Here is a 64541-nt window from a genome sequence, read left to right as displayed (position 1 = left end):
CACTGTATTTTCTGATATCTCTGCCAACATCTCTAAACATCTATAGCCAGAAAAAGCCTCAGCCTTTCTCAAACAACAAAAAAGAAATATCTCTAAATTTGGCTCCTTAAGACAACATGACATACAGGCAGAGATACCGCACGAGAGAGGAGACATGACTTAACCACCTGCAGGGCCAGGTTTAAGTTCCAGCACTTGTAAAATTATCAAACAATGCAAATGCTACAGGCATTTAGTGAAATTAAAAGCAATGAATTTACAGTGGGTTTTCACACATTATCCAATTACTACCTTGCTGCAAGATATGAATGTGACAAACAGCTGTGTAATATTTATGAAAAGTATAAAGCAGTTGACTATCCAGCTTCAAATAGCAGGGCAGTTCTAGGCTGACATCACTGTTGCCTGTATGTAACTGGAGGGAATCTGTCTCCAGCTGTGGCAATGCTGCACAAGTCCTCACTTAGCACATATCAAAGCAATCAGCAAATGGGTCATAAAAACAAGGCTCTCCCAAGGACATAACCTTCTGCACAACTGACATCGGCCTCTAAGACATAACCTACTGCATTAATAAAGTGAGATCACTGTGAGGTTCAATTGTTCTGGCCCAACTTGCACTTAGAGGACTACATTACAAAGCGGTGAAGTAAAAAGAGAAAGAACATGAAATAAGCACATCCTTACAGTATCTGTCACAGTAGATGACCTGATCATCAGAATGTCAGAATTCACTACTAGTATTTCCATTTCTCTTTTGAACTACAAGTGAAACAGCAGATCTGATTTTGCAGCTGGTATCAGACTGGTAACAGACCCAGAAAAAAATACCAAAGCCTGGTTTCTTATGGAGAAAAAAAAGTCTTCTGCCACCACATTTTCCCTGTACTTGCCCTCAACAGTTCGATGCCACCAGATGAAAGGGAGATGATATTTATACTTGTACTGATGAAAGACTGGTGTTTGAACTCAGGGCTCCTAGATAACAAGAGAACTCTTAGAGGTGAGGTGATCAGTGACACAGCCAACAACACTAACCAAAACCCAGTCAGACAAATATCCATACAAACCCAAGTTGCTTGGCCTTGCTGCAACAGCAGGTATCTTGAGAAAATGGCAAAAAAGCTGACTTTGGCTCTGTGAGCAGCGCTGGCAATCCAGACAGGCATATAGCAAGAGCTAGGACAGGCATGGAGCTATTGCTTAATAGCTAAAGCCTCTGACCCTACAAAACAGCAAAAAGACTTATCTGCTAATAGTGCCTAGTTTCTCCCTCTAGAAAGCCATGTCCAACTCTCCCACACACAATGAGAAGGGAAACCCATCACAATGCACCATTCCTTGCCAGCAGGTAGTCAAAAGGGCAGTGTCTGTGCAGCCCAGGCCAGCTGGGGCTGCCAAGCAGCCTCCCTGCACGCAGCCATCTGTAGTAGCTCTCACCTGCTAAGTTGACCTTCCTAGCTGCATCTGTCAGAACATCTCTAGAATGGCAAGCTCTGCAGAAATGTAAAAAACTTTTCAACTTCAAAAGAAAAAAAATTACTACAAGCTAAAATTAACTTTTTAAGCAGGAAAAGCAAAGTGCCTATGCAAAATTAAAAAAAAAAATATCAAAATATGTATAGGCAGATCTGTCCTAAGAGACTGGTCCTCTTTAGCAGGTTTGATTCTGATCACGCTGGTGGGTTTCTGGATTGCAGCAAACACTATGCAATCCCTTCCCCAAGGAAGCTGCTCTTTCTGTCACAAGAGGCATGGTCACCTGCTCCCAACTCCATAGCATCCACCATCAGGTGCAGGCTCCCAGGGCTCTGGCATCCCTTTTGTCACTTACCAATCAAGCAGAGATTACATCGTAGACATTAGGTTCCATGACCTTGTAGTGTTCCTTTCTTTCTTTTGAGAAAGCCAGACTTCATGTTGTTTGGGTTGCCTTGACACTGCCCTAATCCAACTCCATCCATTTAAGAGTTTTTAACTGACTGACCAAATTAAAACACCCAGATGTGATGTGATCTGCTTCGTAACACAGGAACTGAAACTTGTCCCTTTCACAAACAATCCCGTAAGCACTGTAAGGTGGCTGTGCCACAAAATAGGGCCCACACACTTTCCCTCAGCAAAAGGGCAGCTAAGAACCAAGAGGTCTACAAAATCTAGGAGTCTTTTCTGAAGAGGGATAGCTGTCATACAGCCTTCCAAGATGAGGAGACAACAATGATAAGGAACCAAATCTGAAGGCTCCTGGCTTCCTCAGTGTCACAGCTACCTTGTCAGATGTAAGACTAGATGGTTACTGAAGTTGAACAAAAAATCCTCTGGCCATATCTCAAAATTATAGCCATGATGAGCAGAATAAATATAGAAGTTTTTTTTTTTTAAATATAGAAGCTTTAAAACTGTAGGGATCTAGCATTGTCAGAATGACCTTGAAGGGCATAAAAACACCTCAAACCACCAAACATTTTTATTCCCAGAGAAAAGTTATTTTGTTCCCAAAGCAAAGTAAGTTTTTGGCTGTTCTTTGGATTGTCAAGTTCTTATCTAATATATCCACATTTGAGGCAACTATAATATCCAAGTAAGCCATAATTAAGATAATTAACCTATCATACAGACATAATTATGATTTCTACTTCAATACTTGCAAGAATTACTGACATGTTGCTACATGATACAAATTTAAAAAGAACTTCAAAGCAGCAGTTAGTAGGTTATAAATTAAACAGGAGGCAATTAAAACTGTTCAACTGACTGCAGAGAGTACTACCACAGGAGAGTACACTTGGTGTGGTTGGGATGAATTTTCTTCACAGCAGCCAATATGGTACTGTGTTTTGGATTTGTAATCAAAATAGTAACAATAACACACCAATATTTCAGCTATTTCTGAACAGTGCTTGCACAGCAACAAGACCTTCTCTGTTTCCCACTCTACTTTTCCACTCCCTGCCAGCAAGTAGGCTAAAAGGTAGGCACAAGATTGCGAGGGGTCACTGACAGGACAGCTGACCCAAACTGATTAAAGGGATACCTCATCACATATCATCATATCACATATTGTTTGGCAAAAAAGTCTGAGGGTCATATTTTCCAAAGTAATTGTTGCTTGGAGACTGGCTGGGCATCCCACTTCTTGTGGAAGGTGGGGAGTTCCTGCCTTTGTGTCACTCGATGTCCACACACATACACATTGTCCTTCATTTAAATTGCCTTCATCTTGACCCAAGAGTTTCTCTTGCATTTGCTCTTCTGATTCTCTCCCTCATCCTACTGGCTGGACCTAAGCCATCAGCTGATTATTAATTGCTAACCAAGGTCAGCTCCCTTCAGAATCCCAAAAGACAGTTACTGCTTACAAACCAAGGAATGAGGAGTCATGCCGGTCAGATTAAAGAAAATTTAGGATAACTCAGGGCTCTTGAAAAAAAAAACCTATAGGTGAATTGAAAATTTATTGTACTAGCTAGGGATTTCAGGAGCAGAAAACAAAAAAGAAACCATGTAGGTTTTTCAATACATCAGAAGCCAGCTGGTTGAACGGGTTCTAAGCTACCAGGGGAAAGATAAGGCAGATAAAGTCAGCACAGTGACACTACATATTTCTGCATCTGCTTTCACTTCAGGAGATGTGGAATGGAAAATTCTCAGGCTTGTGTTAACCCTTCTCGGAAAAATGCAAAGTACTTCTCAGGGAGAAAAAAAAAATACAGACGTCAAAGTAAAAAACCCTACAAATAGACTCAAAATGAAACATTAAATCCTATGTCAGAAAAAAGCAAATGAGTAAGCCAACAGTGCTGACAAATTCAAAACCACACCACAGATTAAATTAGACCCATGTATTTATGACTCATCTGAATAATTGCCGAGCAAGCTGTGTCTGAAAAAACATCTCAGCATGGAAGAATTTCTACACCTGGGTCACAGAAGGTAAGCTGTACTCAGTTGCCTTGCTTTGCAGCAGAACTTGTTGGTGCCTTGCAGAGAAAGCCAGGTGGCAGAGGAGGAGCAGAACGAAGACAGAGCAAATGAAAGTTCAGAGTACAGCTGTGATGAGCTGCAGAAGCAGATTAGTACTGTAACAGCAGATAGAGAACCAAGGTTGAGAAGAAAAGGATAAACCACATTCCATATGTACCAACACAGAGCTGTACAGAGACGTCTGGTGAGTAGATGCTCCCAGCAAACATCTGAAAGGTCAAGTTAAGTTCGTATGCTTCTCTGGACTGAACAACTGTTGCTGTCATCTCAAATCTATTGCAATTCATTACCTGCTCCCACAGTAACTCCTCTCTGAGGCAAACCTGTGAAGGCACAGGAGTTGCCTAAGGCCCCTCCTGCTACCTCTGGCACATGTGCTGTCTCCCTGACAATCATTGTGTTTCATCAAGACTTATCAAGCCCCACAGGAAGCCGTGCCATGCAACTTGGCACCTCAGCTTCCAGCAGCAGGACTCAGTCATTAAGGATTAGCTCACAAACATCATCCAGCCAAAGCACTGCACCACACACAGTACAAGGAGAGGGGTCACCCAATTTTAAATGGTGAGGGGTTTCTTGGGGGAAGGTGTCAGAGGCATACGCATAACTGGAGGAGACTTAAAGGCTCCAGATGTGCAGAAGCCCTTCAGGACATAATTTAAAATTTTAGAGGAACATATGTACAGGCTGAGAAGTGCCATCTCAAATAAGAAACAGTTCTTGAATCCAATTCATGGACAATTTCCTGAGAAAGATGTATAATTATTTGAGCTTCAACTTTTTCAGTGCTACATTGAAACCTACCACATGAGATCAAGGCATCAAACACATGCAATCTTGTCAATACTGATTCTGATCACAGATTCAGAGTCTAATCATTTCCTTCCAACATTTCACCTCTTACCACTTGTCTACTGCAGGCAAGGCACTTCCTGGTAATTTACTTTCATTTCTTTAACATTTACAGTGACACAAAGCACCAAAGTATGAATCCTACTTCTAAAACTTAAAGGCAATAGAACATCCACTCTTGTGGTATCTGAGCACTTAATAACTGTTCATCCTGTTCTTCTAAGCTTCAGTTACAGATATTCTAAAGCTTCTGTTAAGTAAACAAAGAGCCAAGAGCACTTAAACTATAGTTGATAATTTGTGAGTTGGAAGAGGAATCAGAGGACCCAGCAATATCCTTTGAGCCCTAGCTTCTATTATAGCTCTAGTGTTGATCTATGAAATCCCATAGTTTTGCTATCTCACTTATGATTCTAAGTATCCAGTGAGGGTAACACAGATAAGCAATCAAACTATTTGATAAACAATCAAACTCACATGGAAAAAAAATCCAAAACGTAAGATAATTGAAGCAGGACATAGAATCAGCAAGTCTAAACTCCAATCTTTTGAAGCATGAGTATTCCAGCAGACCCAGAAACAGAAAAGCATTGTGGCTTAAAAATAGGGTGTGATACCAGATAACAGCAGTGATTCAGCTGGAAGACAATGAGAGTACAAAAGCAAGAGACAAGCCAAAACCTGCACTGTAATGACAACACACAGTCACAGCCTTAACATCTCCTTTGGTTGCTGGAATGAGAGGTTAAGAACAGGGCAACCTGCTTCATGAGTACAAATAAAAGGAAAAACTATAGCCATCACAGAAGCAAAACCCATCACAAACACAAATGGCTATTACCAGCTGATGTCCTGACAGTGATGCACGCTGCAGCCATCTGCAATCACAGTAAAGCCACTTTGAAAAGCAGCACAGCTTTTACAATTTGAACCAAGACGTTTATTCACAACCAAGAGTCTGACCAGAAAGACTGCAGCTGCAAAATGGACCAATATTGGGAGCAAATTAATTTCCTTTCACAGTAAAATGTGTAAAATGTATGTCTCAACTTGACCATCTATATGCTTATATGTGGAGAACGAGACATCAACTCCTCATGAAATTGGTAATGTCTATTTACACACTGTCCTTTTTTTAAGTGAACAAACATAACATTTGGTCCCACTGATGTAGTTTCATGATTTTGGGGTCAAGAGATGGATACATACAAAACCTCTACCCAAAACCAGATATGCATGCCAAAGAAGCATTTATGAGCTACAATTATGAGATGGATAGCATTTTTTTTCTTAGCTGCTTCCTGCCCTTTGACTCCCCTCGGATATTGCTTCAATAGACTAAGCCTCTCAGCAACTGCTACTCTGAACCTGATTTCTCAAAGACAGACCATTAATGCAGTGTCTCCCAACAAACTCAATGGGCTTTGACATTTTAAGAGCTGGAGGAAGGGGTGGGAGCAGAGTAGGTAAAGAGGCTACTACCCCTATTGAGAACACCATTTATGGTCACATCTTGATAGACACCAGAAACTCTGCTAAAGACATGCAGGTAACTGGGTTTTAATTTGTTTAGGATTCCCAAAGAACCACGTATTAACAGAAAACTCCCAACAAACTCACCAAATACAAGTTTCCTTCTTTCTCTAAAGACGACTTTCCAGAAATATTATCCCAATAATTACATTCAGTCTTTAATCAGACCTTCAACTCTGAACAGCTCTCTGCAGAGAGAAACCCAGCAGAAGGTGTTCAGAACTGTCAGCACACTGAAGCCTTGCTGTGCTTGGCTATGACAGTGAGAGTTTGAAAAGGTGACCTTTACAGTCAGGCACATGGCACTGCCTCTCTTCAATTCTTTCTTAAAAGTCTGTAGTATCAGAAACTGAAACCCTCCACATTTCTTCCTCAGGATAGAAGAGAAAAATACACTGGCGCACAAAAATACACAAGACAGAGAAACCTGATGTGTTCTCTCCATTATGTTATTGAAAGCTATCTGTCCATTTTGTATAGCTTTAAATTGTGCTGCTGCCCATGGGTGTGAATACTGTGTGCAGAGCCCTGGACACTATTTTTGTTACCCAAAGAATTCCTTGGTTTGCTATTCACCTATTTCAGGATAAGTTAAGGTAGGGCTATCTAGTTAATGATAGGGTCTACTACAGTACCATGTAGACACCTAGTCTTGTCAAGCTTGTTCTTTAAACCCCTGTCTAATTGGGCTAGACAGTTTGTACCACACAGTAATTGTTCCTACACTTCCAGTGAGGTGACAGCTAAGAAGAGAGCTGTACTTTCCGCAAATATAAATCACAGCAGAGGGGAGTGAGTAGAGATTACCAAATACACACCCCACCCCTTCAGTGCAGGAGAGCATGTGAGCTGAGCACCAAGTATAGGCTCACTGCCAGTAAAGAGTAACTGCAAAAGGATTTAGTAAGGACCATAAGGCCACGCTTAACTTCAGGTGTTAGGATCTTGGGGCTACTGTAAGGCTCAGACAGTTCTCATAGTTCTGTAAAGGCCCAGCTGAACTCAGCAAATGCAAATTGACCTGAGAAACACATCTCAGGGATGACCTTAAATACAACTTCACAGCCTCTCATTTCCAAGGGAACCAGACAAGGAGCAAAAATTTACCACTTGAAATATCACCCAAACAAATCCACCCACCACCTCCACACAAGGTCCAACTACGCCAAACAGCACTTTCATGACAGTGATCTCATTTCTTTTCCTCCAGCCATAACCACTGTAGACCCCTCTACTGCAACAAAGAAAATGTAATAGTTCATATTGATCTGGAATCAAAATATGCACCAAACATAAGATGCTGCCACCTCCTGATTCCATAGGGGACTGACCTAGAAAACCCACAAAGCTGAACAGGGTTGCAGCTGGACTGAGACCATCTAAACACTACTCAAGACTGCCAAAAGAGGACAGTTTCCTTTTCTCTGTGTTCACCCTGCCTCTCAAAGAGCTATTTCAACTCATGTTATGGAAAGTCATCCATGAAAAAAAAAATGAAACTTTTATTTCAGAAAAGCAATTTAAATTAGGTCAGTGATGACTGTGAGAACTGGCAGCACAACTGAAAGCAAGGAGCAGACAAGATAGAAGAGAAGGTCACCATATCCTGCAGCAGAAACAGAGACCACCTCAGCTGTATCATTTAACCTTACCTGATGGGGTTTGAAAAGGTAAAGGACAGAGAAACAGTCTGGTTTCTAAAGCAGAAGTGCTCAAAGAAGGGAAAATTGCAGTGATAATTATGAAATGCAGATTCTTCAGGTGTCTCCACAAAACCAAAATCAAAGGGGACCATTCAATAAACTCAGCTTTGTCCTAACTTGCTTGTCACTGAAGCAACTATTCAACTCTTCAGGGTCAGTCTGTCTCACAACATGCACCTTCAAAAGCATTTCTCAGGTTTTATTTAGCTATTCATAAAGTGCTCACCCTCCCTGAAATCCAGTGAAAACAAACAGATATGGCCCTTAACACTACTAGCATAAGAATCACACCACCTGATGGGACAGGGGGAGAAGGAAAAACCCTGACCAGGGAAAAAAACAGGCAACAAACACAAACAGGAAAAACTACGGGAAAAGCAGTCAAACACATATCTTGCGGCAAGTAGGGAAAAATTGTGTTGGCTTCCAAGAACTTAAGTTTCCCTTTCCCCCCTCCCCGCTCCAACTTATTAATTTACTAATTAAAAATAATTTTTTGAGTAATCCTTATTGGGAGTTTCCTGTTTACACAGCAGTTACTCCGTGATCCAATAAACTCCCTGGCCTGAAGTACGTGACCTTGACACACACTCAGTCCAGCATACAGCAGTTACCTTGTAAACAGGAAGCTGCCAGTGCACCAAGGCACAGGAATAAGAAGCACACAGGAGTTATACTTCTCCACCAGCACCTCCTGCAGCTTATTTCAAGCGCAAATCAGGAATTAAATCGAATATGTCATGAATATCTATGCCAACAAGTGTTTGCCAGCATTCTCTGGAGCTTTCTTGCAAAATTACAACTTACTTTTAACTGTAAACATCTTCCATGGGCTGACATAGCAAAAGACTTGCAGGCATCCCAGAGTGGCTTTTGAAAGGCTTTTAGGCATAAATTAATAAAAGCAAAGCAGAGAAACTATTGTAACCTGCACCTTACTGTTTTGGGGTTATAGGCAGCTGACAAGCATTACTGCTCATACATTCTGGAAGGTATCAGGCTTTATGGGAATCACACACATGGTAACACCAGTCAAATATACAGGTGTATCAGTAGAGGCTTAAATACCAGGCTGCAGCTACATGGACAGCTCCCTGCTAACCTGCATCACAAAAGTCTACCTTTTCATAGGAGCAGTAACAAGGCTTATCCTCCGATCCAGAGCACAAATTCCAAACCAGTGGACTCTGCATTTTAATTTTACACACACTGATCTACTTTGCAAAAGTGATAGTCCCACCTCACCTTGGTCCTCCACAGTTCTAAGTTATACTGACTGCAACAGGCCAACAAAATATAATTTCCAAAAATACACGTCAAGCAATCAGCAACCATTTCCACTCAGCTCCTTGATAGATAGCAGAAGGCCTGGACATAAAAGCGAGCCCAAGTTTGTCTTTTATGTGGAACACAGATGTTCTCAGTTACCCTAGTCACTTCTCAGCAGTGGCACATCTTAGTAGACAGTCTTCAGAGAATGTCCATCAGCAGTTACTTGCACAAAAAAGAAGGACAAATGGGCTAATATTAAGATGTTTTAAAGACATTTCAAAGGGAGAGTTTCCAAGCAGCTGTAGTGATCTGGTTTTGAAAGGCATTTGGCAGACACTGAGGTAATTCTTCCACATCCCTTTAAAACAGGCTAGGGCAAAGCAATTAGCTGTCCCTTTAAATAACTGTATCTATCAAATCTCTGACAGAGGAAGATCTAAAAGGGAACTCACTGCCAAGTTTAGCACCATTTTCCCCCTCCCTTCCAGAGCGATTTGCTATATTGTAATCTACGCAGGAAGCCACAGCTACCAGCTGCTTGCTGCACTAAGGAGTGTCTCTTTAAAATTCTTGAACAAGAGCCCATCAATTAAAAAAAAAAACCCCAAAAATGGTGAAGGCTGAAAGGAACCTCTGGAGATGGTTTAGTCTATATAGACTAACATTACATCCTTGAAAAAAGCATCAGCAGCCATGCTCACTTGCAGATACCCACCACCACTAACAACATACTACAGTAAAGGTGCTGGACTCATGCTAACAATGTTTTAACTTTGTCCCATGTGAAAGGCATGAAACCCACCACGATGGGCTTTAAAGTACAGTATTCTCCAAAGGTGCCTTGGTGCACCTGCAGATTCAAAGGGAAGTACAAAACCAGACACCAGCAGCAGCCCCACGGAAGTGCCCTCCGTTTAAGTCGTGCTGACAGCACCATCTAGTGCATTACATGCAAACAGACCTTTTTTCCATAGGTAACAAAACAGGATGTAAAGTTAACACCACGCAGTAATTTCTAGTAAAAACAGAAAATGGAGGTATTGCTTATAAATAACACAGGTTAAATAAACTTGTGTGTATACTCCACAAGCACCTTACCCCAAGTGATGATGGATGTGGTCAGAACAGACACACAAGAACTGCTTCAGTGTTTGGCTACAGAATCAGAAGCTAAGTCCCAGTAAATCTACTAGTGTCAAGTTCTGCCACTTGGACACTCCAGAGAACAGATAAATGTGATAAATTTTGAATGAGCTCAAGCTGTAGCCCTACAGTTGTAATCGCCTTTCATCAAATCAAGAAGCCAATAGAAAGTTGAAGAATAGGTAATTTATTTCATTCTGTAAAACTTCACAATCACCTCCTAATTTTTACCTCATCACATAATTCCATCTTTCATCATCTCTCTCTGCAGAAATACTTCAGTTCTTCAGGGCATGTTTTCATCCTCTGTTCAGACTTTGCTTGCACAGCTTTGAGGTGAGACAGACAACACCAAGCAGAGTTACAAAGTGCCTTTTGCACTCCAGCCCCCACCACTGCAAAGGAAATGTGCTCCCTTAAGCTAGCCAACAGCTGCTGTGCTGATCAGGCATTTCTACCAACCTGTCCACTCTGGGAGCATAGGCAAACACAGTGACTATCAGGAGTGAAGATTGCTGGAACTGAAGTGTTTTGGAGAGGGGAGTTCATGGTATTTAGGTGACTGGCTGCACCTATCAGGCTAGTCTTGCAAATATCTGCAGCCTTACAACAAAAATAGGTAGAGCTTTATAACAGAGCTTTTATAACAGCATGTTAAGTAGTAAGATATAAACATATAAGTTACCATAGTGGACAAAACAAGCCTTACTTTCTAAGTGCAAATTACACACAGCCCTAATCATAGAATCATGAAATCATTAAGGCTGGAAAAGACCTCCAAAATCATTAAGCCCAACCATTGACCAATTACCATCATGTAAAGTGTAGGACTAAGTGCCATGTCCAGTTGTTTTCTGAATGCCTCCAAGGGTGGTGACTGTACCACCCCCCTGGGCAGCCCATTCCAATGCTTAACTAACCTTCCTGTGAAAAAATACTTCCCAATACCCAGCCTGGACCTCCCCTGGCACAGCATGAGGCCATTTCCTCTCATCCTGCTGATACTTGCCTGGAGAAGAGGCCAACCCCCACCACACAACCTTCTTTCATGCAGTTGTGGAGGGCAACAAGGTCTCCCCCGAGCTTCCTGTTCTTTTGGGTAAGCCATGCTTCTCCAGGAGAATGCTGTGGCACCAAAGGCTTTACTGAAGTCCAGGTAGTCACGTCCACAGCCTTTCCCTCATGCAATGGGCAGGTTACCTGGTCATAAAAGGAGATCAGGTTAGTCAAGAAGGGCCTGCCTTTCCTAAACCCATGCTATGGCCTGTTCCCCTGGTTGTATTGTACATACTGATAAACTAGCAAATGCAACTTAGTGCCCAAGCTTCTTCATAAGCTGCCCAAAAGGGCAACTAAGATGAGGTGGTAAAGTTTCCACCTACATTAGGGTAGAAAAGAATTACGCTCTAAACTGAAATTTATTTAAAAGACAATGTGGATAGATGAAGCACACTTGTTTCATATTTCACAGAATAGTTTGGGTTGGAAGTGACCTTCAAGGTCATCCAGTTGCAACCCCTCTACCACTGGCAGGGATAATTTCCACTAGATCAGGTTGCTCCGGGCTCCATCTAATCCATTGAATGCTCCCAGGGATGGGGCACACACAGCTTCTCTGGGCAGCCTATGCCAGTGCCTCACCACTCTCACCATAAAAAAATTCTTCCTGGTATACAATCTAAACGTAGTCTCTTTCATTTTGAAGCCACTCCCCCTTATCCTCACCCCACATACTCTTGTAAGAAGTCTCTCACCATCTTTCTTGTAGACTCTCTTCTGTACTGGAAGACTACAATTAAGTCACCCCAAAGTCTTCTCTAGGCTGAACAATCCCAATTCTTTCAGCCTTTCCTCATAGGAGAGGTGCTCCAGCCCCCTCATCAGCTTGGTAACCCTTCTCTGAACTGGCCTGATTGCCAGGAGAACGGAAAAGACAGTGAGAAGGGGGACAGAAAGGTAAAAAACAAGAGAAAACCAGGGAACAGCAACGCCCAACACCAGGGGTTAAGTAAGTACTGTGAAACTTTGCCCCATTCAGGACTCTCAGCAAGAGCTCCAACACCACACACACAGCTGTCACAGCAGCACGGGCGGAACGCGAGCTTCCCGCACTTCCGAGAGCAGAAAACCTGCTCCTTTCCCTGCGCACCCAGCCAAGCGCAGCCCGCAGCTGCCAGGGCCTGACACGGCGGCTGCGCCCTCACGGCCCCGCGCGGCGCATGCCCCGCCGCCGCCGCCGCCGCCGCCGCCCGCCCGCGGCGCGCTCTGACGCGAGGAGCGTAAACAAAGCGGCGCCCTGTGGGAAGAGGGAAGCGCTACGTGCAGGAAGAGGGAGCCTCCATCTTAGGCGCTCGTCGCGGCGGCGGGATGGCGACGGATGGCCGGGAGGAGAAGGGTATGTGGCGGTAGCGAGGGGGGCAAGCGTTAGGCCCCGGGGAAGGGGGAAGGCTCAGGCGGGGATCGGGCCCCCGCCTGAGCCTTCCCCCTTCCCCGGGGCCACCTTGGAAGCTGGTGCTGGGCCTTCTACGGGGAGACGTCCGTCTCCTCCGGGGAGCGGAGGGACGGCGGGGTCAGGGATAACCTTTCGAGGATGATTTTATTTTTGCGGAAGCGCTCCCTGTGTTTTGCTGGGGAGCAGGAGATAACAGGGCCCCTCCTACTTTGGTGTCCCGGCAGCAGCGGGCTCGGGGCAAGGTGACTCGAGCAGCGGGAAGAGGGAGAAGTTCGTGGGCCGTAAGTTTTACATCATCGACAGCGAGTTACTGCAGGTTGTGTTTTCGCACAAAGTATTTGCTATTTTTATTGCGGCTTTTTGTTTCTGCTTGGATCGCTAGGCCGTTTTGGTTTTGGGGTTTTTTGCACGGTTTTCTGTGGGGAAATGTAGTTACTTTAGTAAGCAGAAATTTCTGTTGGAATCTACTTTGCCGATTGTTGCTCGGCTTTTTGCAGTGAATTCTGGGCACTGTGGGTAAATAAATTTGAGTTAGAGGAATCGGACGATTTCAGAGTCATTACTCTGGAATTATAATAATCTAGGGCAATTAGTGTCGAATAATGGAATCACAGCTCTTGTAAGTGACTACCGCTATCCACGGAAGCCGAAGTGATCCGCATGTTATCTGTGGGATTATGTTAGTCAGTCCTCACGAAATAGCCTCTTTAAGAAGGCAGACCAGAGTTAGGTGTAGCAGATTGCCCTTTGGTGGTTAGTGCAGAGAGTTGCAGAGTTATAAAAAGGGCAAAGTATCACTAGGGTAGTGTGGCTTGGATTGCGTTCATTTGGATTTCTGTGGAGAATAATGCTTCCTGTAAAGCCTTTTGCAGGATATGTGTCCACAAAATGGCTTTGTCAGAGTGGTAAAGGTTTGCTGTCTGATATTTATTTTGAAGCTCTATTACATGGAAAATTCCCAGTACATTTTGTCAGAACTAATAAATAAAGTTAATGGTGGTGCTTGATCCTTAATGGTGTTATTGTAAGATTGGTAGACTGGGATATGATCAGGTTGTGTCAGAACAGATCTGATCGCCCACTGTGGATGAGCCGTGAATTTGAAATGTTTGCTGTTATCATCTATAAATTTCTATTCATATAAGTATTTGTCCAGTTGGGCTTGAATTTTTTTTCAGTGTTTGTTAATCACTGCCAGTGGTCAAGTTATATTTTTACTTTAATTTGTTTTTAATTATTTCTCATGTGAAAGGGGTTATTTTGACTGAATAATAAGTGTTGATGCACATTTGCAGCTGAACCGATTTCTGCTGTAAGTGCTCCCATAGGAAGAGAAATGCTGTTTTACCACTTTATAAAAAGCAAAAATAAGGCTTGCAGGCCTGTTTAGTTTGAAATCACAGGGGCTTATTTCTTTTGTGTGCCAAATCGGATTTTTGCTTGGACCCTTCCAATAGTTCTAATTCTCCTGGGCAGCAGACGAAATGGCCTCCCAAGCTACCTTCCTGCTATTTTGGGTGAGTTAAATTTGTTCATGGAAAGATCCCACAAAAGACAAGCGGCAGGAAAGCCCTGTTGGGAGTATCTGCCACAGAAAGAACTCATTTGGTCCCTCCCTCTTCAGTGGTGATGGACTATAAGAGACACCTGTCCTCTGCCATTTTTCTGTTTCTGATTTTGTGTTTTTCCTGACACCTCGCTGAGATAATTTGGCTCTTCAGGTTGAACACTGACAGTGGTGGTTCACTGAGAGAAATGATCTTGTGCGAGTCAGAAAAGCAAGGTATCCAGTGCGAGACAGAAAAGCAGGGTATCCAGTGCGAGACAGGAAGCAGGCTGCTAAATAAATCTGGAGATGTGCTTCTAAACAAATCAGGTCGATGTGCCTGTGGAAGGGGATGGGGGATCCTGCTCCTGTCTCTTGCACCCTCTTTAACATTCCAGCTGCAAATGAGGCCCATCTAACCTGGAAGGGGTTTAGGAGAGAGTGTGTATCAGACTTGCGTTTTCTGTTAAATTTCCCTTCTCACACTTCTGAATGAGCTGATAAGGAGTCTTTTACCACCTTCCATTGCTGCTGCAGTAGGTAGGTTAAATCTAGTTTACTCAAGTATGCTGTTGTCTCACCAAGAGGGAAACAAATCTAAGGTTCAATACACATGATTTGAGGTGGATGATATGTTTAATTTTCTAATCTCAATGCACCTCTTTTTCATTAGTGTCCAGTAAAAAAACCTTGTGCTCTAGACTTGCCAAGCTTCCTGTGGACAAGCAGAATGCAAGCCAGGAAATTGCATCCCATGTTTGGCAGTTACACAGCCGTGAATCTGACTGTCAAATATTTATCAGTCACAGCAAGAATATTTGCTATGGATGTATGGCTACAAACATAAAGGGCTGTTCCTAAGAGAATTGTGATGCAAGTTGATGTTGCATTTAAATGCCTGCTGACTGTAAGCTGCCTGGGAAAGGTTTGATCCACTTCTCTCTGCACCATTTCCTTTGCATTAGAGACACCTACTGAGCAGTCCAGGGATCACTTCTGCATTCCCCTACCACTGAAAATGTGGAGAAGTGCCAGCAGGAAAGTTAGTGTACATGCTGGCTTCAGATGTGGTAGTATAGAGTAGAGAGAATTTTAATACTTATATATATATATATATATATATATATATATATATATATATATATATATATAGTGTGGATTATGTTTGGGGTTTTTCAATATCAAGCTGTAAATTTTATGTTGTGGCTCAGCTCAATATTTTGAGATAGACGAGCTGCCAGACTCTGGAGGATTTAATTGCTGCATTACCTCAGTTTCACACAGTTCTGGAGTCCTTACCTTGCGTCTGCTACAGATATTGTAAACCAGCTGAATCCTTGGAGGCTGCTCTGGTTTCTTTTTCCTGAGCACAGGAATTGCAATCAATCACAAAGTGGAAAGAACTAAGAATGTTGGAGAGATTCCAAAATTAATACTTTTTTTATTTTTCCCTTTGCATGGTAAGGCTTAGTTCACTCTTTTTAAAGTGCTTGGAATATAGATCTGCTACCCTAAAGCTTGTGACTCCTTCTTCTAATAGGATCACCATATATCCCTTTTGGTTTCAGAAATTGTGACAGATTTTAAAATTTTGTGAGCAGATGTGGTCATTTACTGCCTCTGGCATTAATTTTCTTTAGCATTTGCCCTTTTGACCAAGTTGTGGAGGTTTATTTTTGGAACAACTCAGAGTTAATGATGCAACAAATAAATACTGTTTTCTCCATTATGTTTTTTCTGTTTGTTAGTGAACCACAAAACTCACCATTCCAACACTGCTATGACAACAAAAATAGTGGAGAAAGATTAATTCATCATGCAAGTTTCAGAATTTTGCAGAGATAAGGGTCCCTTCTCTTTACTAATGGCACTCAGACTACCTCCTAGTCTCCCTTTTTCTGTAATTTTATGTTCAGCCTTCATTTGTAGGTCAGCTTTGCTGAAAAGCTTTTGTGACATGAGGAGCCAACTTGGACCTTGTTTAGAGGTCTAAATGCATCTTGTGACATATTTTAATTTTTTTATTTGCTCTACCTGATCCTTCCAAAAGAAAGCGTAGAAATAAATCAAGAAGATGTCAATTTTTTGCTTTGTTGTAGATCTGTAGCCCTGAAAGAAAGGTTTGGGTTTGTAACTACTAGTTCTGTGCTTTACATATCCAGACTTTTTATGGTTGGTGTTGACTTTTTTTGTGTATTTTCAGATGGTGAACTGAATGTTCTGGATGACATTTTGACTGACGCTCCTGACCAGGATGATGAGTTGTATAACCCTGACAGTGAGCAAGACAAAAGTGAGAAAAAGGGTATGTGACTTCGGTAGTGGTTGTTCTGCAGGAACATAAGTGTTAAAAATGTCTGTCTTATTTCAGTTAGTCTTTGAAGTAATGGATTTTATAACTCGATTCAAAGAGTGAATGAGTTCCAAAAGTCTTTATTTCATGGACATGTGCTTTTTCACCCTACCCTCCAAGCAGACAGTCAGATCCATTTCCTTTTGTCTCAAGAGCAGTTGCTGAGTCTGGCTTGTTCTGAATTCATTTGCTGTTAGGAAATGACTGTCCTTTTTGGCTCAGTGAAGTGAGATGGAAGTGTAGCAAAGGGGTTGCAAAGTCTGATTCCAGCTCAGTTCTTTATTTGGCTTTAGGCCAATCCTCTAAGCATTTAAATTAGGATTTCCAAGTGTAAAATCTGAGAAACACACGTGTCTTAGAAGTAAAATACATGTTTTAGGACATGAGCTGTTCCTAAGAAGCAGTTTTGAGTGTTGCTGCAAAGCCTACACCTGGAACATGTTCCCTGTGACTGCAGCAGGGTAATTACCTAAAATAGAGGACGTAGAAGCCTCTGTACAGTTTTTGTTTTGATATTGGAAATAACACTGAACTTGATATTTCTTTCTCTTTAAGGATCAAAAAGAAAAACTGACAGGATGGAAAATGCTGATAGCAAGAGGCAAAAACCTTCTGTGCATTCCTCGAGGCAGATGATGCCAAAGCCTCCCAGCTCATCAGTTAGCAATAACAAGAGAATCGTGAGCACGAAAGGAAAGCTGGTGTCAGAGTACAAGACTGAGGAGTACCAGAGGTCCGACAGAAGCAAGCGCCCAGATGGCGATCGGAAGATGCGAATGTCGAGCAGCTCCAGGGAACCTTATAAAGGACAACCAGAGAAATCTTACATGAGGAAGAGAGATATTGACAGAAGGGCAAAGTCTTCTACACCGGACGCTTCAGAGGTATTAAGTATTCTTGCTGCCTTATAAATAAAGCAATTTTATGAGACTTTTGTAAGGCACATTCTCTTAGGACTGTGTGTGCATCCTGACAATGTTGTATGACCGCTGATTCACTTTTTCTTTAAACATCAGAGAATCAGGCATGACGTGGATAGAAGACCAAGCAGATCTAGCCATTCTTCTAAAGAAGAGGTGAACTCTGAGGAATATTGTTCAGATCACGAGACTGGCAGTAGTGGTTCCTCTGAACAAGGCAACACAGAGAATGAGGAGGAAGGAATGGAAGAAGAGGAAGATGATGAAGGGGAGGAGGATGAAGAGGTGGAAGAAGATGGGGAGGAAGATGAAGAAGAGTATGAACAGGATGAGAGGGATCAGAAGGAAGGAAATGACTATGACACACGGAGTGAAGCCAGCGATTCTGATTCTGAATCTGCCTCTTTCACAGATGGGTCAGTCAGATCTGGGTCTGGTTCAGATGCATCAGGTAGGCAGCATCTTGCATGCTAATGTGAAATACCTTGCCACTGAAAGGTGTCTGCTTTGAAAAATAACCACTTCCTGACCATGTTGAAAGTAAGCTGTGGTGGCAGAAGTCAGGAAGATGTTAATTATGAAATACCATAGGCATGGAAAAAATTTCTGGAAAGTGGTAAAACAAAATTGTGACTATCCAGATTGCTGTGTTGAGGATTCGTTGTATTCTTGACTGCTTTGACCTTGCTGTTCAATGCTTTGTAACAGTAAAATTAGTACTTTCTTGGGTATCTAATGGCTTAGTGTTCCACACAATTAATTTTAATTCAGCGTTGAGCTGTTTGGTGTCCATCTAGATGAGTGACCAGGTAGACTGGTGTAGTAAAACATTATGTCCCTGGGGAATGATAGCTGAATCTTAAATATTGGCTATGCTCAGCATAGGAAATCTAAACCTAAATTGAAATTATTAGAGGAAATTTAGAAGGAAATAAATGTTTTAAGCAGAAACTAGAAACAATTGGTTTGTATTTGTATATTGTAAGTGGTCCTAGCTTGCAGATGTGAAGTGCTAATGACGTAAATACTTTTGAGTTTGGCTGTTCGTTGTTTGTTTTTTCTAGGAAAGCAGCTTGCAATCCTGTTAAGATTCCTATTGTGTATCTTCCTTGTCTGAAGTCTCCATAGGTGGTCATCCTGCTTAATATGCTGCCTCTTTTAGCTCAGCTCTGCTGTATGGAATTAGAGACAGCAAGGTGTAACCTAAAGACAAGTGAAACTGTAATAACTGTTCTAAAAAACTCTGTGGTATAATGTAACACTGTCTTAAGAGTGGAAATAATTGCCTTTGTGCCACAGTGTTTTGTTTTCCTGTCTCTTGCTGTTTTTGAGCTCTGAGCAAATGAGCTATTGCTGCACAGTTTGTGCTAGATGTTGCACATTTGGGTGAAGGCTGAAAAGAAACGCTAACCCACCCTTACTAAAAACATAATAATAATAAATTCTATCTGTAAACATTGCACAGATTTAATAGATTTGTGCCATTGATCTTCCTTTTGTGAATGAAAAGCTTGAGTAACTAGCATTTGCTTCTTCTGTGCATGATAATTTTGTGGCAACAACGGCGATTTTAATGTGCAAGCCAAATGGTAACTTCACTTTTATTGATGCTATTTTCCTGTCTCATTACTTTTTAATCTCAACTTTGCCTGTGTTTAAAGTATGGCTTTTATTTTTTATGGTTTCTTTTAGACGAGAAAAAGAAGGAGAGGAAGAGAGCTAGAGGTATCTCTCCAATTGTTTTTGACAGAAGTGGGAGTTCTGCATCAGAATCATATGCAGGTATTCTTCCCTTTTGTTGCTTGTCATTGTGACTTGCATCAAATCTTAATGTGTAATCTAAAATAAATGTAACTGGCTGTAGAGATTTATAGGGTCTGTAGCTTTGTATAATTTGGTATTGACTTCTGGCATGTTGTGTGTGGATACCTTTGGGGGGAAGTAGGCTTTCTTGTTACTTTAATGCTATTCTGTTGCTTAAGTGGAAATTTCACTTTTTTTTTTTTTTTTAAACTTGGAAGATGATGATTCAGTGACTAGTTTTCTGAGTAGGAAATTGTTCAAATATTATTTAAAAAAAAACCAAACAAACCCAAATTAAACAACCTGAAACTGAAACAAAAAAAAACCAACAAAACAAAGCACTCGTGCACATTGAATAGTATTTTTTGTGTGTGTGGGTGCGCGCCAGAAAGCATAATTTGTCATGAATGAAAATTGTATGGGATAAGGCTGTAGAAATTGTATATTATCTCTATTAAGGCTCAATCTGAACAAATGTACTTTGGCTAAACACAGGTTCAGAAAAGAAGCATGAGAAATTATCATCTTCCGTTCGTGCTGTCCAAAAAGGTATCATTTAAATTTGAATTTTTAATGCATGCCCCATAGCAAACCATTGTCTCTGTTGATTAAATTACCTCTAAGTAGTGATGTTCTGATATAAATCAATTTAAGCACGTTGTTGTTCTGAGCATGATAATTGAATCTTGAGCTACTTTTGCATGTTTTGAGAGTGATATGCAAAAAGTTCAGTCACTGTGCTCTTTGCAGAGGCAGCAAATTTAAAAAGGAAGTGCTTAAAGCTGCAAAGAGGAACAGCATTCACCATTCTCTATTGAACAGTTTGTGCTTGTTACGAGTGTTACCATCATTTATGCAAAGATCTTTAAGCAAGGAAATAAGTCCTACATATCGGAACATCACTGAATCATGCTGATTTTATTTTACGTTTTTCTTTAATTGGATATCTGAGTTTTAGTTTTGGTTTGGTTTCCCCTGGCATTTTGTGCTCTGCAGCTTTGACTTTAAGTTGGGTGGTTGACTGTGGTAATACATAGATAGGAAATGGGTGGGATACTGTATTTTTTGAAGAAAGAAAGCAACTATCTGTACTCAAAGCAACATGTTTGGTAAGTATTTACAGTTCAGCTTATTTGATATTTTGTTTTCTTTTCAGACCAAACAAGCAAACTTAAATACATTCTCCAAGATGCACGGTTCTTTCTCATCAAGAGTAATAACCATGAAAATGTATCGCTTGCTAAGGCAAAGGTATGTTGTATTTTCTTCAAACTGATCCTTTTGTCTGTTTTCAGACACACTCACCTCGGTTTGGGAGAGTGTGTTTGGATTGTTATATTGCTTGGATCTTGGTGGATGCAGCAACAAAAGCTACCGTGCCTCGGTTCTTTGGCTTCCACCGTAACCTAGAAAAGGTCCTGACCACTGGCCATTTATCTTGGCAAGAATGGGGTTAAAAGGGGCCTTAGGGTCTATTTGATAACATCCTAAGCCAAGCTCTGTTGGGAATGCTGGGGTGGTATTTTCTCCCATCCATCAGCACCTCTGTTCCTATTGCTGTGCTCTGAGAAGGTTCAGAAGGTTGTTTGGCTTTTTTCTAATGCTACATGAGTAGTTTTGGTCAGGTGTTTCAGGATCTGGAGCATTACTGTGGAAATGTATGCCTGGCAATGCTGGTGTGAGTGAGTTCTTTGGGAGGGATTCCAGAACACCAGATTTCAGCTGTTGAGGAATTGCACTAGGTGTCCATTGTAGCACTCTGGTGGTTTTATATTGGCATGTGTTCTTTGAAACAGGTCATAGAGAAAATACTTGATTTGCTGTTACACAAGATACATAGAGTAGGTGATTCTGTTAATGAAGATTTTCTAAGTTAGGGTGAAAATAGCATCAAAATGATTAAACAAATCTCAAAGTCCTGGGCATGTTTGGTTCTCACCTCTCCTTCCAGCTTTGAAGGTGCAGTGAACACCATTCTGACTGGTGACTCTGTAAAGGAGTCTATTCTTTTTTGTGCTTCATCCACGTATGGGGCTGCAGTAGTATCCTTGTTCCTGAAGTTATTGAAATGGATGCTTTGTCTCTCAGTGTGGAGGCATCAGTGCTTTGATGTTGGACTTTCATGAAACTCACTTTTGTGCTGCCAATGTAATAGGTTGTTGAGTTCACAGCAGGGCTTTACAAGCAGCCAAAAGCCATGTAATCTGACTGAAAGCTAGCAAAAACCCCACATATTCTCTGGTGGTTATAGTGAATTACCAGAATCATACAAACACTGATCTGAGTTCAGAGTAGGGCATAAATACTTACCTGCACTAAAAAAATGCCAGGGAAGGAATGTTGACATTGGTATTTATGGCCTATTCTGAGGCTGAAGCTTGTTTACTCAGAAAATGGATGGAGGAGTGATTCAATAAATTCTTATTCTATATCAGCTCAGCTGGCACCTTAAAACAGGTTGTGTTTTATTGTGTGGCTGCATAGCAGCTGGTGAAATGGAAAAGATAATACTTAGTAGTAGTAGGAGATGTGTAGGGCTAAACAAAGTGATTTGTTTGCCATTTTAAATTGTTACTTTGGTGTCTTTCATGTTGCTGTCATTTCACGGAAAGAATTTTGAAGTCTGCAAACTGTCCTCAGCAAATTGCAGTACTATAGTCAAGTCTACCTGCCCACCTTTTAGCAGTATTCTCTTGGTTTTTCATAATTCCTGCGTGTTATATAATACATAAATTCCTTTAGTCATTTGAAACATATGTGCAAACTTTCACCCTTACTATTTTTATGCTAACTGCCCATCATTATAATTATAATGGAAGTCTTAGATGATCTAAATGCATCTTCAGTGTCCAAAAAAAGGTTGAAAAGCCAGTGTTTTAAAAGTTTTAGTACAAGGCAGGCTAAAATATTTCTTGATGGAAATTAATTTTTCAATATGTTTTTCTCTCTATTATCTTCTACTCCAGTGCAATATTTTGGCCTTGTTTTCTTCATCTACATTACATATTTATGTCAGCTAAATCATTTGAGATTAACTGTTGTGTTTTGGGATGGGGTGGGTGTTTTTCTGTTTTAGGGAGTATGGTCAACACTTCCAGTGAATGAAAAGAAGCTTAATGCTGCATTTAGATCAGCAAGGAGTGTTATTTTGATATTTTCTGTAAGAGAGAGTGGCAAATTCCAAGGTAAGGAAAAGTGAGCTATTTTCAAGGTGAGTCAAAGTAAGTTCTATATGCAATAGCCTTTCTGTTGTATCTTTGTTACAATTCATACAAAATCCTTCAGGGTTTGCAAGATTATCTTCAGAGTCCCATCATGGAGGATCACCTATACATTGGGTGCTGCCTGCAGGAATGAATGCAAAAATGTTGGGAGGTGTCTTTAAAATTGACTGGATCTGCAGGTAACCAACTGTGCATTTATGTTGCTGTTAGTAACAAGGCATTATATTATAACTTTTGTGTATTACTCAAGTGCCAACAGCATCCTTCTGAAACTTGATTCAACCAGAGATCTATCCTCACTGCTCACTTGAATAGACAGCTGTGGGCAAAAAAGATTTGTCCTTACATGGATTTTTTTTTTTCTGTTTTGATCTGACTAAACAAAGAAAATACTACCGTTCTGAAACAACATATGACATAGTGCAAGTATTGCATAATCTATAGGTTGTGAGTAGTATGTTCTTACAGAAAAGATTTTAAATCTCTTATTAAGGAAAAAAGTTACAGCAGTCCCATGAAACACATTGCATGGTTGTACAAGTACTTTGGACTGCCAGAAAGACTGAATAGAGGAAAAGTGAGACTTTGAATTAAAGTGTTGGAAAGATCCTCTTGAAGCTACTGACTCCCACCTCCAGCTCAAAGCACTTCATAGTTAGGTCAGTGCTCAGGGATTTAAGTATGTGCCAAGAGCTACCACATGTAGAGGTCAGTGTATTCGGATGGTGAGATAATAAACAAGTACAATCACAATATTGCATACAGACCAAAATATTCTCTTTTAAAGGAGGGCTTGTCATAGTATGAACTATAGTAGTTACTACTGGAATAAGTCCAAGTGAAATCTTTAGTTACTAATATATAGACCATAAGAATATGTTCAGAGACCTAACAGTACAAAGAATAACAGGATTATTTTATATGTAGTCTCCTGCTGTATACATTTTTACTTCTTTTCTTAATAAAAATAACTGAGGCAAAACTATAAATGGTGCCACTTGCATATTTAGGCGGGAATTGCCGTTCACTAAATCTGCTCACCTGACCAATCCTTGGAACGAACATAAGCCAGTAAAGATTGGACGCGATGGACAGGTTTGTTCATTCTTACTTGTTTTCTATAACTGACACCCTCTAGTGCTTGCTTCCAGCTTAGAATGTGCAGGAGAGTAGGAATGTTTTTATAGCAGTTACTTGGAGTAGAGTGTTGTGGCAAAGGCATTTTGCTTCTTTCTAATGCTGTTGTGGAAGAAGGAAACAATACAGTGCCAATTCTGTTTTTATCTTTATGATAAACAGTGTTTGCTTCAAAACTGTGTGGTATTCTGGATTTGAAATGTGATGTGCCTTGCATTGTATAGTGTGCAAACCACATAGCATCAGGTTTTAAGAAAAAGGTCTGGTGTTTCCAGTTGTGCTCTGCATTACGTTTTTTAATATGTACTGTATTGCTTAAGGCATAGACTCCCATTATAGAATATCTGCTAAGCAAGTTTCAGGTGGGGCTGGCTCTTTGTCTTGTCAGACATACCAGAGTGCAGGTATGTTGCTGCTGTCATCATGTACCCAAGCTGTGGGTAAAATAGCAGGTTCTGCTTTAAGACAAGGTGGGAGGTAATCTCCATACTGTATGGAAAATGTCAACTCCGTGTTGCGTTGTTTTGCCCGCAGATATGTTTGCTTTGTTGTGTAGCAGGAGAAAAACAATAGTTTTGATACTGTTTTTAGTTTAGTGTGAACTTAAAAAAAAAAGTTTTTCAATTAACTTAGCTACTGTTAAATGGCCAAGGAAATTTATTTTTTTTCCTAATGTTTTGTCTACAGTAGACTTGCAATCTGGACATAGGTTTCAGCTTTTTTCATCAAATTACTGTACTGTTATGGTCTAGACAAGCATTGCCTGATGCTTGCTCTCCCTGCTTTTCAAGTCTGCTTATTTCCTGAAGTGGTTGTCATTTATCCATTTATATTTGCACAACTGTGAATGGATCTCTCTTCTGAGGACACGTACACTGAAAATCTGCCTTTACGACATCATTTGGGAAGGTGTTCTGCAGGCCTGCAGTCACCAGTTTGAAGAAGCACTTCTGTTTTGCACCTGGCTCCTGCTAGATTTATTTGATGGCCCAAGTTCTTGTAGTGGAAGAGAGACTCAGAAAATTCATATCTGTCCCTTTCTCCTCCAGACAGTTTGCAGTGTCTAATGGTCCCATTATCTCCTTCTTGTTCCCCATATCCCTCATATTTCACTTTTAATCTAGGTTGGAGAGACCTGACCTTTTCAGTCATTGCATGTAGGAATTGTTGCATTAATTCACTTATTCTTGGTGCCCTGCTTTGAAGTTTTCCATTTCTGTTGTCCCCCTATTTTTTGAGATGTAGGGGCACAACTGCAGCCAATATTTAGGGTGTGGGTGGAACATGAAATTCGGTGTGATACACTGGCTTTCTTATTCAGTGTTCTTTTCCTAATAACCCTGAGCACACGAACTGCTTGTTTTGATCGTGGTCAGACCTTGAGTTGGTATTTTCATGGACTTGTCTACCATACAATGAAGAACTCATACGGAGTGGTAGTAGTCAACTTCATCAGGCCATGGCTTTATATGTGAAGCTGGGATGGATTTTTTTTCCTGTGTGTGTCACTTTTCTTTCTGTAATAGGTAATCATTTTCTTTGTGATGAAAAGCAGTCCTCTGATTTTATAGCAAAACAGTGATGTGGCCTGTATGTCTCATGGGAAGATATGGTTACCCCAAGGGCTGGACTATTTAGTGAAAAATCTAATTAGTACCTAAAGAGTTAAAGGTAATGTAAGTGAATTTTGCTGTGTCTAGTGATACTGAAATCTCTTTGAAGCGTCCTTTTTTTTTTTTTTTTTTTTTTTTTTTTTTCCTTAAATGTCTGTTGTCAGTCTATTTGGGGAGAGTTTCATTTCTTCAGTTTATGAACCACTTCTAACTAATTCTAGGAAATTGAGCCGGAATGTGGAACCCAACTTTGTCTTCTCTTCCCTCCTGATGAAAGTATTGACTTGTATCAAGTCATTCATAAAATGAGGCACAAGAGAAGAATGCACTCACAACCCCGATCAAGAGGACGCCCATCCCGTCGAGACCCCGTTCGGGACGTGGGAAGGTTAGAAACGTTCTTTGGACTGATAATAGGCACATGTGTGAGAATAACGTGATGGAGGAATGTGATTCGTCAAAGCTTGCCCTGCGATAAAGAAGAGAGAAAATCCTCAAATCAAGCTGCATGGACAAGTTTGTGGCTTCATTGAGGATTTCACATGGTTCCCCGGTCTGTCATTTTTCAAGAGGAAAATGGGGATCTTTACTTTTGCAGAAAAAAGCTCTTAAAGTTCTGTCTCTAGTTTAGACTAGATCATTTATTGAGCTAATGCAACTTGTAATGCTAGCTGTAGGTAAGCTTGGCTTGATTATGAGCAGGCTAGATGGAGAGGAGGAAATATTTATATGCCAAAAATGTGTTAATATCTTGTAAAAGCCTTTTCTTTCAGGTGTGTCTCTGGATAAGCCTTATCAAATATGGGACTTTTATAAGGATCACTTAGAATTTTGCAGAAGATGCCGCCTCATTTTGAGGATAAAATATTTAAGTTATTTTGATATTCAAGAGGAGCATTATTGGGACTGTTTCAAATTGTGTCACCGTGATGTGTTAACCCTATTGCCAAATATTCTCTAACATGTAACCACTGAATTCACACATCTTGCTGAGCTTCTGAAAACAGTAGGTTCTTTCCAAAAGGGATCAAGTGGCCCTTGGAGACCCGGCAACAAACCAAAAAGAATGGCTGTTGCTGTGTCTGTATATACAACCTTTCCAGATGCTGGCAGTACCTGTGGACTTAAAGTATTTTTAGAGGATCGACATGTTTATTGATCACTGCTTTATGAACTTAACATCATTTTCCAGAAAAAAAAGGGGGTATAACTTGTTACAGAATTGGAGAAGTCTTTGCAAAGAACTGATACTAGCCCTTCTGCCAAACACCTTTTCCCCGTGGTAGCCACTTTGCATACAGACTGATGTATGGTTTGGGCTGAAACCTTTGGTTAAGTTTCCTTTTTGTGGAAACATCCTGTGGTAGGTACAGAGCCCCAACAAGAGTCCCCATTTCCTTGAGCTTAAAAAAAAGGACACTGTAACGAGTAGGTAGGAGGAAACCTGGCAGCGCCCCCCTATTTTTGGCTTTAAAGGACTGAACACCAAGATGGCTTTTGGAGTTAAGCTAAGAGGTTTCCAGTGCAATAAAGTATATACAAGTGAAGGTTTTGCAATGGACTGCAAACTATACATATAACACCACCACACCTTCTCAAGCCTGCCAGGGCCTCCATTTATGTATGTGGCTTACAGCTTAAAGTCAGTAGTTGGACTACTATATGAACTGTTTCTATCATATTTTATACCGGTCGTAAATGCACTCTCAAAACTACAAGAAAGCGGTATGTTTATTCTTTACACCAGCTTTTATTTTCTTTGATCTGAATTTGCTGTAGATGCAACTGCTTTGGTTTTTGGGCTTTTTGCTCATACTAAAGAATCTGCTTCCATTTTAAAAAGCTTAGTAACTGGGTACAGTGGGCTTTAATGACTGAAGTTGGGGAAGGGAGGGAGAAGTCACTATTTATAAAACTAAAAGCTATATAAGCTTGTTACTCAGCTGGCAAGTTGCACAGTAATTAAGCAGTATAAAGAAAGTGTTAATGTCTTGTCATAAGGAATTATACTGTTGGGGAGGGGGAGGGGGGTGAGAAGGGAATGGTTCTGTAGCTGCTTTGTGTTTAGAAACACTGTTACATTAGCACTAGAGTCTCCCAGTACAGTAATGTTTATGTACCTTGGAACAAAATAAGCACACAGTTGTTAGCTCTTTTTTGAGCCTAACAGCAACTGGAATGTAACTTTATAAGGAAGAGCAGAGTTCTTAACATCTCTTCTGTCAAAGAGCTGCTTTTATAGAAAACAGCCCTAATTATTTTAATTATTAGGAAGCTTGAATGTTATTAAATTGAAAAATGCACCAGTGCATTGCTAGTAAGTTGCTTAGAACAGAAATTATTAGAAATAATGTAATTGGCCTATTCAATTAGGGAAGCCGTAGTTCAAGTTGCAGTTTCACAAAGCATGCAGAGTTTATTTATAAATGTTGTGGAAGTAGACCTTTTATTGAATTCTTTACCCATTAGCTATCAAATGCAGTAGTCTTCATACCCTCTGACTGCAATGTTCTGTGAAATTCTTTGTTGTCCAATAGGTGTTGCAAAATGTAATGTGGAAAGTGTAATGTTAATGCCTAAGCTTGAGTTTGGTTTAGACAAATTTGTTACCTTTTGTTTGGGATGAAGATACAGTTGGGTCAAGTTCCTTCCTTAACTACCTAAATTCCTGTAGACAGAAAGTAACAGTGGAATGTATGTAATTGAGCTATTTCTGATTCTTTCAGTTCAAATTTAAAGCTGTAGAATATTTTGAAGCAAATAGATTTGAGAATTATTACATTGATATCCTGGGCAGCTCAGACTGTTCCTGTGAGGTACTCTCTGTGACAAATGCTCCAAGCAACCTTGTTTAATCTTTGATATCTAATTTGTGTAGGCGTCGACCAGAAGATTATGATATTCATAACAGCAGAAAGAAACCAAGGATTGACTATCCCCCTGAGTTTCACCAAAGACCAGGTTAATATCTTACTATGAAGATTTGTGTGCACCAATTCATGAGTATTTTCTCTTTTAGCATATCCTCGTTAATTCAAAAGTAAAATACTGATATAATTTGGATATGAAAATGTGACTTGTTTCAAGTGCTGCCTGCTGCTTTAACCCACCTCTCGAAGAAGTCAGTGACGCTGTTTCACTGGTTTGAGAGCTGAGTTTAACCTAGGCTGAGCCCTTTTTAAGAGCATTGAATTGTGTACATTGTTGTGAATGATCTTCTCAAGTGCTGTGTTAATGTGGGCACAAAAATAGATCTGACCTACTTGTCAAGATGCTAATCATCAAATGAAAACGTTTGAGAAATTTCCACCTGGGAACGTCAGCTGAGACTGCGTGACTGGTAGCCTTTGTGTGGAGATGATGGTAGACATTCAGTTATGTTTTCAGACACAGTTTTTTTTACAAGCTTGACATGAGTTAGGCAGGAGGATGTTGCCCTGCATTTTACAAGAGGATCTAATGATGAAGGGAAGTTTGTTGTTCCCTAGAAAGAAATGTTTGCAGTGGTACTGCAGCAACAGCGCTGCTCATAGCAGCCTTTTTTTTTCCTTCAGAAAGCAGCTATTAAGAATTTGTTGCTTTTAGTCTACCAAATTGTGCTTCACATCTCTTAGAAAAGTGCATTCTGCTATTTCAGTCGTAGATTTCTAAACCTGTTCAGAGCATGCCTGTATTGTCTGCAAAGTATGCCTAGCTTGTCTGCAAAGACTGCATTCATTCATGCAAAAAGTGTTGTTGCTGCTCTGCATCTTTCCAAGGCCATTGTTTAAAACCAGAACAAGGTTTTTTAAAAAATAATGAATGTCACTATTTTATTGTAGTGCAAGCATGCCTGATGTTTTGCACCGTTCTGCTGAGCTCTTTAAAGGGATTTACTGAAGCTGTAAGAATTCTTTGCCCTGTGGGGCTTTTCCAGATAATTTTAGTTTGTTTTTAATTTCCTGTGTAGCATTGTATCCAAAACATATTGGGAAATGAGCTTTTACTGAATACACATTCTACTGAATATATAGTTAGGAAGTAGTAACAGCCATGTGCTAAATGCATGGAGGCAACACTCTTCAAATTCACGTGCATTCCTAATTCATTTGACTAAATTTCAAGTCTTTATTTGCACAGTTTCCCTCTTGCATATTTGTTGGTACTGTGTGCAAGTTCTTAATGGGTTTGTTGATGTCACTTTTTTATTATACTACTTGTCTTCATTGTCTATTAGGAGCTGTAAGTTTTCAAGAGTTGTTTTAAAAGTGAGGGTAGTAGCAGATAGACATAATTTTGTAGTAGCCACAAAATGAAAGGATACTTTCTAATGAATATAGTTTTTAAGATTGTTAACTTGAGACAATAAATTGAATTAATACTGCTTGATGTTCGAACAGGGTATATAAAGGATCCCAGATATCCCGAAGTAGACAGGTAAGGTGTGTTCATGTTACTCATTTTATGTCCTGGTAACTTGTCTGCACAGATAAGTTGGATTTAGTTCTGCAAATTTTTATTCCCAACAGACGATTTTCAGGAGTTCGACGAGATGTATTTTTAAATGGGGTAAGTTACTGCATGCATTTTTTTGGGGCAACTTTATATTCATCTTTCTGCATTTCCAAAGAACACTCAGCACAAATTTTAATATTACTGTCTTTCATTTTAGTCCTACAATGATTACGTGAGGGAGTTTCACAACATGGGACCACCACCACCATGGCAAGGAATGGTTTGTGTCTTGTTGAATTTGGTTTTTCTCCTTAGCATACAGCTTCTTTTTGTTTCCCCCAAAAGGAGCCTGCCATATTCAGTGTGCTCTCAACTCTTCACTTTTCCTAAAATCTACCTTTGCTGTAACAGTGTAAAAATTTTAGGGGAAAAGTATTGATAATAAGTATTTTGAAATTTACTTTGAACAGTAGTCTGGCATTTTTAGTAAGCTCTGAAGAAATAGCAGAACTCCCCTTTAGCCTAGATGGGAGGGTGTGATCACATTCTGTATCCTGCTAAATGTTGATGGTACTTGGCTCTCAAACAGTAAATGCATCAAACATGTGGACTTGTTGAAGAGGCTCATGGAATGGGCTGCTGGGCTCTGGTATTGTGCAGTGGCTTGCTTTTGGCTATGGCAATGAAGCATGCAGGAAACTAGCAAAATGTGCTGCACAACCTAATTAAACTAAGTCTTTCTGTATTACAGCCTCCACTGAAGTGCACTTGTTCACTTGTACAAGTTGTCGCCTTCACGTCAAGAGAAGTAGTCATAGTGAGGTTATTTTAGTGATACTTAGTAGTAAGTCTGGCCTGATTTTGTATAACTATAATGAGTCTTTTGGCTCTTGTTTGTACTGGCAATGAGCAAAAAGCAGTGCCAGATACAGAGATGCTCCTATAGCCTCTCATTTTTGTCAGCTGAAACACAACTCCTTACAACTGAAAGAAGTAAACAAGGTTGTCAGATGGGGGGGGAAACAGTTTTTTTTAAACAGTTAAGCCTCCAGAAACTCCCTTTTTTTTCTCCTCCCCTCTTCTGCATGCAGTCCAAGTAGTTGTCCTAGAATCCAGTGCTTTCATTTACTTTCTTTGTAACAAAAATGCAAGCCAAGATGCTTTGTTACTAGGCAAAGGAGGACTGTGCAGATTGAAGAAATGAAAGAAATCAGCCAAAACAGGTTTTGTTAAAAACAAAAAAAGGGCTAGCATTTTGTCAAATCACTTGACTTGCAAATTAATTGGTTTTTAATTTAGAATAGAAAGAAATTCATAAGGAATGAGTATGACTTGTTTCTGTAAGAGCTCTGGTTTGGGCAGAATTCACATTCTATACGCAAGGGTTTAAAAACTCAGAACTGAAACTGCCACATTAAAATAGCAGAAGTTTTGTGTATGGTGTAGTATTGAGGCAGATGCAGAAGGAAGGGATGTTGGACTGTGGGGGGGGTGGTTACCAGACTTCTCCAAGCAATAATGGAGAGGGAGTAAAGCATGCCAGCCCAATGAAAAGTAGACTGCTGTTCAGTTAGGAGGCTGTGATCAGATTTATATAGATGCTGTGTTTTCCATCTGAATGATGCACTCCTTGTGTGCATTCCTTTGCTTCAACAAACTTCCTGTAACTTTCTTGTAGCCACCGTATCCAGGTATGGAGCAACCACCACACCACCCTTACTATCAGCACCATGCACCTCCACCTCAAGCTCACCCTCCATACTCAGGACATCATCCTGTACCCCATGAAGCGAGATACAGAGACAAACGAGTAGTAAGTGTCCACACAGACAGAGGGGATGCAAGTCTGCAGGCTGGAGTAGGAATCTGGGGTCCAGGGGTAGCCTAGCTTGAGCTTTGTTTGCTATGACAAACAGCATGTTTATGACCTGTATTAGAGTTCCTTGGAAAGATCAGTTGTTTAGATTGACTACACGCTTACAGCAAATTTGAAAAGCCTTTCTCTCCCTGGTGAATTAGAGGTGAAAAATTCTCATACTCTTAAACTGAGGTGTATGCTTAAATTGGCTTCCGGCTTGTCCACCTATGAACATTTTCATCCTGAAACCTGGTTTGAATAAGGACAGGGCTGTAACTTTGCTCATGCTCTTTGGCAACAAATTACTTTATCAGCAGAATTTTGTGTTTTAAAACTTCTTATAGACACATCAGAAAACAGGGTGAATTATTAAGTTTCTGTTAGCTGGCTTGAAAGCTCCTTAGCTTTCAGGTCTCTTGCTGGTGTCTGGCAATTGAACCCCAGATTCTGCACATGGATGCTGGACAGTTGGTTTGGTTGGGTTTGCCTTTTTTTAAATACTGGGCTTTCTGAGGAGTTACAGCCAGCCTTACAGATACGGGAGGGAATTCTGATCTGGGAAAGAAAATAGCAGAGCTCTCCTTTCATCACAGCACGACTATGACATGAGAGTAGATGACTTCCTTCGCCGCACACAAGCTGTTGTCAGCGGTCGGAGAAGCCGGCCCCGGGAGAGGGACCGAGAGCGGGAGCGCGACCGGCCTCGAGATAATCGGAGAGACAGAGAACGGGACAGAGGCCGTGATCGGGAAAGGGAGAGAGAGAGGATTTGTGACCGGGACAGAGACAGAGGTGAAAGAGGTAGATACCGAAGATAATCTATCTGGAACAGTGCTCACTTGAATCAAAAAAAGCTTGTATTTTTTTGTGTGTTTACAAGTAGTACATTTTATTTTCAGCTGTCTACTTAAAGTTCATTGTGTAGAAGGATTTATAATGACCCTCTCTATTCCAAGCATGCAGTGAACTATGAACTGGAAAAATTCAAATAGGCCAAAAATAAAATACACAAAGCTGACACACAACTTCATGTTTCTATTGGAACAAAGTTGGAAGCAGCTAAGAATGTAGATATTGATTAATTCTCAATAAGTGTTCTACTTAGTGACTTCATTCTAGGTTTTTGAATATTGATGGATAACTGCCTTTTTTTTTTTTTTTTTTTTTTTTGCTTTGATGTTTTCTTCCTGTAGTTTCATATGGTTCGATGGGAGAATGCTGCTATCAAGTATGCAAATACTGAAGTATGATCTCTTTTTTTTTTTTTTGACGGTATGGCAGTGTTGTAGCAGCCTTCCCCCCCCCCCCCCCCCCTTTCCCCCCCATTTTTAACCCTATCTGTGAAGTCAAGTGATTTATTTTCAGTCTTCAGTAAGGAAAGCAATATTAAGAAGACACTATTGATACCTAATTTTTAGCCTTTTTTAAAAATCTTCCTGTGTTCAATAACATTTTGGTCAGTTCTCTTGTCTGGTCTCTTTCCAAAATGTACACATTGCTTGGAATGTTCACAACCTGCGTGCGTGGAACCAGAAAATATTGCTGTATTCTACATTGCTACCTTTTTTTTTTTTTTATAAAAATAAATTGGTAACTATTGAAATGTTTAAACCTCCATGTCGGGTTCCTTGGTTTTCTAAGCTTGACAGTTTTGCTAGATTCCAGAGTTCTAGGAAAAGATCTATGTTCAGAAATAGTTCAAGTGTTCTTTGTGGTAAGCAAAACTGATCTGAAGCCTGAATTTAGAAAAAGGACTGGGTAATTGCATTTCTGTTTCCATAGTGAAGTGGCCAGTAACTCCTGCAGCTCATCAGAGTTAAGGCCCTACGTCTTCAACTTAATCATATGATCTTCAAGCTGTTGAGAGGCTGTCCTCAGCCACAACATACCTGTCTCAGGAAAGTGTTACTCCTGTAAGATCCAGAGTCTGTACCTATGTTCTTTGTAGCGATCACTTGTTACTTCTTTTAAATAAGAAATGTTTTATCTATGCCAATGGTAAAAATGGGGGGGAGGCGGAAATTACTGAAAGTTCTTCAGTTTATCCAGCAATTTCCAACTTTCCAAAACGTGTAAGAGTAGCACTGCCTTGGTAGACTTCTTCATAAACTTCCTTCAGTGTCTCCTCATGTAACAAATCCAGACTGTCCTTTAAACCCCCCCAGCTCCACCCTGCTGGGTGCTGCAGCTATTTTTATAAATGCCAGTATAGGACTGGCCACTGTGTGGCATTTGTGGAAATGTGGTTTATTGATCTGGCAATAGTTTGTGCTCTGCTTATTTTAGTCTACAGTCACAGTAGACATCTACATATGTTAGACAAAAGGTTAGATCTCCAATCTACAAATATGTTTGGCTTCCTTAAGCAGAACTTGAGGCTGAATATGTGTTTGGGCTCCTCAGCACAGTTTATTGTGCACAGAGAGGTAATGCCTGCTAGCTGGAGGATTAGATCAGTGTGTCAGATTTAGAATACATTCTGTGTCTAATTGGAGAAATGTGTCACAGACCACCCTCGTACTTTGATATCTTTCTCTGCATTGTATACAGACTCTAAAATGAAGAAGGGGGTTTGGTTTTGAGGTTTTTTTGTTTGGATTGGTTGGTTGGTTGTTTTACTTTTTAAATTCAGTACTAGATAAGCCAAATTACTCAGAGTAGGTTACAGAAATGATGCACCTCCTTACAGGGACTGTGGAGCACTTTGTCCAGCTTTTCCCATCTATCCTGTTTCCAGTGTCCTTTGTTAGCCCTGTCTGACCAATACCTGTGCAGCATGCTGGGAGGCTTGCTGGCCTTCTGGCATCCAAACCAACATCTCAGCAACTGTGTGACAGAAGCTCATAGTGATCCAGCCTGATGGAGCTGTGCCTAGGGACCCACCCACCTCTCTGAATAGTTACAGCAACCCCTTTCTGATTTGGGGCCTTAGTGTCATGCAGTTCCCCTTTCTATTCACTGTGCATATTCCTGGTTATGATCCCATCATGACAACAGGAACAGTATACCAGAAATTGCCATGATATGCAGTTTTCTTCTTGTAACCCCTGTATAGTTTGGAAACAGTTGAGCTTTTGTAAGTGTTGTAGTATGAAGAAGTTTAAGCAGATGTTGAGACATGACAATGCTAATAAGAAAAACTTGATGTGGCATAAGGAATTTTATTATGTAAACAAATAATCATGTTCTGTTTGAAAACAATTCCAGAGTATTTTAAAATGTCAGTTAAAATCTGAGCGGGATTTTTCTTGAGTAAGCAGGCACAGCAGTGAAATAACCTTACCTGGAACATGAGGCCTGAACTAGCAGCATTTTAAAGGTATCTTTAACACCTGAAGAGGTACTATGCTTACTACCACTCCTGTGTGACCCAAGTGCAGCACTATTTTCTCTCCAGCTCTTCAGGCAAGGCAAGTGGCTATTGCACTGTTTCCACATGGAATGTTACTTCTTTGCAAGTTCCCTCTCTGGAGGTTTTCCTGCATTTATCAATTAGCATAGCTCAGAGGCCTTTGGGGTTAAGGTGGGCAAGTTCCTGACAGAGGTGGTTTTCATGCCCCTGCAGTGTTGCAGTTAGAATGATGGCCTGTGAAGTAAGAATTCCTGACTGAATGGAAAAGAGAAATGGTTCCCAGGAAAGTAATGTTTATGGTGGTCTCAGGATTCTAATCTCCACTCAGCCCCCAAGTAGTCAGTGCATTTGCCACTTGCAGCTCCCAATTTTCATGATTGTGGCCCTTCAGGTGGGCACTTTTTAGGAGCCCCTGATTTTGGATTCGCTGTCCAGTCTGGAGAGTTCCTAGCAAGAGAGGAGTCATTTTGGTTGTGATTTAGTGATGAAGCCTGCATAACACTAGAGGAGAGGACAGAGTTAGGATAAGGAGCCTAGTTGCAGACCCATAGGGCAAGGCTGAATTTATGAAATATACCAAAATATTTGAGATATTTGAAAATATAGAGCAATAATTACCATGGCAAGGACCATGTGTGATCAGCTAACATGGTCTCAAGGGAAAAAGCAACTATAATTTAGTTTTATTTAGACAAGAAGGAATTTGCTGTCTAAGCAAGCAGCTCTGCCCCACAGCAGCTTTGTTGTGGTGCATTCATGATAAGCCCAGCTTAAAGCACATCCCAATAAACTTGTTCACCAGCCAATGTGCATAAATGCCTTGCTGAGTCAGCCTAGGAGAAGAAAACTGCTGATGGAAACAAGGTGTCTATTCTGTCTTCCTCTTTGCAATCCTGCCACATCTTCTGCAGCAACATAGGCAGCACTTGAAAAGAATGAAGACAATAGTGGCTGTACAGGTGAACAAGAATGCCAGAACATCCAGAGAGTGGTACTGGTACCAGGTGAGATGGTGAGCAGCTGGTCTCAAGTGCTTTGCTCCTTTGTGACGCATCACAAATTCAATCCAGAAGACAGCTCTGTCCAGAGGCTTAACAGGCTGGTCATGCTGTATCTTGGATAACTTTAGAGCATTTTCCTTATAGCTGGGGAAAAAAAACAAGCAGAAACCGAAGAGATTTTTCACTTTTTTCTGAAATAAACCATTTAGCACCTGGCAGTCCTATTGAGGAAGGTAGACAGTCCTGCTTTTACTTTCATCAGTCTTATTTAAGTATATTTGAAGCTGGTCCAGTTTATTCCTCTATGCATAAAATTGGGTTAAAAATAGTAATAGAGAAAGCCAGTATTTTACAAAATAGTTATTCAAAATTATTCCAGATACTCCTTAAAAAAAAAATTGAAACATTTACAGCATTTCTGTTCCAGTATAATAGAGTGTGCTGATTTAGGCTGGGATAGTTAACATTCTTTGTAGTAGCTGGTGTGGGCTATTTTTTGGATTTGTGTTGGAAGCAGTGTTGATACAATAGGGATGTTTTCCTTACTGCTGCGCTTATACTGAGTCAAGGCCTTTTCTGTCTCTCACACCACCCCACAGTGAGGAGGCTGGGAGGGGCACAGCAAGGAAAGCTGATCCCAACTGACCTCAGGGGATTCCAGACCCTGTGGTGTCAGGCTCATGTACCAGCTGCCATCCAGGTTGTTACAGATCACCTCCACCATGGCTGACTCCCTCAGATACTAGATACCTCCATCAGTGCTGGCCCATTTGATTCAGGAATTTGCAGGTTCTTACTTGAAGGAACAGCTGTCCTTCACACTGGATGGGAGTTGCTGCTAAAGATTGAGGACTTCTGCATTTTTCCAATCCCTTTGTCTGTGGTCTTATCCTTAGCAAGCAATCCCAGCTGCTGGGCTTCCTTCTCCTCTGAGTCCTGACTGATAGGTACAATAACCTAAGAATACTGCTAAGTCAGGGGTAGGAGAAAAAACTGTTATGACTACAGGCAGCTAAGATCTAATAAAACTAGAATTATGTCCTCCAGAGGATTTACACTAGTAGAGAGCTCTCAAAAGCTCCTCTGAAGTTTCCAAGACCTGTTTTTCTTAAAGCACTCATAAAATGCGGTATAAGGAAAAGCCAATTACTTATCTCTCCTTTTTGAGAAATGCTGATTCTCAGACAGGAAAGATGGCCTTCATCTGAATTCCAAACTTCAGCTATTCTTCATTTTCCATTCCCAGAAGAGCCAGCAGAATTTTTCACATGAGCAGCCCAGGATTTTAGTGACATCTATTTAAGGCAAGAGTACTGTAAGACAAAAGCAAAACTCACGTGGAATTGTAAATTACTGTCTTCAGTGCATCAACCAGATCCTGTGTCTTCATTGTGTTGAAATCCACCTGAACTGCAGCTCCTTTTGCTACCATGTGAGCAAGGTTGTCATGCTGGTCAGCAAACATGGGAATCCCAACCATTGGGATCCCATGGTAGATGGCTTCATAGAGCCCATTGGTCCCACCATGTGTAATAAATGCCTTTGTCAAAGGATGGCCTGGAACAAAGAAGGAGAGGGGTGTGTTACAGCAGCTGTGGCAGGGTGCATTCACTGGGGTGTGAACACAGCATAGAGGGGACAATGCCCTGACCTCTGGATCAGCAGCAGAGCTTGCATGCTTAGCTTTCACAAAGTCATAATTATTTTAACACAACATGTGAATCAGCACATCCATGCAGACTACCCCACAGTTACTTCAGCCCTTTGCTATTGTGCAGTTGTAGTTTTCACACGGTATCAGGGTCAGGACAGACCCGTGCTTCAGCCTTGCTTAGGTCAAGCATTTTGAAGAATGAGTCCTGGAGATGAACTGCAGAGGTCAAATCCAACTCCAGAGTACATCTCTGCTTTGGTCTTTACTCCTGCCTACAGGTGCTTATGAGCCCTTCAGACAACTGCCCCCAAGCTCACCAAAGTCAGAGCCTTTTAGGAGACAAAGGCTCCCAAGAGCAAAGCTCTGCAGCTTAAGCTGTGAAAGTAAGTGTATCCACTTGGTTTCATTACATGGTTCTGGCTAGATTTAACAATTCTAGTGGAAAGAAAAAAGGAAACAGTTTTTCCAAGTGTGCAATCCATCCCACATAGAAACAGTCTTACCAAGCAGGTCGTTTTGTGGTATCCAGTCAAAAATCTTGGTGTTGGAGCCCAGAGTTTCTGGTTTTTTCCCTTTGTAACGCCATAGGACCTTGAACAATGGAAGAATAAGATAAGCACAGTGCATGTGACGTGCCTTTCTGTACTATTACATGTAATTTAGAGCTTTATCTCAAACCCATATACCTTTTCCAATAATTTAGATAGCTTTGGCTGCAGTTGAACTCTTTGAGTGGTTATTATGCTAATTATAAAAAATGCATGGAGTGATTTTTGAATTTTGGCGTGTAGATGCACCTCCATGTCATTTGGGTCAGAGGAGGTGAAACACCACAACTCCCCATGAAGTAACTCAGCTGTGTGTCTCTCTGAGAGAACCCAGCTTCCTGGCTGTATCACATCCAGCAGGGATCCAGGTAAACAACAGGCCACCCCAAACATACAAGGGAGTGAAAAAAACAAGGCAACTTGTTTGAGGCTTGAAAAGAAATTCACCTTCTGTGGAAGCTGGCTGAGGGCTTTGGCAATCACATTACTTTTTTCATCACTTAGGCTGTGGACCATTGACCCAAGAGTGAATACGATGACACCATGTTCCCCTGAGCTCTGAACAAATTCTTCCATTTCCTAGGAGAGGCAGAAAACATACCGGGGTAATTACACAATGCAGATTTCACAGATTTGTGTGAATAGAGAGCATGACCTTTTCAGCTTATTCAGGAAATGATGGTGGTGTGAACGCCTCCTGACAGAAGGGCTTGACAAAGACTGACCTGGGCCTGTGGAAAACAGTCGGTTTCTCCCAAACAAGGAGCAGGACAAGTTAAGACAGGTGACAGGTGCTTTGTCTTTTTGAAAGCAAGTTTTGGGATTCATTTCAGGCAGCAGGAATGAATCCTGGCATTATCATGAGCAGGCCATACATACTCTATGACACTCTCCTTAGCATGATCATGGTTCTGGATTTTACTGGAACAAGTACTTTGTATTATATAGCTCTGCTGAAACCTGAGAGGGTGTTTCAGCATCCTGATCACAGATTCACCAAGTTGGTGCTGTCACTTCGCTAGTCAGACAGTTCTCATTTCTTACAATGTACCACATTGCTCAAAACATCATCTACAAATCAGAGCAATAGGTTTTCCTGTTCCTTTTATTAGTTAGTATCATGTGAACTGGAGCAGTAACATGCAAAAGAGAATGGTTATCCATTTTCCCCAAGCTCAACCCATGCTACAGGGGAGTGGGAAGAGAGTTAGAAGGTTTCTTTTAGTAGAAAACTTGCACTGAAGATGACCTATATCTTCCAAGGCTCCTACAGGAAAGATAATCTACACTGGAGTCATGTTGTCATCTTCAGTATTTGGGAGTTTCAAATTCCACCGGAATACTTCAATTCACAGAGAGCATAAGCTGGAGATACTCAGTGCATTACTCCCTTTTAGCTGTCTTAAACTAAGGTACAATAGAGAAAGTGTTTATCACTCATCTATTTCTGCAAGTTTTGACCCCGTTTTACCTAAAGAATTTGTCTTGTCACAGTGCCTTCTGGCATCAGGTATTTCAGTGTTATCATGGGCTGCAAGTCTGTGTCTTAGAATTAAATATTACATTTAAGTACCCTGAGGTAGCATCTATTTTCTCCTAAAGCAGACACTCTATTACCCTGAGCTGACATCCTCTTTTGAGACAGCAGGCTGTAAACCAGCCCTCAGTTTGGACAAGGATGGACAGATGCTAAATAAAAATGAGCTTTCGCAAGACAGGGCTTGCGTGGTTATCAGGGAGAGAAACAGCCATTGTAACAAACGAGTCAACAGAAAAATGAGGTTGGGATACCTTTGGTAATGGTTTTGCAGGCTGGCAATGAAGTCCTCCAACAAACTCAAAGTTGGGCAAGAAAGGGCGTGGAAATTCAAAATCCCAGTATGTTCTGATTAACCAAATTTCTGCTTTCCCCATCGTCTCACACAGGGTTGTGGGCCTTCCTGTGGTCAAGGTACAAGAGGTTTACAACATGCACCGAAGCGACCTTGTTTGCTCTGGATTGTGAAACAGGAGCCTTACCTTTGTCTTTTGGCACTCCCAATCAGCATAGTTTATCAAACCATGCATAAAATGAAAACATCAACAAATCTGGATCTATTCCTTGCCCTGACCTGTGTTCAGCTTTAGCAGGTGGCCAGGAGCACAAGGTACAATCCTTAAAAGGATTTTGAACCTTCGTGATTACTTTAGAGAAGTACAAGCGAGAAGCTTTTAGTATCTGATAGAGAAGTGCAATTCTTGTAGTGCTGAATATTACCTGTGCTTGTAGTAAAAACAGAGCACACTTGGGAAAGAGAACAATCACAGAAAATTTAGTTCCAAATAAAACATGAGTGAATCAGAGTGATGATCACCTGTCAGGGAGGAGGAAAGTTTTTAAACAAAGTTCTGTAGCATTTTTCAAATGGTGACTCATTTAGCAGCTGCTCAGATAACAATAAAACACTGGTACAGACATCTCTAGTATTCTTGAAGACTGGGTCAGCTGCTTCTGACACATATTGGGAAAAATTGGCCAACTTCATAGATACTTTTAATATAATTCTACACAATATCCAATATTTCTAGAAATCCATCTGAAAAAAAAATCTGTTGGTAATCTGATGCTTTATAGTTTACCATTTGGAAAAATATATATTCTTAGGTAGATGTTGCAAGTTTTCTTTGCAGTATTTTCTCCACAAAGTTAAACTGGGGCATAAAAGGGTTTGAAGTATTGAGAAACAGTTTTCCAAAGCCAGCCTAATGCAAGCAGGAATCAAGCTAAATAAGCAGCAAGGTAAAAATTATCCATAGGGCATCTTCTTACACTAGCTGATAAGTATAATAATCTACACCAGTAATTTTTTATTTATATTTAAATTAGAGAGCAATTAATCAGTTATAAAGTTGCTGAAGTGAAAATTAAGTTCACATTACAAGTAGAGTGATATAAAGGTGTAATTAAATCTTTATGTTGGATTAAAAAATTAAATCCAGCGAAGAGGGACTAGTTTTCAGAGCACAAAGGTGTTCTTTGCAAATGCAGGAAAAGATTGGACAGAAACAGAAGAAATGCCCTTGTGTTTGCTGTTCACTTGTTATCTGCCTAAACTTAGATACCCTGGAAAATATTCAAAGTCCATTGTACTAAAACGAACTCTTTGTTAAATGTTGAATCAAGCCTGAGTTGTACTATGTTGGAGTAAAATTTTCGGGTATGTTGTAGTTTAAGGAGACTGTTTCAAACTCTGAATGGTGGATGAAAGGGAAAGGTGACAGCATTTATTGTTGAGAATCTGAACTCACACTCAGCAACCTGCACTATGCAGAATTGCAAGATACTTCAGGATTGCCACCTCTGCTTGCCTTTGAGAAAGAGTATTTTGAGACAACAGCATGATGGTCCCAAAGCATTCAAAAGGCACAACCTATGCAAGAAAAGAAACCACTCAACAGCTGCCTTACCTAAGACATTACTGTAGTACCCATCCCATTCATCTCGCCAAAACTTCAGGAAAAATAAATCCATGAAAATATAAAAGAGGAAGTTCTGTAGTCTTTCCACAAAGGACATGTGGTGTGTCAGCCCCATTGTGCTGGCAGGCACATAGGAAGGTGGGGACGGGAGCCCACCGCACAGCCGCTCTACCGCATTCCCCTCTGAGAAGCGGAAGCTGTAGACAAAAGGGATCTCTAGCATTTCTGCTACCAGCTCCCCACCTACAGACAGGGGGTCAGCGATCAGAACATCAAAGTTGGCCTGCTGCAGCTTTGCTATCAGGTGAGAGTTCATCACCAAAGTGTCACAGGTCTGCTTTGACATGTTGGTAAAGACCTCCAATTGCTCTTTCATCTTCCACATGATCTCCCAGGGGAAGAGATTAAAGGCTTCGTTCATCCAGAAATTGAGAAAGTCTTCCATGGAGGCATCAAGGGTCTCCTGGCTAAAGGGGACTTGCAGGACCTCAAAAGTGAAAGGGGAGGAGGTGTCCTGGTAGTTGATGAGCAGATTGCATGAAGGCACCAGCACAGTCACTTCATGACCCCGGAGAACGAGCTCTTGCAGAAGCACTTTCACATTGATCCAGTGGCTGGCATCGGTGGGCCAGACCACCACCCTCCCGCAAAAAACAGTGCTGCAGCAGCATGTGTAGGCCCAGAGCAGCCAGGGGAACTTTGGCCCCAACATTTCAGCTTTCCATGTACGACTCTGCTCTGACTGAACTGGAAGCAGTTCACGGCTTCACTGTGCAAATATTTTAGAGCCAGCCAATTACAAGTGGCATTTGTTTGGTGACTAGGCTGGCAAACGTGACAAGATTGGCAAACATCATAACACAAAACAACATTCATGGGAGGGCTGGGCAAGCGGTAAAACCCATTCTGGAGTGTTCTGCAGAGCCACAGCTGATCTCAAAATTACAGCAGCTCCTATCTGCTCACCACAAAGTGCATTTTGCAGCATGTGAAGACTAGAAGCCTTTTCTTTGTGTTGTGGTTTAATCTTGATAGGCAGCTAGGCACCACAAAGCCTCTGAATCTCCCACAGTAGGAAGAGAAAAGGAAGGGCAAAAGTTAAAAAACTCATGGATTGAGAATGAGACAACTTAAAAAAAAAAAAAGGAGAAAGGAAAAAAGAAATAGAGCAAGAAAACCAAGTGATGCAAAAAGAACAGTTGCTCATACCAGCCAGTGACCAGTGAGTCCCTGAAAAACATCAGCCCTGACAAATTTCTTCCCCATATCTTTTATTTTGCTGAGCACAAAAGCATTATGGGCTGGGGTGAGTTGGGGTCAGCTGTCCCAGCTGTGTCCCCTCCCAACTTCTTGTCTATCTCCAGCCCCCTCTCTGGTGGGGTGGGCTGAGAGGCAGAAAAGGCCTTGACACTCTGTAAGCACTGCTCAGCCCTAATTAAAACATCCCTGTGTTATCAAAACTTTTCAGCACAAATCCATCATGCAGCCCATGCAAGCTAACCAAACGGGTATTGCACTTGGAGCCTTAAATGCTAAACCTTGCAGTTCACAATAAAAAAAGACACCACAAGATCCAAACAGCTCTGAGGCTTACACAACAGACATCAAACTGTGCTTCAGCCAGCACAAGATTTTCTAGTCTCTGTCATCATAATATGATAAGAAACAAAAAGGTACCGCTGGATACTCTTAAGAAACTTAGCTCTCTCAGTTAAATTGTTACTCAGAATTACACCTTACTAGTGAAATATAAATAAAACCACTTTAAAGTCTCATATTGAAATACCCATTTTATCTCCCCACTAGCAATGCATATGTTTGGCCTGTTTCTTTTTAAGCATCACCTAGAGCAAAAATGGAAAAACAATTGTACAACTATTATTTTTTTTAAAAATTAAAAACCACTTACAAATAAATATAACTATAATAGTTTTTCAGACACTTTCAGAGAAGCAAAGAACCATGTCTCTGCAGATGGCTTTTTATCACTGTGAATTTGGGCTCATCTAATCTCCTGGATTTTTAAAGGTCCAGATGAGGATATTGCCTCTAATTTTGAGACAAGGTAGCAAGAAGTGTGCTATGGGAAAAAAAGTACTGGTGTTTGTTGGGTATATAGTATTTTACTGTTCTTAGTTTATGTCATGATTTATCTATGAATATGACTAGTGAGCCCTGTTTCAAGTGCTTTAGCACTGTTTTACAGTGTACAACAGTACTTGTACAGACTTAGCTCTACCTCTGTAGCAGGTCAGGATTAACAGGCAATGTTTGTACTTGCCTGGATTGCTTGACTTGATGCAGGAATTTTGAAAGGAGAGTGAATTTGGGGCTGTCTTGCTCCTGATTTGTGCCTTAACCTGTCATCTCTGGGAATTTACTCTTGTATGCACAGCAGATGTAATTTCTGGAAAGAGACCAGCCTTACCTAAAACTTCACTGTAGTATTGATCCCAGTTTGCCCAGAGAACGTAATGAAACATGAAATCTTGCAGAGCATAGCCGAGGATGTTTTTTAGCCTTTGCCAGAAGGTCATCCTATCTGTTAGGCTGGTTAGGGTGGTTGGTACATAGGAAGGAGGTGCTGGGAGTGTTCCACAGAGCCGCTCCACCGTGTTGCCCATGGAGAACCGGAACGTATACACAAAGGGGATACCCAGCTTCTCAGCAACCAGCTCCCCACTGGGAAACAGTGGGTCTGCCAAAAGGAGGTCGAAGGCAGATGCCCTCAGTCTTTCCATCAGAGCCTCATTCTTCACAACTCCATCACAAATGATTTTGTTTATGTTCTTCATCTGCAACATCATTTGAACTATCTTGTAAGTACCTTTCCAGATAGGTAGCTCTTTCTCCTCATAAAAAAAAAAATAAAACATTTTATCCATTAAGTCAGTCATCTCCTTTTTGGTGATTGGCACCTCAATCACCTCAAACTGGAAGGGTGAGGGCTTGGTGGGATTGACGATGAGGAAGCACGAAGGCAGCAGCACGGTCACCTCGTGGCCCCGGGCCACAAGCTCCTGTAGTATGTTCTCCATGTTCAGCCAGTGGCTGTTGTCAGCTGGCCAGACCAGCACCTTCCCCCCAGACCCCCAGCCCAGCACAGCCAGCAGCACCAGGAGCACGGCCACCTCCTTCCCTGCCATAGCCTGCCCTGTGTGGCAATGCCTCTGTGAGATTCCTTCACCGGGAGCAGTGGCACTCCTGAACTGGGCTAGGAGTTGACATTGCCTTGATCCCAAGGGCAGGGAGCCAAAGGTAGGCGGTGTGAAATCCTGTACTGGATAATGGCACGTTTAATATCATGTTTACCTAGGGCACAAAAAAGGTGACTGGCACCAGCTGGCACCCTCTGGTGGTAAGCAACTTGCTGAAGCTGGAAGATGCGATTCCTCTGGAGCAGCAGAGAAAGCCATCAGCCCTGGGGGGCTCAGTCCAGCAAGGATTGTATCCAGATGGTAATCCTGTCCCTCCTGCCCATCTAACTACAGGTTCTGTGTTACTTGTTTGGTAGAAGAGGTAACTTTTCATTCTTCTGGCTCTTTGAAACACAGCTGGGTAGGCAGCAAAGATGTTCACTGACTGTGTGGGCAACCTTTTGCTTTTATAAAGCCACTAAGCATTCCTTTAGAGCATACTTAAGTTGTTGATCCGAGACTGCAGCCCAAGAGTTGCATCTCAAATTCATGAAACTACACAGCAAGTTACACCAGTAACAGAGTAAGACCGTCCTCATGTGAACTTGCCTCTTACAGAGCACCATGGGAGACCAGGAGGGGATAGTGCAGGCTTCCTGCCTGCCATTAAGAGACAATTATGCAATATAAATTGATCCAGAAAATCCATCAATTTGATTTATATGGTCCCTCCTGATGTGCAGTTAAGAAATACTGTAAGTTCTCTTTTCTGTGCAACAGAATCATCATTACAGGGTTTCTGCCCAGTGCTGTTACACAATGGTTTCCTAGTGTTGTCATCCAAGGCTTTTGGTATGGTTTCCATGCTGCCTAGACACCCTTTCTGGGACAAAAATGTGGGTCATGGAAGGTCACAGCTGGACTGTGAGGAGCCAAACTGAGATACCCCATGTACTGTATCCATGACACTAGCTTGGTGTACTTGTGGAGTCTTGCATCATGCAGGTATTTGCAGGCAATTGAACACTGAGAGATTTGCAAGAAGTCTTATTGAAGAGCTCAATGGGAAGGTAGTAGAAATGACATGTGATTAATAATAAACATGTTTTTCTACCTGATCACTCAAAGCAGTCCAGAAGAAAAGCCTGCAGAGAAAGGTTTGTTGTTTTCAGTTTGCTTTGTGGGTAGGAGGGTATGTGCTAAATAAAACTTGTTTTGTGCAGAGAGAATTGGTTTTATATGACCAGTGACATAAGTGAGGTCTCTATTACAAAGCCACAATGCACTTAAATATTGCTACTGAGGCTGACAAGGCTGGCTTGTAATTCACCAGCTCTCCCCTCCTTGTTATGGTCCTCTGGATGAGGAAAATAGCTCTGTTCTTGGCTGCTTTCTGTGCAAGCAGTCACCCTTGCTGAGAGCCCTGTATGGTGTGGAAGTCATATCAAACTCCACGCTACAGTTATGACAAAAGTCAAATGCGTCGTTTGGAATGGCCCTGATCCTGTCTGTATGCAATGGCATAGCAGGACAGCACCCTGACTGTTTGTGGCTCAGCTCCTTTTTAGGGACAACAGGCAAACTCTTGCTGACCTTTCTATTGACTTTGTGACCCTGGTGGGTTCCTAGCTCTGCAGATCATAAGGACAGACTGTATAACGAGAAGTGAAGCGTCAGAAGGCTTACCTAAGACCTTGCTGTAGTAGGTATCCCAATGTCCCCAGTAGCTCTGGAAAACATAGTCTTGCAGGTGGTAAGACACAAAGTTTTTTACTCTCTCCCCAAAAGACATGCGGTCAGTGAGCTCAGACAGGGCTGCAGGCGTGTAGGATGGTGGGGCAGGGATCTTGCCACAGTGCCTTTCCAGAGTGAAGGCTGGGGAGAACCGTAGCGAGTAGACAAAGGGAATGCCCAGCTTGAGAGCCAGGAGCTCCCCACAGGGTGTCACGGCATCTGACAGCAGCAGGTCAAAGCCAGAGCCCTGCAGACGAGCCATCAGCTCTTGGTTGTTCAGCACTGCGTCGCACATCATCTTGTTCATCTCCTGCCAGCCTATGGACAGTCTTCCCAGCTCCTTGTAAAACCGCCAGAAGGTCAAGATGGTTGGCCTGTGGTTGAGCCACAGGTCCACTATACCATTAATCAGGGCTTCAGGTAAATCTTTCTCGTAGGGCACGTTATAGATCTCAAACTTCTCCGTGGTCTTGGGTCTGGGTTCAATGAAGAGGCTAGCGTTGGCTACCAGGATGGTAAAGCTGTGCCCACGGCGGATGAGCTCCTGTACCATTACATTCATGTTCAGCCAGTGGCTGCCTTCTGTTGGCCAAACCAGTACTTTCCCACAGAAGACAGGCCCTAGAAGAGCAACCTGAAAAAGCAGCAGCTGGAGGTATTTCTTTGAGCCAGTTGTTTTCATGGCCATGGCAGAGTCAGGGGCTAGATAGTCCGGGAATTTTCCCTTCCAATTGGGAGTTCTGTGCCTCTGTGTTGTGTTTGATGGCTCCTTACTAGCACTCTTAGCAGAAGAGAGACTTTGCTGTTGCACAGGTAGTGCCTTTATAACCTGTGTTTTGTCTGAGCTCTGAAAAAAAAAAAAAAGTTTGGTGATGCATTTTTCCCTTTCTGCCTTCTACCCTGTTAGCTTCCCACTGAGGGAGTTCTATTCTCCTGTTAGGAGGATGATAGCAATCCTCCCTGCTGTCAAAGAAGCCAGTCCCCTGGATGCCAGCCCTGAGACTCAAACAATTCCCTTGCATTTTTTCCATGAACTAGCAATGCCAGAGGTAGGCCAAGGAATAAGAGGCCAAAGGGCTGACTTGGAAGTGTCATCCTTTTTCACAGTGAGATGCTAAAAGTGCTGATATTTCTTATGCTGAGAGAAGTCAACAAATCCTTCCTTTGGTTGATGAAAATGCCAATAATAAGAGACAATTTGTTCTAATAGGTCACTGATAGCTTCCAACTGCTCTCAGATAACAATGGACAGCGAGTCCATTGCTACTGCCTGAGACACATCACCACCAACCTGGTCATGTTGTGGGCTCAGTTCAGATATCTAAACATGGGTCTGGTCCTCTTCTGGGCCCTAAAGAGCAAAACCTACATCATCTGGGATGGCTCTCACTTGGAAAGTTGTCCCTTGAATATAAACACCATGCCTGGAAGCAGTTCTTTAACCACCTGGAGCCAAAATTACAACTAAAACCCACACATACAATGACACACTCAATCCAACACAATTTGGGGAACAAATGCCATGCAGCAAAAAACTCTTACCTAGCAGAGTCTTCCGAGGTACATAAACATTGTGCTCTGAGTTGCAAGGTGCAATATGCTACACCTGTTTGCTGCTTTTCCTTGCTGCTCCCCTCCTCTGTGCCTGGGCTGCTTCAGCAGGATTGGTTAGCAGGCAGAAGGAGCTTAAGTAAATTACCCTCTGAGCTGGACTTTTCAAAAGGAGGAAGTAATAAAATACGGGATGATGGCAACAAGGCATGGATTCTGTACTTGTTCATTGCTTTGTTATGCACTGGGAATTTAATGGTTGAGATGGTATTTCCCATGCCAGGATATACTATAATGTTGCTACAGAGCCAAGTTCTTTGGAAGACTTTGTATGCTAGAGATAAGAAATATGGTGTCTGACTGCTAAAAATATTTTTTTACTCCCTTTATGGTCCCAGGTTTGTTACTATGTCACAAACAAAATTGTTTGTGACATAGTAGGTATGTATATAAACTCAACAGGAACAAAGAGTGAATCTTGTGGTTTGTTTGCAGAGGTTTTCAAAAGTTGATGTTGTCAGTGCAAATTTCCAAAAGTTGGTATATTACCTGTGTTGGCTCTGTGGCCCTTGATTCTGGAGATCTAGGCAAGTGTTTAATAACCTGAAAATATAGGAATCTAAAGATGCATTTCAATGATTTTTAAGTATTGTCCACAGTATTGTCCACAGTATTGTCCACAATATTCAACAGGGATTTTTCTAAACCCTCAGAATCCAGGACTATTATGCCAGCATGTTTCAACCATAATTTGGGCTTACAGCCAGGAATTTCACTACAGTCTCTCCACAGACCTCTGTATCCAGAGTAAGATTTTTTTTCAGGCTAATATCGCTTATTTTATGAAGTCCTATAAGAAACTTATAATTTTCCCAGCAGCTACTGAAAGGCCATGTTCATATGGGCTAGAGCAGATCACAGAGCCATAGAATCAATCCCGAGCTGGAAAGGACTCACAAGGATCACTGAAGTCTAACTCCTGCCCCTGCAGAGGACAGCCCCAAGAATCACACCATGCCTGAGAGCATTGTCCAAATGTTTCTTGAACTCCCTCAGGCTTGGTGCTGTGACCACTTATCTGGAAAAAAACCTTAGATGGGAACTTGTTTTTTGTTTCCAACCCCTTAGTATCAAATTCCTCCACAGCAAACAAGAGCAATTGCTAGGGGAATCAAAGAGTTAAAATTGTTTTGTTTCCATGGCCAGCTCTAAAGATGATACTCAGATTACTCAGATCAGAGAAGATACGCATTTTGAGAAGATTAAAGTACAAAATCTAGCACATGAGAGAGAAGTGGAGCAGAAGAAAGTAGATGGTGTTAAGTGTCTGTATTTCACACATCTAACATTACTAACAGAAGTGCTGCAAACAGTGATGCAACTTCCAGCCTTGTTAAAAAACAACAGGCTTTTCAAGGCTAAGGCCCCCATGCAAAAGTTAGGCAATGCAAACTGATGTTTTCCACACAAGGGTCACTTCACCATTGTGCTGGCTGGCTTGGGGCTCCAGTGTGCATGGCACTTTGATTTCTAGGAAACCCCCATGCCGGCCAGAACCTCAGAAATTCTGGGCCAGGGTGGGAAAGGGGAAAAGGGAAGCTTTTGCCCTGAAGAAGCACCAAATGACTCTGTGCTTTCCCTTTCACTTAATGCAATGAAGCAGCTTCTGGTCTGAAAGCAGACTTTAAAAAGTCTTCACTAGCTTATTTTTTTTTGGGGGGGAGGGTGTTGCCAGGAAGGGAGTGTACTGAATTGGGAAAATTTCAAAGTTGGCTCATCCCTACACGCAGATGTGACAGGATTGAGCAATTCTGCAAAGTCACATGTGCGTGGGCTCAGTAAAAGTGCATGTGCTTTGTAATCCCCAGGGTTTAGGGAAACTCCAGCAAAATTCGTGAGATGAAATTGCCTCACCGTGACCATCTTTCTTGACTAAATTGTATCTTTTTACCTCTGCACTGTTACTGCAGGATGAAAAAACAGGGTAGGTTTATAGGCGCTTGGATTTTTTTATTCATTTTGAGATTCTATGAACTCTCTTCACTGCTGCTGTAATGCTGCAGGGGCACCTTGGCAGGTAAACAACAGCAATCAGGGTGACTGGCATGGGAGCCATTTCCACTCTGAAAGCCAAAACATAAAAGAAGTGAGAGAAGGTTCAGGCCAAGCGTGGTGTCCCTGCTAGGAATCTGCATTGTTGGTGGAAGAATAGGTGCTGCACCCTGTCCTTGTCAGTAAGGAGCAGCCGCAGACTTGCCCAAACCTCCTGCAGATGTGGCACACTCCTATCTTGCCAGATGTGGCACACTCCTATCTGTCCAACCTCCCAGGGAAAGCTGCATGCCATGGTGATGGGCAAATCTACAAATCCCATGGGTATGGACATGATGAGACTCATCTAGACCAGCCCAAAAGGGAGGAGTTGCTCTCTCCATTCCACCTTTTCCTGAATGTTTGCTATTCATGCTCCCATGGCAAGCCTTTCCCCGTGACTTTCCCAGTCATCCTGCCAATCGTTTGTTTTAGTGGGACAGTTGCTGCTGAGGCAGGAAGGATCTGGGGAAAGAGCAGGGAGGCTATGAGCCAGGGCAGCCTGGTCACCATTCCAGCCTGGGGAGCAGCAGTGATAGCACCAGAGGGCACCGCTGCCATGGCTGCACCCGCTGCTGGGAACAGGATCCCAACTGCAGTGACAGGAGCACACCCAGAGCCCCAGCAAGGACAGGGGCCCCAACAACGTGCCAGTGTCACCCAGAGCAAGCACTTCTTCCCTTGCCTCAGCACCCTGTGGAGCAGGGAACTGGAACTGAACGCTGCCATCGCCTCGGTCTCAGTATCCCTGGGGATATTGCAGGAGACCCTAGAGCAGGGGAAGGTTTAGGGGTGGTGATTGAACTCCAAGGTACCCCAAACCCACCACCCAGGACCGCACACATGCAGCTCTGTGCAGCTGAGCATGGGCAGAGCACCCAGGCACACCCGTCTCACCTAAGACCTGCTGCTCTGCGCCGGGAGAGTAACATGAGGAAGGTGACGCCAGTAAGGTGATAACAGGAGGGTGACAGCAGCAGTTTTTAAGGGCAGAGAGGCAGGGTGCTGAGGGCAGCAATGTTTACCAATGCTGTGGCTGCAGGGAAGGGAGGAGCAAAGGCAGGGAGAAACCAGCAGCCACTGACCTGCAGGCAGGGCCACAGAAGACATCTCAATCCCACCAGTACTGCCCTTCCCCACACATCCCAGGAAACATCCTGCTGTGTGAGGGGGGAAAGGAAACCAACATGATCCCCACATGCAGTTTTGTCAAAAGCTCCCACGATCCCATGAGCTGCTGCTGGCAATACCCCCACCACAGCAGCTGAGGGGTGACCCTGCTCGTCCCAGCCCAAGAAGGGAACAGCAGCCCCAGGGGAACACCTGGGTTGGGATCAGCAGAAGCTCAGGACAGTGAGCAGCACCCCATGGCAGGGTCAGGGAGCACATTTTATTTCTCTCCAGCACTTCCAGGGGAGGGAAGGAACGGCAGCAGTGCCACCACAGCACAGGGCGGATCTGGGGGGCGTCCGGCGGCGTCCCCTCAGATCTGAGTGCGGAAGCACAGGTCGGTGCCTGACATCTTCTGCGCATAGTGCTGCTCAAAGCGCTCGTTCTGGGCCACAGTGAAGTGGTTCTTCCAGTCCCCGGTGGTGCCTGTGGCCGGGAGAGATGGGGCTCAGCAGGGGCCGGGGCAGGCAGCGCACCAGGCCCCCGCAGCCGCTCACCTTTGCGCATGAAGGGCGACACGCTCTGGTCCATGAGGTCAGAGGGAATACTGGTGTAGTTGGTGGCAGGGTTGTCCCTCATGGCCTCAAAGGACGTGTGTCGGGTGATGGTGTCCAGCGCCGCATCCGACAGATTCTGCCCCAGGAACTGGGCCACCTTGGCAACCTCCCGCCGCAGGTCCTGTGCGACACAGGCCGACACTCACCCCCCTGCCAACCCCGGACCCCCTCCACACCACCATCCCTCCTGCCCCATCACCTCCTTCAAGTCCTCGTAGAAGAGGTAGAGAATGGGGTGATCCTTCCTGCGCTCCCAGTAGCCCTTGACGTGGTCGTACCAGGAACCATACGCCACTGCATGGGGAGAGCAGCCAGTAGGTGACAGCCCCCTGCAGGGTCCCCTGCATGCACTCAGGGGTGCCCTGTCCCACCTCTGCCAGCCATGAACTTCTCCAGGTACTCGGCCCATGTCCCGGGGTTTGGCAGGAACTTGTTCATCAAATCAAAGTGGTAGTAGGAGACAGCCACGTCCTTGGCGTTGCGTCCCACATAGACCATCTGCAGATGGGCCATGGATGTATGAGGGGCAGCCCCAGGAGCCCCAGCAGGGAGGATGCTCCAGCTCCTAGATCTCCTACAAACACTTAAGATGCTGGAGGTAGCAGTGGGGTGTCCTGTCTCATGGGAACAGGGTTGCTGCAATTCCCTACAAGGCAGGGACAAGGGTAGGGCGTTACCTTGCAGCGGTTTTCCCAGAAGGATTTGGGCAGGATATGTGTCGGCAGGTGAGTCTTCACCACGCGGGGGGAGGGCATGGTGGCCAGCAGGTCTGTTCCTGGGGGATCCCGGTGCAATTCCTCAGTGAACCCTTGGCAAAGACCCTTGGCACTCAGCCTCTGTGGGGTACCCCTGCACCTCACTACCTGCTGCCATCTTCCCAGGGGCAGAGAACTCCAGCATGGGCACTCTCTTGCTGATAATGTCCCTCTTGGACTTCTCAGGATCTCCGCCTTGCAGGATCATATCCACAATCTCGCTGACCCAGGTGGTGCCTGGTGAAAGAAAACCATGAAGGGGAGCAGCCCAGGCAGCATTGGGCGTCTCAGCACTGACAATCCCTCAGACCTCAACCAGATGCCATGGGGGAAAAGGGAAATCTTACACAACTCTGTCCTGACAGTGCCTAAATGTGCTGCATACACCCAGGCAGTGAGTCTCAGCTGAACAACACACTTGCCTACCCCGTACCAGCACATCTGGTACTGCCTTGAGGATACTCACCGGATTTGGGGTAGGTGACCACCACAATGTCCTCAGGGCGGCTCTGGAAGGTGTCAATCCGTTCCCAGTTGTGGGCAAAGGCATTGACCATGGGGATGCCGTGCACGGTGAGGCAGGGCTGCCGCAGGTAGGGGTCTGAATCGGCCATCCTGCTGGGGACAGGGACGTGGGACAGGGCTGGCTGATGAGGGCAGGTTCCCCTCACCCTCTCAGGGTGGCTGTGAGCCAGGGCAGCCTGGTCAGCTGGCACTGTGCCTGCTCAGGGAGCGGCAGTGATAGCAGAGCACAGACCAGAGGTCACCGCAGCCATCGCTGCACACACTGCTGGGAACAGGGATCCCAGCTGTGGGGACAGGAGCACACCCAGAGCCCCAGCAAGGACAGGGGCGCCCACAGCGTGCCAGTATCGCCCAGACCCAGGGGACTAGACTAGAACAGCACCTCTTCCCTTGCCTCAGCACCCCTGGAGAGCAGGGAACTGAACTGGGTCCCTGGGGATATTGCAGGAGACCACAGGTCAGGGGAAGGTTTAGGGCTGCTGATTGCATACAAGCACAAAATGTCCCAAACCCACCACCCTGGACCCTGCAGCATGCAGCTCTGTGCAGCTGAGCATGGGAAGAGCACCCACAGGGCACCCCAGGACACCCATCTCACCTCAGACCTGCTGCTCTGTGCCGGGAGGGTGACACCAGGACGGTGACTCCAGGAGGGTGACAGCAGAGGACAGGGAGACTCGGGGCCTCCCTCGGTAATAGCAGGAAGGAGAAGGAAAGAGGCAGGACGCTGAGGGCAGTAATGTTTGCCAGCCCAGCAGCTGTGGAAAGGGAGGAGCAAAGGCAGGGAGAAAACAGCAGCCACTGACCTGCAGGCAGGGCCACAGAGGACATCTCAGCCCCACAGGTCCCAGGCAACATCCTGCTGTGTGAGGGGAAGTAGGACACCTCTCACTGCCCACACCCACCCAGCATGCTCTGCATACACAGATTTGCCAAAAGCTCCCGCGATCCCATGAGCTGCTGCTGGCAATACCCCCACCACAGCAGCTGAGGGGTGACCCTGCTCGTCCCAGCCCAAGAAGGGAACAGCAGCCCCAGGGGAACACCTGGGTTGGGATCAGCAGAAGCTCAGGACAGTGAGCAGCACCCCATGGCAGGGTCAGGGAGCACATTTTATTTCTCTCCAGCACTTCCAGGGGAGGGAAGGAACGGCAGCAGTGCCACCACAGCACAGGGCGGATCTGGGGGGCGTCCGGCGGCGTCCCCTCAGATCTGAGTGCGGAAGCACAGGTCGGTGCCTGACATCTTCTGCGCATAGTCCTGCTCAAAGCGCTCGTTCTGGGCCACGGTGAAGTGGTTCTTCCAGTCCCCGGTGGTGCCTGTGGCCGGGAGAGATGGGGCTCAGCAGGGGCCGGGGCAGGCAGCGCACCAGGCCCCCGCAGCCGCTCACCTTTGCGCATGAAGGGCGACACGCTCTGGTCCATGAGGTCAGAGGGAATACTGGTGTAGTTGGTGGCAGGGTTGTCCCTCATGGCCTCAAAGGACGTGTGTCGGGTGATGGTGTCCAGCGCCGCATCCGACAGATTCTGCCCCAGGAACTGGGCCACCTTGGCAACCTCCCGCCGCAGGTCCTGTGCGACACAGGCCGACACTCACCCCCCTGCCAACCCCGGACCCCCTCCACACCACCATCCCTCCTGCCCCATCACCTCCTTCAAGTCCTCGTAGAAGAGGTAGAGAATGGGGTGATCCTTCCTGCGCTCCCAGTAGCCCTTGACGTGGTCGTACCAGGAACCATACGCCACTGCATGGGGAGAGCAGCCAGTAGGTGACAGCCCCCTGCAGGGTCCCCTGCATGCACTCAGGGGTGCCCTGTCCCACCTCTGCCAGCCATGAACTTCTCCAGGTACTCGGCCCATGTCCCAGGGTGAGGGTGGAACTTGTTCATCAAATCAAAGTGGTAGTAGGAGACGGCCACGTCCTTGGCGTTGCGTCCCACATAGACCATCTGCAGAAAGCTTGGTGGCATGTGGGGACTAGCAAGGTCCCAACAGGGCAGGGTGCTCCCTTATGGGGGCTGGATCCCTCCAGGTATGTTCATTCCAGCCTGTTACCTTGCAGCGGTTTTCCCAGAAGGATTTGGGCAAGATGTGAGCTGGGATGTGGGTCTTGATGATGCGAGGGGATGGCATGGCCTCCAGCAGCTTTGTGCCTGTAAGGATTTCCCCCAGAAGTGATCCCACTGTGGTGCCCACGCATACAAAAACAAAGTGTCCCCATGCAGCACCCATTGCCGCCCACCACTCTCTGCCACCCCACTACCTGGTGGTAACTTCCCAGGAGCAGCACACTCCATCATGGGCACCCGCTCCCAAATGACATCCTGCTTGCACTTTTCCGGGTCACCGCCTTTCAGGACCATGTCCATGATCTCACTGACCCAGGTGGTGCCTGGTAGGGAGAGGTTGGGTGTCCAGCTGATGCCATTCCCACTGAAGACCCATCTCGGGCACCAGAGGGTCACCATCTACCAGTGTTGCCTTTTGGCACACCCCTGGTCCCAGCCCAGGCACCGGCAGCATGGGCTCCCTCCCTGAGCCTGGCCCTCCTTTGGTGCCTGGGCACGCTCACCGGATTTGGGGTAGGTGGCCACCACAATGTCCTCAGGGCGGCTCTGGAAGTTGTCAATCCGTTCCCAGTTGTGGGCAAAGGCATTGACCATGGGAATGCCGTGCACGGTGAGCCACGGCTGCCGCAGGTAGGGGTCCGAATCGGCCATCCTGCTGGGGACAGGAATGTGGGACAGGGATATGGCTGGCAGTGAGGAGCATCATGGGGCCATCTCCTTCCCTAGGTGCCCCAAAATCCCTGCTGTACCCAGCCATCCTGGCCTTAGGAGGGAAACCATGCCCTCCTTGCTGGCATTGCAGGAGGTGGCACCTGAGTTCCGTGGGGGTTTTGGGGTGCAGGTGGCAGTGCAGGGAGAGTGGAAGGGCATGGCCAGCTCTGGAGGCTCAGGTCAGACAGGCAGTGGGCAGCTGCCCACACCAAGCTGGCAGCGCTGTTCCTGGGTGTAAAAACTCTCAGGGGCATTCCTGGCTGGAGCTGCAGGCTGTTTTTCTCTTGGCTTTTTCCTCCCCATCTCCCTGTCGTACGGCAGCACGGGAGGAAGCCTTGCTTTCAGGGGGCTTGAGTGAGGGTTTGACAGTCACAGGAACGAGGAGCAGAACTCAGAACTCACTCCCTAGGAAGCCTTTCCACCCACGGCTCAGGATAGAAACGCTGGACATGCCAGCGGCAAAACCCCCGCGCTGTGATTTCTGGATTTTTGGAGACAAGCTTGGTGTCTTGCTCCCATCTCCCGGGGGCTTGCGGGGACACGGAGCCCCCGCACCCACACCCCCAGGCCCCCGGCTTATGAGGCCAGGGCACCCCGAAACGCCGTGCCCAAAGTCCCCCGGCTACTTGCCTCTTTTCCGGGCGCTCTGGCAGGGAGGAGGCAAAGCTCGGCCCGCCGCTTGCGGGGCGGGATTTGTTATTTTCCTTCCCCTGCCCGGAAGATGGAGGGGCCGGGAGGCACCGCTGGGACAGGAGCCCGGACAGACCCAGTCCCGGTGCTGCGGTGGGAGGAGTGCGGGGAAGGGGCGAGCGGGGATGGGGACGGTCCCCAAATGCCTGTGATGAGCTGTCCGCGCTCAGTGCCCGTCGGGACGCACACGGGCAGCGGGAGTGGAAATCACAGCTTCCCTCTCCACCCGCTGAAGTAAACAAAGGGAGGAAATCCCGACCCACATCCCGGGAGATTGAACATCACCCTGTCCTGGTCCAAGAGTCACCTGCGTGGACGTCCCCAGCTCCTCACACCGATGTGGGGCTTGCGAACGGGATGTGGGGTTCAGGCTTTGGTTGTACCCCTACTCCACTCAAATATGGGTCCAAAGTTTGCGGGCTTGCAAAGCACAAGTGCTCCTGGGAAAAGTGTTTAAGGGTGCCGATGGTGGGGAAATGTTCTTCCTTACCTTAGCTGGGAGGGAGTGGGAAGGGCAGGAGAGATGGCAGCTGGGCAGAGTCAGCAGCTCAGCTGCTGGCAGCCTTGAGATAAACGTCCCTGATTTATCTCCAGGGCCAAATTCCTGGTAAGATGAGGCATGCCGTGGCAGGTGTTCAGGTGTTTTGCTGTCCACGTGCCAGCAAAATTGGCTGCATGTGCAAAGCCAGGAGCTGGTAAGCACATCTTCCAGTGGAAGGCATCATGGCATTTACATGAATGTGTGAAAAGGATTTATTTCTGCGAGGCAGGTCCCCTCATAGCACTGCTGCTCTTTAGCAGTTGGATCTGGGCTGCATCTCTTTCAGGATAGAACAATCTCATGAGGCAGTCTTGCCAAGAAGCTGCAGTTTTAGAAACTGAAGAACTGGCCAGAAATGGGGTGTAAATGGGGAACTTGGGGCTCCAAAGCACACCCTTCTCCCAGTGGGACAGGGACTGGTTTGCTCCAGGCATCCCAGAGCAAGGGCAAGGTGCAGCCAGGTTGAAAGGTGTGTTCTTTATCCAGCAAGGACAGTGATGTTGCTGAGCCTGGCCACACAGCAGCAGGGAGCTGTTTCCCTTCACCTTTGTTCCTACAGACCATGGGCTGCCAAGCTCCAGCTGGGCCAAGGAGAGCCTGACCACCACCCACTCTGTCAAGAAACCTGCCCCAACCCAGCGGCATGAAAGCTCCTGTGCACGCAAGGGCTGCGGCAGCACTGGATTTGCTGGTGCTCTGGGAATTTTCCATTCATCATCGATCTTTGTTCCCTCCAGGCACCTTGGTAGGCTGGGGCAGCCCAAGCTGGCAGGGGCCAGTGGTGGTTTCTGGGAAGGTGCCTACTCCTGGTGATGCCTGACCATCACTAAAAATCCACTGTGTGCCCACCCTCTCTTCTGATGACCATGAAAGTGTTCCCAGATACTCCCTGGAGTTCAGGGGGTCCAAGCCCCACCCTCATTTTTCCTGAAGGCAATGACTCAACCTCCATTTATCACAATTTATTGCAAGGGGAAAAGTGAATTAGTGCAAGAATCTCCATCTGGATCCATCCTCTCCACTGGGAGAGCAAGGGGAAGCACAGTCCTCCCGGTAAAGGAGATAAGCCCCTCACACTTCCATCTGGAAGTGGAGGTCAGAGCCTGCCATGAGCTCTTGGTAGTGCTGGTCAAAGCGCTCGTTCTGGGCCACAGTGAAGTGGTTCTTCCAGTCTCCAGATACCCCTGGGGGCAAGAAAATAACTGGAGTAAATCCTCACACACATGACATATTTGCAGCCACAGATGGGGGCTCAAACACAATCCAGGGACATCCCTCCCAAATCCTCCACCACCGAACCCCCAGCTGAACCCCCACCTTTCCGGAGGAAGGGGGAGATGCTGTGATCCATCAAGATGGGGAGCATGGTCTCATAGTTGGCAGCAGGGTTCTTCTTCATCTCCTGGAAGGAGGTGTGGTGCAGAATCCTATCTACTATTCCCTCTGCCAACTCCTTGCCCAGGAACTGCAAGATCTTCTGCACTTCTTGCCGTGGGTCCTGCAGGGTGACTGACATGAGCAGGCTGCCAAAAAGCTGGGGGGCAACCAGGGCTCCTTCCCCTACATCCCACCCTCACCTTTTTCATGTCCTCATAGAAGAGGTAGAGTATCTTCTTCTCCTGCTTCTTCTCCCACCATCCGCGCACGTGGTCGTACCAGGATCCGTAGGGCACTGTGGGATATGATCAAGGAATTAGCTGGAAAGAGGAGTAGCGGGGGATGTCCTTCCCACAGGTGGCTCAACTCACACCTTTGCCAGCCATGAAGTTCTCCAAGAACTCGGCCTTCGTGCCAGGGTCCTGGTGTATCTTGGCCATCCGGTGGAAGTAGTAGTAGGAGATGGCAACATCCTTGGGGTTGCGGGCCATGTAGATAATCTGGAGAGAGCCAAGGATGTGTTTGGGAGGTACACAGTGGTGCCTCCTCCCCACCAACCCAGAGCGGAGACAGGGAGCACCTGCCACGTTACCTTGCAGTCCTTCTCCCAGAAGGAGGTCGGGAGGAGCTGGACTGGGAGATGGGTCTTTACCAGCCGCGGGGATGGGGTGCTCTCCAGCTGCTCAATACCTGTGGCACAGGGGACTTAGAGGTGTGAGCCCCAGCACCCTCACCCCCGAGCTGGCTCTGTTCCCTCTCCACCCAAGCCAGGCAGCCGGGCTGGGGAAACTCACCACTCATTTCCCCAGGGGCCTTCAACTCCAGGAAGGGCACGCGGTTGTAGATGGCATCCCGTCGGCACTTCTCCACATCGCCATCGTGGTAGATCATGTCCATGATCTCACTCAGCCACGTTGTGCCTGCCACACAGGGACAGCATTGCAAAGGCTGGTGTCACCCCATACCCCTGCACCCTTCCCCAGGACCACTCACCCGATTTGGGGTAGGTGGAGATGAGCACGTCATCTGGACGGGCTTGGAAAGCCTTCACCCGTGGCCAGCCCTCGATGAAGCTCTTGTAGAGGGGGATGCCATGGAGGCTTCCCAGCTCCTGCACGATTTCAGCTTCCTGCTCCATGGCTGACAGTGGGTCCACACAGCACTGTCTTCCCTGCTGGCAGCCTCCACTACCTCCGAACCGGCTGGCACCTGTGCCAGGACTGTGCCTGGGGCAGCACTGGGTTCTGTGCCAGGACTGTGCCTGGGGCAGTGCCCCATCAGGCAAAGTCCAGCCCAATACACGTGGCAGAGGTACTGCCAGTGCCACGGGAGCATGCCCTGATCCCTGATAGGATGCTTTGGTAACGTGGATGCTGGCCAGGCACTAAACCCAAGCCATGAGGGGTCAGGAATGGAGCCCAGCATCACCTCTCCTCCCACCTGTCTGCACTTTCCCTTTAATGAGTGCCATGGGGTTGTGGAGGTGCAGAGACAGCTCTGCCACCCAGGGCCCCCACACCTCTCAGGATTCCACGTGCTCTGGTGCCCAGGAGCCCTGGCAGCTCCACCCTTCTGCCACACCCAAGCTGTAAAGGTTCAGGAGAGCTGGCTCAGCTACGGAGCACAGCTATGGACCTGGCTGAGGGTGCTGCAAGCAGGGGAATCCTCCTTTCTGCCCTCCTGAGTGCTCCTTTGATGTCTCTTGTAGGAAAGGGCTGCATAGGCTGATCTGCTCCATCCTGGATGATCTGATCCAGCAGGTTGTGCAGTACAGGAACCCACCATGATGGAGCAGGTGCTGCTCTAGCTCCAGGAGGAGATCAAGGAGAAGCAGAAGCCAAGTGGTGCCTGGCCCAGGCCAGGTCAGTGGGGTCTCTGGGAAAGGAGGCACCAGTGCAGGATAGAGCATCTGGACCATTTGCAGAAATACAGTCTCACAATTCTGACCTTCTGTATCCAATGAGGGAGTTGGAAGACAGTAAATGGGTCTGTTACTCTGACAAAAAAACACATGTAACATTTTCATCTGATGATAAGGAAACAACATTACGACCTTTACTTAAAATTGAAATACAGATGGTGGACAGGGTCAGCAAACTGCTGCCAAAATGGTGCCATATATGGTGACCATGACATCAAAGTTCCAGGAAAAGTCTGGCAGACTTACATGGGATGGAAACACAGGGCGATCCCCATGACAGAGAATCGGGAAAAGATGATTCCTGATCTCCTTCAATTCCCCCTGAATCTACTAGACCTGAGGGTGGAAAGGAAAACCAAACACAAATAACTATTGCACTTGATCCAATTCAGGTGGCTGATTTGCAAGAGAATTTTGGCCATAAACCAGGTGATACTGAAATCCAGCAATGGGAATCCTATCAGTGCAGACACAATAATGGCCCATACATTCAGATTCCAGTATCTCATCAACAATTAATTGCTAACACCATTGAAACTCTCCAGGACAAGAGTCTCTTTGGCTCTTGGTTGTATTCAAGCCAGTTGTGGGCGCAGTATGTGACAGCTGCTATCACATGGGGAGGTGAAGACACTGCTCCCTTCCCCTTAAGGGTGGATGCCACAGTGGGCTGCAATGTCCCCCCACCTCCAGCACACAGAGATCCGCCAGCACAGCCAGAGACCCACCATGGCTGAAGCTCAGTGCCCAGCACCCCTCCTCAGGTGCTCCAGCTTTACCGGTGCAGTTACAAGGGAAAGCACTTTGGGGCCTGGCCCTGTGACAGCCCCTCTGCACAGCATGGCAGTGCCCAGCCTGTTCCCAGCACAGTGATGTAAGAGCTGTGCACACCAGCTCCTGGCTCCCTGGATTTCCCAGCACCCAGAAACTGCTAGGGTAGGACCCTGCTCCCCACTGCACCCTGCAGAGCGGGGTAGGTGGGTGCCAGCTCCTGCCACCTCCCAGGGTGTCACACAGGTCCCCTGGCCCCAGGCAGCACCATCTAGGGACAAGCACCCTGCTGTGCCAGGCACAAGGCTACATCCTGCCCCACTGCCTGTTCATTTAATGCCCCACACAGAGACCCCAATGCCCCATGGCGGGGTGCACACCCCTGCTCGCCCCATGTATCCTGGCAAGGTCCCATCTCAGAACCATGTTTCCCCTGCCAAGGAAACCTTGCATGCCCCACAGTGCCCAGCTGAGATAACCACAATACAAGGTTCCTCTTTTAGCGTCCCTTCATAGCCACGTGCAGCCTCCACTCGCTGTCATGTGCATTTGGAGTGGTGCAGGAACGCAGTGCAGGAACTTGGCACTGTCCCAGCTCCAGGTGGATTTATGGGGATGGCTATTAGCTCTCCCATGATGGTGTTGGGGAATAAAAGGATTAAAACCCTGCTCTTAGCTGGCTCATAGCTCTTTATACCAGAACTATGTTTCTCATCCATCCCACTGGGGCTTGGTGACCATCTCAGATCCCTCCCTTGTCTCTCATCCCTCAAAATATCTGGGGCTGGTAGGCAGGAATGCCATCTATGGCTCAGCGGGACACTTTGAGCCCCAGCTCTCGGTCCATTGCCTGAAGGAAACGTTCATTGAGGAAAAGCATCTGCCCGTGGGGCAGGAGACGGTCCAGGAGGCCATCGGCGGCATCAGGACGGAGCAGGACGTCAGCGCCGGGGCCGAGCAGGCGCAGGGAGAGCAGCAGGCGGGGAGCCAGGCGCCGCAGGGTGATCTCAGCCAAGGACAGATTCTCCTGGGGATCACAAACCAAGGCGAAGGCGAGGGCCAGCACCGATAACCAGACTACTGTCACCCGCTCAGGGAATGGGTCTCCGGGGGGCATCTGGAAAACACCCCCTGGAGCATCTTGAAGGGACATCGGCTCATCGGGTAGCTGGGGAAGCTGTGGGGAGGACGGGCGCCCCAAGGACGCCTGAAGCAGTTGGCACTGGGACGCCACTTGTCTGGAAGAGAAAAGGGGTACACTCGTGTTAAGGACTCGCACCTCGTCCAGGGACAGTGACCCCTCTGTGGGGGATCAGGGTCCCAGGGGTCCTGCTGAGCCCAGGATCTCCAAAAGTGTGGATCCCATGAATGATCCCTGGGGCTCTCGCTGAGCCCTGTTCCCCGAAAGGGGAGCTGCCACAGGCTCTGCTCAGGAACGGAAGGTGTCCCACAGTCAAGGGGTGGGTGTCCCAGCCCTGGGGGTCAAGCAATGCCCAAGAGCCCTCCCATCGAACAAAGTGGGCATATCACGGCTGTGGGGATCCCAGGGAGAGCGAGCAGGTGTCCCAGGTCCAGAGGGTTCAGGAGACGGCGGGCACACGGTGCCGGGAGTCCCAGCAGCATGCGCAGCAAGGGGATTCCCGCGGGGGCGGCTGTCCCGCGCGTACCTGGCCACGACCAGCAGCTGCTCCTTGCGGCGGAGGCGCTGCCGGGGCCCCCCGGGGCCGGCGCCGGGGGGGGTCCCGAAGGTGCGCGCGTACAGCACGCGGCAGGGGGCGGCCCCGCCCGGCGCCAGCAGCACGAACGCCCGCACCATGGCGGCCGCACGGCCCCGGCGCGCCGGAAGCGGCGGCCCTGGCCCGGAAGGAGCGGACCTCGCTGTGGGTGGGGGGCAGGGCGTCCCGCCGTGCAGGTCATGATTGGCCAAGGCTCAGGGGCAGCGAGAGCTGATTGGCGGACAAAGGCCGGTGGGCGGGGAAAGGGCGCGCGGCCGAGGTGGAGGCAATGTCCCCTCATGAGGGAGCCGTGGCAGCCCTTCCCCAGCCATCCCTGCTCCTGTCCGTGTTCCCCTCCCGGGGTGTCTCTGTGGGTACGGCCACGGAATGCAGCACGGGGTCTGTGGCTCTAAGTGGCAGCACAGCACAGTTTTGGGATCTAAATGCGGGAGGAAGTGTGTCCCTGGGCATGGGGTGGACACGGCTGGGAGAGGACATGGGGGTAAATGTGGCTTGAGGTGGCTCAGGGGGGACATGGCCAGGGCCAGCATGGAAAGGTGCTTGTCTTGTGTGCGGCATATGGACGAAAATGTGGCTGTCACTGGGGACATGGAGGGGCCTATGGCCAGAGGGACCATGGAGAGGGACATGTCTGCGTGGAGGCATGAGACTCTTCCATGAGACCTTTCCAGCCACGGAAAACTTGTTTTTTGTCTTAAGTGGCTTCAGTGGCAAAGCTGGTTTTTGACAAATTCTTTATGGCTGTGGCTGGTTATTCATGGGTTGAAGGAGTGGGAGGGTGTGAGGGTCTTTCTGCCGTGTTCAGGGCATGTTTGGGGAGGTGATAATCCAGCTGTGGTGTCCATATTCAAACTACAGTGTCATATTCCAGCTACGGTATCCTGACCAGGCATGGTGTCTGAAAGGAATAAGATGAATGTGTCTTTACAAACAGACCATGTGAATGTGCTTGTAGATAGAGCTAGGAACTTTAATAGATAGAGAAGTAACAGAAGAAACTAATAGTTCTAGAAAATGTTGCTAATCAACACGGACTGTTGCTTAGCCAAGGCCGTGTGAAATTCCTGAACCTAGAGAAAAAGAACAAAGACTTAATAGAATCATGAATACCTTTATTTTTCTTCTTTCCTTTATATATCAAAAGGGGGATGCCTACCAGAGGGGGTTGTAGAGTAGGCGATTTGGGAAGTCTGTACTTTCCGAGTACCTCAGCCAATGGGGAAGAGGAAGAGGGTGATGCAGCCAGGAACTTAGGATAAAAGGGGGCTGAGTCCCCCAACAGTCCGAGACCCAATGGGAAATTTCCATGGCCTCTCCCTTTTGGACATAAACCTCTGACAGGGTGGATTCATGTTCCTAACAGTG

General features: G+C 45.1%; 6 protein-coding genes across 15 annotated transcripts; 1 reads left to right on the top strand and 5 right to left on the bottom strand.

The window, feature by feature from the left end:
- The first annotated feature begins 12747 nt into the window (after positions 1–12747).
- Positions 12748–33438, top strand: YTHDC1 (YTH N6-methyladenosine RNA binding protein C1). 4 transcript variants are annotated; one of them, XM_063156531.1, is made up of 18 exons: positions 12748–12882; positions 16689–16790; positions 17394–17722; positions 17855–18209; positions 19451–19540; positions 20057–20110; positions 20718–20812; positions 22638–22746; positions 22847–22964; positions 23796–23880; positions 25757–25923; positions 28414–28496; positions 29915–29951; positions 30044–30083; positions 30187–30249; positions 31648–31782; positions 32421–32628; positions 33021–33438. In XM_063156531.1, the coding sequence occupies exons 1-18, from the start codon at positions 12855–12857 to the stop codon at positions 33068–33070; spliced, it is 2148 nt and encodes a 715-aa protein (XP_063012601.1). In that variant the 5' UTR covers positions 12748–12854; the 3' UTR covers positions 33071–33438. The 4 variants fall into 4 exon arrangements, with proteins under 4 accessions (XP_063012601.1, XP_063012603.1, XP_063012602.1 ...); XM_063156533.1 differs by lacking the exon at positions 20057–20110; XM_063156532.1 differs by lacking the exon at positions 33021–33438 and having other exon boundaries at positions 32421–33005.
- A 1530-nt stretch (positions 33439–34968) lies between these two features.
- Positions 34969–51379, bottom strand: LOC134418362 (UDP-glucuronosyltransferase 2A2-like). Of its 3 annotated transcripts, XM_063156537.1 has the most exons (8): positions 51252–51379; positions 46665–47559; positions 44270–44902; positions 40174–40322; positions 38830–38961; positions 38338–38425; positions 37518–37737; positions 34969–36324 (listed from the first exon to the last, which is right to left on the bottom strand). In XM_063156537.1, exons 2-8 carry the CDS (start codon positions 47398–47400, stop codon positions 36048–36050), a joined length of 2235 nt encoding a protein of 744 aa, XP_063012607.1. In that variant the 5' UTR covers positions 47401–47559; positions 51252–51379; the 3' UTR covers positions 34969–36047. The 3 variants fall into 3 exon arrangements, with proteins under 3 accessions (XP_063012607.1, XP_063012605.1, XP_063012606.1); XM_063156535.1 differs by lacking the exon at positions 44270–44902 and having other exon boundaries at positions 51252–51378; XM_063156536.1 differs by lacking the exons at positions 44270–44902; positions 46665–47559; positions 51252–51379 and adding an exon at positions 41830–43000.
- A 345-nt stretch (positions 51380–51724) lies between these two features.
- On the bottom strand, positions 51725–54278 carry LOC134418359 (sulfotransferase 1B1-like). 2 transcript variants are annotated; one of them, XM_063156530.1, is made up of 9 exons: positions 54168–54278; positions 53960–54088; positions 53303–53454; positions 52945–53073; positions 52759–52856; positions 52453–52579; positions 52281–52375; positions 52022–52202; positions 51725–51950 (listed from the first exon to the last, which is right to left on the bottom strand). In XM_063156530.1, the coding sequence occupies exons 3-9, from the start codon at positions 53448–53450 to the stop codon at positions 51838–51840; spliced, it is 891 nt and encodes a 296-aa protein (XP_063012600.1). In that variant the 5' UTR covers positions 53451–53454; positions 53960–54088; positions 54168–54278; the 3' UTR covers positions 51725–51837. The 2 variants fall into 2 exon arrangements, with proteins under 2 accessions (XP_063012600.1, XP_063012599.1); XM_063156529.1 differs by having other exon boundaries at positions 53303–53451; positions 54168–54185.
- A 176-nt stretch (positions 54279–54454) lies between these two features.
- LOC134418358 (sulfotransferase 1B1-like) lies at positions 54455–57296 on the bottom strand. 4 transcript variants are annotated; one of them, XM_063156525.1, is made up of 8 exons: positions 57138–57296; positions 55933–56084; positions 55624–55752; positions 55416–55513; positions 55183–55309; positions 55011–55105; positions 54752–54932; positions 54455–54680 (listed from the first exon to the last, which is right to left on the bottom strand). In XM_063156525.1, the coding sequence occupies exons 2-8, from the start codon at positions 56078–56080 to the stop codon at positions 54568–54570; spliced, it is 891 nt and encodes a 296-aa protein (XP_063012595.1). In that variant the 5' UTR covers positions 56081–56084; positions 57138–57296; the 3' UTR covers positions 54455–54567. The 4 variants fall into 4 exon arrangements, with proteins under 4 accessions (XP_063012595.1, XP_063012597.1, XP_063012598.1 ...); XM_063156527.1 differs by having other exon boundaries at positions 55933–56081; positions 57138–57290; XM_063156528.1 differs by lacking the exon at positions 57138–57296 and adding an exon at positions 56771–56917.
- A 1022-nt stretch (positions 57297–58318) lies between these two features.
- Positions 58319–60055, bottom strand: LOC134418356 (sulfotransferase 1 family member D1-like). Its single transcript, XM_063156522.1, has 7 exons — positions 59742–60055; positions 59543–59668; positions 59341–59438; positions 59122–59248; positions 58949–59043; positions 58689–58869; positions 58319–58555 (listed from the first exon to the last, which is right to left on the bottom strand). Exons 1-7 carry the CDS (start codon positions 59884–59886, stop codon positions 58443–58445), a joined length of 885 nt encoding a protein of 294 aa, XP_063012592.1. The 5' UTR covers positions 59887–60055; the 3' UTR covers positions 58319–58442.
- Positions 60056–60778: 723 nt separating this feature from the next.
- AP5S1 (adaptor related protein complex 5 subunit sigma 1) lies at positions 60779–63256 on the bottom strand. The gene is made up of 2 exons (XM_063156523.1): positions 63108–63256; positions 60779–62678 (listed from the first exon to the last, which is right to left on the bottom strand). Exons 1-2 carry the CDS (start codon positions 63254–63256, stop codon positions 62252–62254), a joined length of 576 nt encoding a protein of 191 aa, XP_063012593.1. The 3' UTR covers positions 60779–62251.
- Positions 63257–64541: the final 1285 nt, after the last annotated feature.

The sequence above is a fragment of the Melospiza melodia genome, chromosome 5 (assembly GCF_035770615.1).
Source record: "Melospiza melodia melodia isolate bMelMel2 chromosome 5, bMelMel2.pri, whole genome shotgun sequence".
In the NCBI taxonomy this organism is placed as follows: Eukaryota; Metazoa; Chordata; class Aves; order Passeriformes; family Passerellidae; genus Melospiza; species Melospiza melodia.
The sequence above is the reverse complement of the archived record's forward strand: the minus strand, read 5'-3'. Positions and strand labels throughout refer to the sequence as shown.

Excerpts from the sequence above, each read along its gene's own strand:
- AP5S1 (XM_063156523.1), bottom strand. The coding sequence starts at position 63,256 with ATGGTGCGGGCGTTCGTGCTGCTGGCGCCGGGCGGGGCCGCCCCCTGC. Across the intron at positions 62,679-63,107 it reads CAGCTGCTGGTCGTGGCCAG|ACAAGTGGCGTCCCAGTGCC; the intron begins GTACGCGCGGGA and ends TTTCTCTTCCAG.
- LOC134418362 (XM_063156537.1), bottom strand. The coding sequence starts at position 47,400 with ATGGCCATGAAAACAACTGGCTCAAAGAAATACCTCCAGCTGCTGCTT. Across the intron at positions 44,903-46,664 it reads CTACTACAGCAAGGTCTTAG|CTGACAACAGCCACTGGCTG; the intron begins GTAAGCCTTCTG and ends TGGTCTGGCCAG. Across the intron at positions 37,738-38,337 it reads ACCACAAAACGACCTGCTTG|GCCATCCTTTGACAAAGGCA; the intron begins GTAAGACTGTTT and ends TCTTTGTTCCAG.
- LOC134418359 (XM_063156530.1), bottom strand. The coding sequence starts at position 53,450 with ATGGCCGATTCAGACCCCTACCTGCGGCAGCCCTGCCTCACCGTGCAC. Across the intron at positions 53,074-53,302 it reads GGTCACCTACCCCAAATCCG|GCACCACCTGGGTCAGCGAG; the intron begins GTGAGTATCCTC and ends TTCTTTCACCAG. Across the intron at positions 52,376-52,452 it reads GAAGTTCATGGCTGGCAGAG|TGGCGTATGGTTCCTGGTAC; the intron begins GTGGGACAGGGC and ends CTCCCCATGCAG.
- YTHDC1 (XM_063156531.1), top strand. The coding sequence starts at position 12,855 with ATGGCGACGGATGGCCGGGAGGAGAAGG. Across the intron at positions 22,747-22,846 it reads AGAGAGTGGCAAATTCCAAG|GGTTTGCAAGATTATCTTCA; the intron begins GTAAGGAAAAGT and ends AAAATCCTTCAG. Across the intron at positions 29,952-30,043 it reads AGATATCCCGAAGTAGACAG|ACGATTTTCAGGAGTTCGAC; the intron begins GTAAGGTGTGTT and ends TATTCCCAACAG.
- LOC134418358 (XM_063156525.1), bottom strand. The coding sequence starts at position 56,080 with ATGGCCGATTCGGACCCCTACCTGCGGCAGCCGTGGCTCACCGTGCAC. Across the intron at positions 55,753-55,932 it reads GGCCACCTACCCCAAATCCG|GCACCACCTGGGTCAGTGAG; the intron begins GTGAGCGTGCCC and ends TCTCCCTACCAG. Across the intron at positions 55,106-55,182 it reads GAAGTTCATGGCTGGCAGAG|TGGCGTATGGTTCCTGGTAC; the intron begins GTGGGACAGGGC and ends CTCCCCATGCAG.
- LOC134418356 (XM_063156522.1), bottom strand. The coding sequence starts at position 59,886 with ATGGAGCAGGAAGCTGAAATCGTGCAGGAGCTGGGAAGCCTCCATGGC. Across the intron at positions 59,439-59,542 it reads GGCCCCTGGGGAAATGAGTG|GTATTGAGCAGCTGGAGAGC; the intron begins GTGAGTTTCCCC and ends CCTGTGCCACAG. Across the intron at positions 59,249-59,340 it reads TCTGGGAGAAGGACTGCAAG|ATTATCTACATGGCCCGCAA; the intron begins GTAACGTGGCAG and ends GGCTCTCTCCAG.